Raw genomic sequence first — 68,026 nt, forward strand, 5'->3', positions numbered from 1 at the left:
CTTCGAAACACTAGTGGTTATTATAGCTGCAACAAATAGAAGACAAGATCTGGATCATGCTCTTATAAGGTGCAAGGATTTACAATCTGGTCATCACTCATACTTTTATAATTCTCTAAACATGCTATTCAGATAGTTATAAACTGCATGCTGGGTTTCAACTTTTATTTTTCTTTCTTCTAGCCGCTTTGATTCTACCATTATGTTTTCCCTACCGGATTTACAAACTTGTGTCGAGATAGCTGCTCAATATGCAAAGTACCAGTTGAAGACCGAATTACTACTGCTAGCTTCAGCTACAGAAGGGTATTGTAGTATTTTTTTTCCACTTCTATGTGCATTTGGTCATGAAAAGGCAGAGGTACTCTAAGAAAAAACAGGACAAGGAAGCCCATAGGACGACAACCTACCTTTCTCAATCTCTCAACAAGTTAGAAGATTTTTTAAACAAATAAAGCATTCGAGAAAATAGAGATGAACAAAGATCAAATAATAGAGAGGGGCACGACAAGGAGTCTTACAGAGAGGGGTTGGTGGTCGCGCGAGGCGATGAGGGACATGAGATGGAATCTTTGTGGTCGCGCGAGGCGGTTCAGTTCACAACGATCTGGAAGCTTCGTGCTCTAGGTTCGCTTCGGAGGTTTGCCGAGAGAGATCGCCCGTTTCTAAGCCACGAGGAGTTGGACGCTTCGTGGTCGAGGGGAGGCGAGGGGCGCGAGGAGGAAGGAAGCCAACGAAAACACAAGGAGGAAGGTGCGCGGCGAGGACGGTGTGCCCTAGCGTCGTCCCTTTGGCTTGCAGAACTTGTCGCGGCGAGGAACTCGTCAGGGCGACGAGTTCAACTCTGCCCTAGTCTTCGCGGTCGAGGGGAGGCGAGGGGCGCGAGGAGGAAGGAAGCCAACGAAAACACGAGGAGGAAGGTGCGCGGCGAGGACGGTGCTGGGGCGACGAGTTTGCCTTTGCCCTAGTTTCGTTTCGAACTTTTAATTAAAAGTCAAAGAACAGAAAAAAAATAAATTAAGCCACGTCACCAGTGCCAGCACAGGAGTCGTGCACAGGCACGTTTTATAAGTCCGCAGGATATCACGACTATATATATATATATATATATATATATATATATATGAATCTGTATAATTAATTATTGATTGTTTATTTTAAAATAATTTTTAAATTTTATTTGTTTAGAATTTTTAAAATTCTAAAGTCATAAAATTTAATTTGTTTCAAAATTGTAATGTGATAAAATCCAGTTGATAGAGTTAATAGAATTTCTTTCTATCTTAATCTCGGTAATTTTGCAAATTTTATATATATTTATTTTATGACGCTTGTGAGCGTCATTTATTTAGGTTTTAGTATTTAAAATTTAAAATTTAAAATTTAGAAATTTTGTTATGGTATTAATGTTATTTTTTTTTTAAAATTACGCTGATACATACACACAGATAAAAAAAAATCTTGTTATTCCATATCTCTTACGTTGTACCTCTCATATTTAATACTATAATTTAATCTTTAAATGTAATTTAAAGATAAAAGTTTAAATAACTTAACCGCGACTAAAAAAAATTGAGCCAGGCTGCGTTTGTATATATTAAATTTACCTTTATTATTTTAATAGTTCTGATAGCACCACTCTTATTTAAACTTCCACCGAATCAGAAACATACAGGTCAAATCAGGAAGATTCTATATTGGCGGTTACGTGTCGGGTCACGAATGTCATGGCACCCATTTTCTCCCCACTAATCGGATCGGATAATTTTCGGGACCTTTTTATGGCGTTTCCGTGAATAAATCTAAATAATTGGATCAGAGAATTGGCGTGGAGAGATCACCTACCTCTGCTTCGGCAACAACAAAAAAATTCTGGTTGTCCTTTGGTCTGATTCATAGGGGCCACTTAAATCAACCGGTGGCATTAGAGATTGGCCTGATTGGTGATTTGTATGGGACACAATGTATATGTTCGGCTTGAGGTAAACCTACCGTTCGTCGCGTCGATTATAACAGGAGAAGCCGCAGCGAGAAGACAAGCGAAGAGAAGAGACGCGAAAAGCAGGTGGGGGATGATGGATTCTGACTACGGCTTACCCAGAGAACTCTCGGATCTGCAAATGCACCGTGCGCTGTACCAGCCGGAGCTTCCGCCATGCCTTCAGGTCTTGCTTCCGCATTTTAGAACTATGTTTTTTTTTGTCTTTCTTTCGCCGCCATTTTTGCTCACCTAACTTGTTTATCTGCGATCCTTGCTTGTGTTTCTGTTCGACTAGGGATCAGTACGTTTTCTCTTTGTTGTGTGTTGTTATGCGGGGAAGTGCTGGATCTCTGTCGGTGCGGTTTATTCCTAACGGATCTTGTGGGTTTTGGTTCTTTACGAGTTTGATAGTGTTGGATGAAACTTTCCTTTTAGATCTCTCCCTTCTTCGCATGCTTTACGTACCCGATACTGTTTCTTGCTTGAAACGAGTGGACATTAATCCAAGGTTTCACTTGTTTGGGTTGTTGTCGTTGGGCACGGAGCAGTCTTCGTTCGTGTTTTATTTGCCGGTCTTTATTTAGGATTTAGTTTCTTTTGCTGATAGGTTTTTCAGGACTATTAGGGAGATAAAGAAAGTATTCTTAAGAGCGTCGTTGTTCTGCGTGGGAGAAAATGTTTCTGATCTATTTAAATCTATTATGGTTATTCTCTTAGCAGTTATATATGCTAATACTTGTTCAATCACGTGACAAATGTTTGATTTTGAGAATTCATCTGTCAGATTTTAATCAAAATTAGTTGAATGAAATTGTTGGTCGCCTTGGCCTCCATGTTATGGATAGTTTTACGGAATTGAAATGATTATGTTTTTTTCCCTCTTTTGAATTCTTAAATTTTGAACCTATCAACTAGGGAGTTCTCTCATTTGAAACCTTGGATGATATATGTGGAATTGTTAGGCTGCCATTTTGCATGGATGCTTTATTGAAACATTGTAAATATTTGTAGCAAATACTCATAGTTAGTAGTTGTCTATACTACTTTTCTTCAAAATATCGTTACAGATTAAAAAAATATGACAAATGAGTATTTTGCAGATTTTGACATGTAGTGCAATCAACATCCGGTTGTGTCAGTTCATTACAATGGGTTGTCTGATCATATGCAATGAGAATCATACATTTTTTTTATCTCATGCCATCAAATGTTCAGAAATCTCATTACCCACATTGATGTTTTAGATGTAGCCCTTTTAGATTGAGTCCTATATATGCATGTAATTATCCCTATACGATATATGAAGAGAAACTATTATCTTTTAGCCAAACTTAACATAGTCTATTGGATTCAACTCATCCAGCATTCTTTTTTTTATTCAGCTGTCACAAATATAGCTCTTTTGATTGCCTGCAAATTCTGATTGTTACTATTCACATTTCATTGTAGTCTGTGAGATCTCTCTTGCATCCTCTCTGCAGGGCACTACAGTTAGAATTGAGTTTGGAGATACAACAACTGCTGCTAATCCCACTGATGCACATGTCATTAGCCAAGTATTTCCACACACATATGGGCAACCATTGGCACATTTTTTAAGGCCTACTGCCAACGTTCCAGATGCACATATCATAGTGGAGCAACCAAGTATTAGGTGCATTTCTATATATGCTCATCTTTTAAACATTGACATTCACTTAAAAAGTTAAAAGTACATGCAATTATTTTATTTCAGGCATATGGGATTATGAACCTGTCAACTTCACCACATATCCAACTACAAATTATGCACTACATGCAGGAGAATGTATCTTTGTAAAGAATTAGCAACTCAAAGAGGATAGGCCTGTATGTTCTAAAAAAATTATAAAATTTATTCTAGCCTAATCTTTTCTTAGAGGCAAGCTAATGGGGTTCAAAGGATCATGGAGATTGATGTGTGAACTGATGATTCAATCAGTTTAGAATGGTTAGAAGGGCACGACCGGAAGGAATTAGTAGGATGAAGGAAATTGGTAAATTCGGACCCAAGAATACAGAATATAGGTCAAGTAGGGAGATATTCTTACTGGGCAGCAATATATGTGCCTTTTCTGAAGCCTTATGGGCTGTGTGTTTGAACAAGGATTAGTGACTCGGTCTGCCTAACCAGTTGAATCAGTCATTGGGAATCTGTCTGCCAGTTTGTTGAGTCATATGTAGTCTGGATAGGAGAACTTATATCTAAGTATCAGATGTGATAGGGTACTTTTACTATCAACTCTCTGACAGCTTTGTGGTCAATCTGCAATTTATTGGCAAAAATGGAATTGTATGCATGCCAATTTACTGGCAGCTTTGAGGCATAAGTTTGAATTGCTAATAGCCATTTTAAAGTTGATAAATTTATTTAATTAGTTGGTTCTTCTTCATCTCTTGGGATGGACGTATCTTGGCTTTATAACTCCTTTATACAAAGCAATTTTTTGTATTGTCCTTTTCTGTTGATACCTTTGCACACTTTCCAAGTTGTCTTAATTTTTTTTTTAATGTTTCAACCATTTTGCTTTTTTTTTTGTGTGTGTTGTAGGGTTGGTATAGTATTTTGTGGGAGGCAATCCCCTGGAGGTCACAACGTCATTTGGGGTCTTTATAATGCTATCAAAACTCATAACCCTAATAGTTCATTGCTTGGGTTTGTTGGTAAGTTTATCTACTATTTATTGGATTTTCTTAAAACTATAAATTAGCTTTTCTTTAACAATATCAGGCTCAGATTATTATACACCTCAACACTTGTGGTTTAGTAGGATTTGCCGCTTAACTCTACATATAATACTTGTTGGTCAAGTATAAATGATTACTTGTCTGGTATTTTAACTATAAATTTTTTACTTGTTGTAGGGTTGGTATATAGCATTATTTACTTGGTATTTTACTTTTTTTTAATCAATTTAGTACTTATTATCCAATCCTACATGTTTCCTATGCTTTTTTCTTTGGACTTTCTACAAGTACTGCAAAGCCTTCATTTTATAAGTCCTGATCCAATGGTGCATCGCGTTAAATTGTTTATTAATAATAATAATTTAATTTCTTGAATGCTATCATAAAAGCTTGCTGCTACAATATTCTCTCTCCCTTTCCTTTATTATGTTTTCCTCTTCCCTACTTATACATTACACTAAGAAAAAGAATCTTGCCATAGTTGAAGCCTCAAAAGGCACTGTTATCTGTCCATGCAATACACTTGTTTCTGAGGTTATTTTCTGTATCCATGAATGTATTAAGTCCATGCTATTTTATTTCTTTGAAGTTATTCTGTAAATAACCTTATTGAGTATGAATATTTTTTCAGATGTTTGTTGGACCTAACCTACATCTACAAGTGGATGCTTTTCCTCACAGAAATTATTTTTCTCAATTTCTAGTTTGTATGTTTAAATCATATTTGTTTTGCTTTACTAACTTGTGTTTACTAGGTAGCTACTTGGATGATTTAAATGGTTTTATGATTGTCATGAATTGTTTTTGTATCCTGTAACCTTCTTTGATTCTCATTTCCTTGTCTGTTGCAGGAGGTACCGAAGGATTATTTGCAAAGAAAACTTTGGAAATAACTGATGATGCCCTATCAACTTATAAAAATCAAGGTTTTTGAAGGATATCTATGAATTGACAAGTTTTTCATCTCCTGCATTGGCACATCTCCTCTAACTATAATGTTTCCCTGGCTTTAGGTGGCTATGATTTACTTGGCCGGACAAAAGATCAAATAAGATCAACTGAGCAAGTCAATGCTACAATTTTGGCCTGCAAGGAATTGAAGCTAGATGGTCTCATCATTATTGGAGGTGTTGTCTAATTATGCAAAAGTACATATGTTCAGATAACCAGGATCAACTGTTGATTGCCTTCTTTTTGTTATCATTCTCTAGGAGTTACTTCCAACACAGATGCTGCTCAGCTTGCGGAGACATTTGCCGAGTTAAAATGTCCAACAAAGGTTCTGATTTTGGCTTTGTTGACTTGACAAATAACTAATATTTTTTAGTATCTGTTTGGTGATCTAAAGACTTTAACACTTTTGATGAAGATACTACTGTGTATTTGGTGAACCTTTGTGAGGAAAAGTTTGTCGTGTTAGACTACCTATGATTAAAATACATAGAAATTTTGTTGACAGGTGGTTGGGGTTCCTGTAACCTTAAATGGAGATCTAAAGAACCAATTTGTTGAAACAAATGTTGGGTTTGACACAATATGCAAGGTAATTTTTTTTGCGTGTGATTAATTATTATGTAATATTTTGTTATTTATGTTATTAGTTTCACGATACTATGCTCTTTGTAAACTATTCTAAAATGAATTGCAACTGGAACTCACATAGCCTTCTTTTTATTTTTCAAACTATATTCTCCAATTGACATTGAGCTCTCCCTTCACACTTTCCCTTCGTTGTGGTTGATATTGGTCAATGAATTTTTTTAACAAAACTTACTTTCGTCATCCTATTTACAGGTTAACTCACAACTGATTAGCAATGTATGCACAGATGCTCTCTCAGCCGAAAAGGTACTGGCTTGCTTCCTGTTGCTTAAAATTTAAGCTTTGTGATAACTTAGGTTGGTCGTTCTTGATTGTTTTTTAACATAGCACTAAAAAAATGCCAAAAAAAGAATCCAATCTAGTGTTCACTTTAGGTTCTTGATTCTTTTCAATCATAAAAACTGTATACATGCTGTTATACCCTGTTTGTAAACCCATCATTTTGTCATTTCTACTGTGCTATTCCCCTGCGATGTCCATTCCCATAAGGCGATGTGTCACTTAAATTCTGAGGAAAATTGCATTAGTGCATTAGTAACAGTGAAGGAATTAGCTTTCTATCCCTTTGGTTCCATCACTTGTTCGCTCTTATATGAATTCATCTCTTGCAATCTTGCATTCATCACTGCTCTTCCCATCTAATGTACAAATCTGTTTTCTTCAGTAGCCCTCCACAACTGGTGGTTGACACATTTGAGAATTGTTGATCCACTGTATTGATAGTGGTATCGGAACTATGGTTTGCCTAGTCCACTGAATGCTCTGGATGTGAGCCTGGATCATTCATTAATGGGGAGAGCTTCAAAATGAGAGTTGATGCTCCTTCATGCTCCACTGTGTAGGAAATGGCATGTAGAGGTTTGTTGTTGATAAGGAGATGAAACTCTTGCACATGATGAGAAGGAAGACAACAACAACGTTATGGAAAAGCACACTCAATTATAAATGATCAGTCTGTGCTATTGGATGATTGATTCATGATTTTATTAAGCAACTCAATCTCCAACAACAGCAAGACAGGTATGATTCTGGGATCCAAGAACACAAAACGTTTTTGTACCTCTAGGTTAGTGTTGATGATCACAGGCACTTTCAGGAGGCTAATATTTATGAAGGCAAACGTTGGGGTTGTAATTTTGGAGACAGAGGGCATCAGATGAGGGAAAGGTAATGGTGGCCATGTCAAGGAGGTGTTTAATAGACACTTATTGCTATTTCAGTGATTTCCTCAATGATATTGAGGTGGTGGAAGTCAAGTTGGCTGAGATCATGGCTACAGCTGGCAAGGGAGACGAAGTGGATGATCATGCAACAAAGATTGAAGTTGCAGATCTAATCATGGTGAGGAGGAAGGACTTAACCGGTAGGCCAATATCCTGGGTGATACAGAGATCATGACTGAGGATGTTGTGACGAGGAACATTGCTTAACTTCCCTATCAAATCAGCTCCGAGGAGGTCTTGTACATGACTTTCCATGCCATTGTATCTTCCCCTGTTGATGAGTCCTTGATCCCAACTTGCCTGCCTTCAACTTCTTCCTCAAATTCCTCTGCCTTGATTGCTGAAGAGAAGTGTCAAATACCCTCAAATCCTCCTACCATGGTTGTATTGGTAGCAGAATGATATTGGTTATTCTCAAAAAACATGTAACCCACTTTTACCTCAAAAAAAAGCCCCATCTAAGTAGGACCCACAAATTTATTAACAACCTATCTACTCGCAGAGAAGGGATTCTATGAGGAAAAATCTACTTCCTCTCATCTGTCCAGTTGTGTAAAAGCCATTGTGGAAGAGACTTCAAGCTCCTTTGGACCCATACATTTATGTTTGAACTGTGCTAAAGTGGATGGTTTCTGCAGAAAGGGCTTGGAAGAAGCCATCTTTGCACTGGGCAAGGATGAATTAATGGTTTAGGGAGCAGGCTGCAAGGGTAAGGGCGGTGGAGGTCGGATGGGGCGGGGGCAGATGAAAATGATAAATAGGAGGGTACATGGTTCATCCTCTATGTTGCATTGATTTGAATTGACATTAAACTGGTAACATTCCAAGCTAATATCAGTTGCTTAACTGAATTTTATCCCTTGTTCTTTTGAGCATGATTCTTTTCAATTTTTACCCTATTTGAAAGCGTGTTATTACTTGTTTAGCTTTCTTTTGTTTCTTCAACGTATTTAAGACCTGAATTACTTTTCAGTATTATTACTTTATTCGCCTGATGGGCCGCAAGGCTTCCCATGTAGCTTTAGAATGTACTCTCCAGTCACATCCCAATCTGGTCAGTTCTTATGTTTAATGACATTTATCCGTCTTTGTCAATTTTTTTTTCTCACATTTTGATGTGGATTTATTGTTTATTGATTCCAGGTCATCCTAGGGGAGGAGGTCACATCATCTAAATCTACAATTTTTGATATTACAAAACAAATATGTGATTCAGTCCAAGCCAGGGCAGAGAAGGGTAACATGAGGACTATCTCTGGATCTACTGATCTATGTATCCTTTACTGATTTACCAATCACTTCTGATACAGACAAATATCATGGCGTTGTCCTTATTCCGGAGGGGCTTGTGGAGAGTATACCAGAATTATATGCATTGCTTCAGGTAAAATAAACCCACTTTATTATACTTCCATTGCTGATCAGATTGAAGCTCAGAAACTTATTTCTGTTTTATATTATGGTCAAATTGATTAGGAAATTCATGTTCTTCATCGCCGAGGAGTGTCTGTTGATGATATTTCATCTCAACTTTCACCTTGGGCATCTGCTTTATTTGAATTCTTGCCGCCATTCATCAGGAAACAGGTCTTCTCTTGAATTGCTTGTTGTGAACAGGAATATTTTTAGATGTTTATATTTATTCCTACATTATGGTAAACATTTCCTCAAATGTTATTAGTTATTTAACAGCATCTTGCATACTGCAGTTACTTTTGCATCCAGAATCTGATGACTCTGCACAGCTTTCCCAAGTAAACATCTAACATTTTGACAGATTGAAAATATATGAAATGAGTCTTTTTCATCTCTTACACTTAATGCTTTTTCTTTCTAGATTGAGACAGAGAAACTTCTTGCACAGTTAGTTGAGACAGAAATGAACAGACGTTTGGTAAGTTCATCTCAAATTCAAGACATCCAGTTCTTAGAGAATTTTTGGTGGGCTGAGTAACGTTTTTCTTTCTATCAAGTGGTTATATTCCTGTTCTTTATTTTTTATGATGCATCTTTCATCCTCTGTGCAAACAGTTTAACTTTTTATTTATTCATTTGTTTAACAGAAAGAAGGTACCTACAAGGGAAAAAAGTTCAATGCTATCTGCCACTTTTTTGGGTATCAAGCTCGAGGATCCTTACCATCAAAATTTGATTGCGACTATGCCTTTGTAAGTCATACATGTTGCATCTCTGGTATCTTTAAGTTTCTCATCTGAGCTGAGACATCTGTCAAATTAATGCTCTTTTTAGGTTCTTGGCCATGTGTGCTATCACATATTAGCAGCTGGTTTGAATGGGTACATGGCTACCATTACAAATCTTAAAAATCCTGTGAACAAGTGGAAATGTGGTGCTGCTCCAATTACTGTAAGATCTACTACTCAATCAACTTGTTACTGAAACCAAATCCAGAACCAAACATGATCTTTGTCTATTTTCAATATTTCGACTCAAATTGTAGTTTGTACTTTGAAAAACTTTATCTATTTTCAATATTTTGACTGAAATTGTGTTACACTTTAAACAATGTTAGTTTATTCCCCAAAGTTTGTTCTACTATTATGCTTTGTTTATGGGTCTAGCTGATGATATCTGTTAGAAGAAATGCTTTGCTGCCCAAATTGATAATAAAATTTTCAAACATTGGTACACAAATTGACACCTGATTTAAGGGCTGAACTGCAATTGAAGCAAATTCTAAGTGTTAAGTTGAAATTGTCCTTTAAATAATATAGATCAACTCATTGCACGGAGTGCTTTGTTTGTTGCTAGGCAATGATGTCTGTGAAGAAACATTGGTCATGTCATCCCGGAGTCACCTCAATTGGAAAACCTGTCATCCATCCTGCCACAGTTGACTTGAAAGGAAAAGCATACGAGTACGTATATCGAATCTTGCAGATCCTTTATAGGAAATTTCTATTTTATCATTTGCTCAATAGGCATTTCTCTTCTGTTGAATGAAAATGCATCTGGCCGGTGTTAACCAGATATTCCAACAAATCTTCACTTTGTATAAAGCTAAATAATTTGTAGAATCTTCATTTTTAGAAAAATAATACAAAGTCGTTTATTTTGAATATTTGAGTTGAGGATCTCGGTGATAATTTCTTCCTCCATTTGTGAACTATACATTTACATGTTGTCTTCAATCAACCTTACCTGAATTTGTTTTCCAGGTCACTAAGAAACAATTTTTCAACGTTTCTGATGGACGATATTTATAGAAACCCAGGACCTCTCCAATTTGATGGACCTGGTGCCGATGCTAAACCTATCACATTGTGTGTTGAAGATAAAGATTACATGGGCAGGATCAAAAAGTTTCAGAAATACCTTGATGAGGTTATTTTTTTCATGTCATTTAATGAACATATTTTGTTACTTTTGCATTATGGCCATTCTATTTTATCTATCCTTTGCACTGGTATCATGAACTACTTTCCAGTAAATTATTACTGAAACTTTTCTGTTCTATTTCACTGGATTCTACCTGGTTACCTTTCGCTTAGGACTATTCTTCTGTGCAACCCATGATTCTGAGAATCAACTTTAAAATTTCCTGCTTATTTTTTATTCTATTTTTGATCATTTATAGGTAAGAAGCATTGTGAAGCCCGGCTGCTCACAGGAGGTCCTCAAAGCAGCTTTAAGCGCCATGGCTTATGTGACCGAAGCCTTGACTTTAATGTCTTCCTCTCCAAATGTGCAGAAACAACATTCAGAGCTCTTATTTTCACCATGAACTCTTCTCGAGCCTTTTCTCTTTTATCCTCCAATCAATTTTACGAACTGATGATGATATTTTATCGCCTTTGTTTTTTTTGCTTTGCTTTTCCTTTGTTTTGTGTCATCTTACATGAACCCATCTTATGCCGGGATCGCAAATAAGAAACAACCCAATTTCTTTGAATGGTGAAAATGTAGGTTTGTTGAGATACTGAGACAGTGGTAACATAGGAGTTTGGTGATTTTGTTAAAATTCCATAGTTTGATTCATAGCAAAGAATAAAAAGGTTTCTTATTGTAAGCCATATTCTATATTTCTAACGATAGAATTTTTTTTTAATTAAAATTAAAATATTATTAATTTATAGTGCTAATGAAGGAAACAAAGATTCCCGAGACTATGGTGTTGCGTTAGGATATTTAGATTGTTACTCAGTACTCTCGATCTCTAATTATCATGTATTTATAGAAAAATTTCTTTCAAATAGGGAGCGCAATTAATCAAAAGATGTTGAATTTTCAGATTGATCTTCGCGGGTGTTTTTTGATTTATTCGAAAATTTTATTGGGTTGGAAAATATAAGTGAAAGATAATAATAGGAATAATATTATGGAGGGTAGTTAAGTAATTATATATAAGATGAGATATCCTTTAGATAACAAAAATTAAGAAAGTGCTCTAAGTGGCCGGTCAATCTAGTATTTTTAAATCAATTGTTAATTAAAAAAATTATCTATAAATTAATTAAAATTAGAAGTGGATCCTAGATGTGTGAGAAATTGAGATTTTTAATGGATCGAATCCGGATCCGGATCCGGATCCCGATGAAGGATGAACGCGATTGCACTTCGGAGACCGCCATTGTTAAATTGATCCGCATCATGTCGAATCGGGTTCAGGTATCGAACCACATCGGGCGAGTTGATAGTTATAATTCCCTCCCTTCTCGTCCGTCGCTCCCTTCCTTCGCTTCCAAGTTTCCCGAAGCCAATCCAGGCGAGAGTCGTCCTCCTCGCTGCTGGCGCTCCGGCAGATACTAGGTCTCCGACTAAAAAGGCTAGGAATGCTCGGGATTGACAAATCTTGATATTTTTCGGAATCTTGACGACGGCGCCTCCTGTTTGAGGGAAATCCGGCCACGTTCCGGCTCCGAGGTAAGATTCAAGAAACCTCGACTTTTTGTCCTCTCAGTTACGTTTACTCTGGACTCAACTGTAATCCTTCCTTTGCCTCCCTTGTCTTCCTCCGCCCTTCGGAATGAAAGAATCATGGACAAAGATGCGTCAACGATTATTTTTATTTTCTTTTGATGATGATCTAGTGTTCTCAGCTCAGATCCGGATCCGGATTGAACGATTTTTACTGGAAATATATTCCTTTTCGTAATCTCTCGAAGGGGTTAGGGTATTAAGATCTATTGCTTATTGCAACACTCATGAAACAAATTTAATAATCAAAGATCAAAATATAATCCACAATCGTTTGTCCTCTCGATTTTGTTTACTCTGAACTCAACTGTAGTGCACCTTGAAGCTAGTAAATATCAATTGATAGTGGTTGCTAAAATTTGAGATTATACCACTGTAACTAGCACTTTACAGCTAAATATCTTAAACAAAATCTTTATTTATTAAATCTTGATTTAATATGAATTCTTTAGCGCGTATGGTTGAAAAATTTATAGTTACTTGAATTCCTTTGCTGACATGTAACTTGTGTTTCTTTAGCAGTAAGTATTGCTTGACAAGGATTTTAATTCAGTAAATTCCTTTTTGTCTTCAGATTTGCAATAAGGCAACTTTATTGTTTCAAAAGCATGTGTTGTTAGCTTAGTGTTCAATGAATTACGTGACTGTTTTAGCAGACGGGTATCCTGTTGGGGCTACAAGAACTCAAGAAGCTACAATGAACAATAAACCTTTGGTCAGACTAAACTGATTTTCATTATGTTACTTTCTTGAATTACACATATAGGTCTGTGTGATAATCACTGCCGCCCAGTTTGGACATCTTGACAAAGACAACTGAGGGGGCGTTTGGTTTAGAGAAATAGGAGTGGGAAATGAGAATGAGAATCATTGATTGCCATTGTTAATGTTTGGATTATAAGAATAGGAATACAAATAAGGGAATGAATCCTTGAAATTGGATAATAACTTATTTCCATGTACCTCCCCTTCAATGAGCTATTACCCTATTTTCATCAATCAAAATATTCCCTTATTCCAAAAATACCCTTGACCTAAAACTAAAATTTTCTCTCTTAATATCAAATATCAAAATATATTTATTTATTTTTTCTTTCATATCACTTCTCTCTCCTTGTTCTCTGTCATCATATTTTCTTTGTCATCATTTTATCACCTACTTTCTCTCTCCTAAATCTCTCCTATCACACTCTCTTTCATCTTTTTTTCTCATTACACTTTCTCTCTCCTTAATCTCTTCCATCGCACTCTCTTCCTTCTTTTTTTCTCATCATACTTTCTCTCTCCTCAATTTCTCCTATCACACTCTCTTTTCTCTTTTTTTCTCATCACACTTTCGCTCTTATCACATTTTCTCTCTCCTCAATCTCTCTTGTTACACTCCCTCTCTTTTTTCCTCAACACTTTCTCTCTCATCATACTTTATCCCTTATCATACTTTCTCTCTCCTCAATCTCTCCCATCACACTCACTGTTCTCTTTTTTTCTCATCATACTTTCTTTCTCATCATACTTTCTCTCTCACCATACTTTCTCTCTCCTCAATCTCTCTTATCACACTCTCTCTCTCCTCATTTTTTTCTCATTACATTTTCTCTTTCTTGATCCTTTTCCATCATACTTTCTCTCACATTATATTTTCTCTCCCATCTTCTCTCATTATGCTCTCTCCTATCACACTCTCTTTTCTCATTTTCTCTCATTACACTTTCTCTCTCTTCATTCTTTTTCATCATATTTTCTCTCTCATCATACTTTCTCTCTCATCATTCTCTTTCATCATATTTTTCTCTCACATCTAATTTTTTCTCTTATTTTCTTTTAAGGATAAAAAAGGAAATTTTGATTTATTCCGATAGAAAATATGCAACTAACCAAACATTGCTTTTAAGAGTGATATCCATGCTCATACCCATTCGCATTTCACAATACAATGATTCTCATTCCGATTCCTACTCCTAGGAAAGAACCAAACACCCCCTGAGTTTGTTAAGATGATGATGAAGATTTTGTTATGATTTGGAAAGTGAATGTTTTTGATAGATATTAATAGCCCTTCCAAGTGCATCGTTCATCAGATCGTTCTTTTAACCAACCCTAATATTTTATGTTTTGGAATAAGTTTGACTTTTGCTTCTAAGTTGCTGTTAATATGCTCAACATATTAGCACACGAGTTTTGCTGAATACTGGTCATTGATGATATGTTAGTTGAAGATACTTGCTTGTCAGATATATGCTACATAAACACATTAAGTTATGGGTAAGTGATAACAAAGTTTAAGAAATATGAAATGACGAACATCTCAGAAAACTTAAGGCACAAGGCAATGTGCATCTAGTGGTGGAATAAGTAAACAAATTTAAATAAACAAAAGTACTAGTTGACATATTGTATGATTTCAATCTGGGAGTTATGGACTAGATAAATTGGAGAAAGAAGGTTTCAGAGAAGAATTAATAAAAAAAATATTGAATAGATATTAGTCACTTCCTTTTTCAATGAGACTAAATCTGTTATCTCTCACATTTCGATAAGGTAAGCATTGGAGTTTGGACAATAGGTGATCTTATATCGTCTTGTCCATATATCAAGCATTGCCTTTGAATTTAGACAATAGTAGAATATTTTGTTTTATAAAATAACATAAACCAGATTGTGGATCAATGCTTTTCGCGCTCTTGATCTTTCGAAAATGTGACTGCAGCCACTTTCTTATGCACAATTCATACAACCACAATAGCTCAGTCTTCTTGGGTAGCCTCAGTTCATCTTGTGGCTTGCTGCATGTTATGAGGCTCATGCCCATTTGACAACATGATAACAAAATTTCATTCATCAAATGAAGTACAGCCTGCATGGCACACCTAGATCCTTGACTTGGACAAGCCCTTTTTTCCTGATGTATTTATGTGCTTCAGGGCTGGTAAATTATTATTCAATAAAGATGATGATGGAGAGTGGTGAAATTGAGAGTGCAGATGATGAAATGCCTTCACTCGGTCGACGGCAGTATAGACCTGTCGTTTCTCATGAAGGATCTGCTGTCCAGATACAGTCCATGGAGTCGAGATCTCTCCCAGAGATACCTTTGAAGTGAGTTCCTCATTTAGCAATAATTATTCTTTTCGTTAATTCTCTTCCTCATTTTAGAATGGCTGGCTTCACTTTCTACTTTATTGATATTAGTTAAAATGGTAAACTTCAACAAGAAACTTGCATGATTTTGATGAACACAATTTAGTTTAAAGTATTTTTGATGTAATTTCTTTTCACAACATGGTATATGGTACACTATGTTGTATGTCTGTATGGCAGCATCAGGAATTGTGGTTCTATCCATTTCATTGGGATAGTGTTGGTGCATGTTAGCTGTGTGTATTATCCTTCATTTAAACCTGCCAACAACTGTAAGTTAGATCACATTATGATTTCAATTCAGATTCCAAGTCTTAAATAATTAGAGTTCCACAAATGGTTTAAAGTGTGTGCAAATAAGCATACAAGGACAAGATGCGCTGTTATTTGAGGGGTTTGATGCACCTGTAATATAGTTAGCATTGTTTATTTATCATTCCATCCAAGTACCGGATTGACCATACCTTTTTCTGCTAATAGTGGCCAGTATTATGTAGAATATGTGAGCATGTGAAACTGGTATCAGTTTGATATATTGACAATATGTATCAAGTGCCTTTATGCAATGCCACTTTGTATCTGATCAGTATTGAACCTTTCATGGTGTATACACATATCTACTAATATTTATGGCCCAAGGATTATTTCTATAGAGGAATGGTGATTGATGAACTGGGTTGTAGTTCTGCCCTAATATTTCAGCACTTTTGTACTTAGTATCCTCGAAGAACTCTTCTTTTAGGAATATATAGACAAATGAGAGTGAACTTAACCTTTGTGATTTGGATTTTATTTTGCCAACTGCAGTGTATGCTTTTTCACTCTCCACTTAAGCTTCTAACTTGTTGGGTGCAATTGAATTTCAGGTGAGCTTACTCACCTTAACCATTGGTTAAGGTTAACGTGTGATTCTTTTTTTCCTTCTAGGTTAAGAATATTCTTAGCTGAAAATGGCGTCCCTTTGAAATGTCTTGGCTTGAATCATAACTAATGTCTGCAAGCCATATTTATTATTAAATTATGATGTTATCATTAGCTAGGCTTAGGTTGCCATCCATGATCCATCTGAAAGGATATTATTTAATTTCATAACGCTTAAGTCAAGAATTCATTGGGAGTTACTAAATTTTTTTGGTTTGGGTTCAACCATGTATTGTTCTTATGAGTTCCCATTTTACCTGGATCAAAGTGAGATATTTTAGTGTCATTAGGGTAATTCCTTACATGCCCATGATGTTGTTGCGACCTTTTGATTTTTCTCCTTTGAATCACTTCTCCTATATTTGCATGCTGGTTTATTCAGTATAGTGTTTTCAATAAATTTTGGTGCTATTCATAATATCGATTTTCAGAAGCAACTTATCTACAATTATTGTATCTTCAGTTTTCCTGTGTATATGGCAAGCATAAGTTTTCTGTTGATCTTGTGGGGGTTGATTGATGAAAAACATACATTTTATATACATTGTAGGCCAATTAGGACAGCATCACATACAGAGAATGTTCCAAATACATTGGAGGGGCCCTCCCATGGTCCTGATGTGCCTAACAACTTCCCAAGGGAATCAAAGTTGGAACTATTTGGTTTTGATTCTCTTGTTAATATATTGGGACTCAAAAGGTATGTGAGAAAATTGACATTTTTTCCCCATCATTTTTGACACTCAAAAAAGTACCAAATTGGTGTTTTCTGTATATTACAATTGCATGTGTATGTTTGATATGTTGGTTTAACCAGAGTCTAAATTTCAGTTCACTGCTAATATCAAACCTTTTGAACTGATATGTGTTGGTCTGTATGGTATTTTAAAATTGACCAATACACATTTTACACTTTGGATCAGCAATTAAATACCTTGATGTTTATTTTCTTCAATTTTTAATTGATTAAGTCATTACAGTATGACAGGGGAACATGTTCCAACACCCACCAGCCCGAGAGATGGTGATGAAGTATCTGTTGTTCTTGGGAGCCCAAAGGTGCTTCAGCCAGAATTTTGGTTATAGTTGCTCTGCACTTGCTTTCATTTAGCTAGAAAAGTTGTAAGCATAATTTTTAAGTACTGGTAGATTTAGGTATTCAAACATAGTATATCTTGCTCTACATGAAGTAAATCTTAGTATGACAACATGAATTCAACCCTTTCCCATATGGCTTTGAAAGAAAGCAACAGATCTTCTTTCACTTTAACCCCTAAGTATGAAATCAGCCATAGAGAATGTTCTAACATTTCCAGAAATATCGACTATCTATGTCAATCTCATACCATCAAATATTTCTCCATGTGTGAAGAGCAAGGAACTGAGCTGCCAAATATTTGTAGGGTGAAGAGAACACATCTTCTAGAGCTTTCAGGAAGATGGAATTCTAGAACCTCAGTAGAATTATTTGAAGATGAATGTGATTTTTGTTGATGATATATAATGCTTTTAAGCTTGTTTGTAATGCAGAAATTATGACTACATGTTGTATCCTAATGCTTTGATTGGATGTTCGTAATTTTTGATGCAAAGGTTAGCTGCTTTGAATTTATATTAAATGGTGTATCCTAATACTTGGTTGGATATTCGTAAGTTTTGATGCAAATGTTAGCTTCTCCCCCATTTGCTGACATCATATATTTAAGCCTCCTTTGGATGCTTCTTCTTGAATCAGTCTAGTCCCATCTTCTCCATGTCTTCCATTTCCATTGCATTGGTTGCTGATGTGGCTGGAAAGTACTTGGCATCATTACCCTTTCAGATAAGGTGCTTATCCTCAAGCACCAAATTGTTCAAGTTTTTAGGGTTCAGTTTTATACCCAATAACTTTTTTTCAGTGTCATCAAATTGATTTGAAATATAAATAAATCATAGGATAGACTAGGCCTATTCCACTCCACTAGGAGAGGTCAGAGCATTTTTCCCTCTTTTTAAGCTAGATGTAGCTCCTATTTTTAAATCATACTTGTAAGTGGATAGAGGCGACGACTACACATGCAAGATGTAGCATGACTAAATAAAATGGTTATGTGTTTTGTTGGAGGTATTCACAAAAGTCTAGGGTGTAATAATGTGATGATATATGAATGTCACTGTCATAATGTTGACTTGCTCGATTGTTAGTGAAGGGGAGGCGACAATGATGGTGGCAGTAGAAAGGGCAGGGAATGAAATCTCGAGCCGTGCTGCCCGAGACAGACGATTTTTACCGTTTCGACATCGGACTAGCATCGACACAGCACACGCAACAATTTTGCGTGCGTCATCGCGTGCGTCATGCGCACGCAACAGAAGGAAGAAGGAATCAGGATGTAGACTTATCCGAAAGGAAGCATCAGCGAAAGATTAGGGTTTAGGGCAAGGTGAGGTGGTGGCGGCAGGCAAGTGGGAGATATGGATTTGCGATGAGAGAAAGAGTTGAATTTTATTAACTTGTTAAATTATATATAGAATTTCTAATTAATTATTATATAAATTATAATTATATATTTTATAAATTAAAAATTAATTACATAAACTATTAATTAATTAATATAATGATAATATATAATTTTATTATTTTTATTTAAAATATAAAAATAAAGTAAAAAATAATATATAGATTTATATTTTAAAATAATTTTAAAATTAAATTTTAAATTACTTTTATAAATTAAAAATAGATTAAAATTTTATAAAAATGTTTAAAATAATTTTAAAATTTATAAATAATTTTTAAAAAATTAATTGTTAAAAAATTTTAAAATATATAATTATTTCAAATAAATTTGATTTTAGAATGCAATATATATATATATATATATATATATATATATATATATATATATATATAAACTATATATTATTATATACAACCAGATCCAAGTTGGCCACATTTAGCCCCTCCATTGTTCACACCGTCCAATGTATTCACATCTATGTGGGGGAATGTTGACGGCAATGTGCAGTGCCATGCATAAGTTGTCTTTTGTCCTGTATTAAACCTTTAGCTTGCCTTGAAGTTTTTTTGTTACACATGTAACACATCAGTTGGAAGGGGAGCCTCGGCGCAACGGTAAAGTTGTTGCCATGTGACCAAAAGGTCACGGGTTTGAATCCTGGAAACAGCCTTTTGCAAAAAGCAGGGTAAGGCTGCGTACAATAGATCCTTCCCTGGGACCCCGTATGAAGGGAGCTTCGTGCACCGGGCTGTCCTTTTTATGTAACACATCAGTTGGAATAGAACGGTGTTTGCAAGTTGTCTCTTGAGAGAAATTTCTTTTGAAGTTTTTCTTTCATGCTTTTTTCCTCTTTAATTTTTCAAGCTTTCAAACACCTTTTTATCTTTATCATGACACCGATATCACCTGTAAGCCTTTTGCTTTGTTATTTTGGTCGTAGTACCTCATTATTCTGTTTTCCCTACTAATAATTCTACTATTCTAGTGAAGACGATCCATTTGGTAGTTTAGTGATATCCTGTTGATTACTTTATAGGTGCAGTGCCTTGCTAAAAACAAAAGTAATATATTATAGTAGTCTGAGAAATCTGTGCACCTAACTGTTTTCTGTTTCTTCATTGTGGTCTCTTTGTCTATATCTTGTCATTTCAAATCAGGCGATTGTTAGCTATAGATGATTATAACTATATTGCTCTTTAAAATATTGGTGGTTCTTAATTTTTCTTTTTGTAGGTTGTTGGCCCTAAGTCAGGGACTTTGATGGGTGTTTTTGTTCCTTGCTTGCAGAATATATTGGGAATCATATACTATATCCGTTTTTCCTGGTAAAGTTTATCATAAATTGTATCATACTATCTTTTCAATGAGAAAATTTACTGGATAAATAATCAATATTGTAACACAATAGCTACATTACTTGCATCTAACTAGCGAATCCAAGAATCACAAGAATTAAATACAGCTGATTCAGTGACTGACCAAAAATTATTAGCAGATGATCAATCTTAACATATTTTTAAGAATAGATTAGACTTGCCTATTCATAGAATGTGGATGATTATCTTCATCAGTGCTCCCATTGCAAAAATAAGCTCTGATTTTCAAGGGACATGAGGCAAACAATTGATAGCTAACTTTTATATTAGGATATTGGTATATAAAAAGCACTAAGTGGCGTTCAACATCTATTTCTCCAGTTTGAAGTCAAACATGCACATGAGCCCTGTTTAGAATAGTCAACAAGTACTATTTTGATCCAAATCCCAACACCTACATCCACATTTCATTCACATGTTATTTAAGCTGTATGTGAACATACACAATCATAGTTTTAGTGTGTTCTGTGCCATAATCTCTGTTGCCCTTCTTTTTCTCCCTGTTTCCTTCTTCCTCATCCCAAATCATCATTTCTCTGTCCCATCACTCTCCCTCTTCCTGATCTGCCTGCACAGACCTTGGTCTGCGGTGGATGCCTAAACCTCATCTTTTATACGGATATAAGTATCTGTACTGGGATTCTGAGTTCGCACAGCACATGATCTATCACGTTTTGTCCGGTATTGACCTTCTCATTTTGATAATGTAAGGTGGAGTTCATTGCTACTGTTTCATTGGTAATACTCTCAGACCTAGCACTTGTTAAATGCATATTTAATGCATCACTTGGATTTTTTTTCCAAAGATGCGGAAATCAGCATAATCAAAACAACAACATTAGTCAGTCGAACAGATGAGTGTCTTTTAATAGATATATATTTGATGTTGAGCTTGGTGAACAACTTAATGAAATTTCTATGCTCTTGATACATCAATCGATTTGAAAATATCATGTTCACACAAGTGGTGGTAGTATATTACTTGCTCTGATGTCGTTTTACTATTGTTTAATTATTCCTGCTCAAATATGACCGAAATTTCCCACATTGTTTAATGGCTATTTTTTGGGTTTTTAGTCTTCATACATTTGTTCTCAGTTTCATTTAAACTTATTGAGATGACAATCTTTGGTTTATAGGATTGTGGGAATGGCTGGCATTGGTGAGGGTCTTTTATTGGTTGCGTTTTGTGGATGTTGCACTTTCTTAACATCAATATCACTGAGTGCAATTGCGACAAATGGGGCAATGAAAGTAAGCATTTCTTTTCTTATTTCATGGGTTTCGTTGGTTGACAAACTTACATTTGCAGGACAGTAAGCATTTTTGGGACATTGACCAATAAGCTTTTTTTTTTTAAAAAGGATTGACATTCTTCAATATGCATGAAATTACTAAGTGGAAAAGGACTAAAGCTTTAAAACCAAGTCAAATGAGTCTTAGTAGTTGATCTTGGTTGAGGAAAACTGATTTTTTTTATTGAGCCTTAGTTATTATGAAGTGTGAAACTCAATCTAAACATGACTCATGACTGAATATGCTATATCGTGTCTTAGATGTTCTGTTGGTTCATTTTGGGTTCCTTTCTTTGATTTATAACTATGATAATTTTTGTTTTTATGCTCAAGTTTTGATACATGCATGCTGTCTATTCAGTATATGATTATTGGTTGAATAATCCTCAAAACCACATTTGACTTTGAACACTCAGGGTGGAGGACCATATTATCTCATTGGTAGGGCATTGGGACCAGAAGTTGGAGTTAGCATTGGATTATGCTTCTTTCTTGGCACTGCAGTTGCTGGTGCTATGTAAGTCTATTCTGATTTCTGTATTTGTCTGGGCACTTCTCTAATCCTAAGATTCAATTATGTAAGGTAATCACAAAATATGCAGTAAATTTGAATACTCATGCAGATCAATTTCTTATTTCCCAATAATAGTTTATAATTGTTTGTTGTAAAAACATATTCACTTCTTAAAAAAATTACAACTTTAACAATAAAAACCTCTCCGACTTCAAATCTGAAATTTCTTCAATTCACTGAATTTACAGTTTATAGAGGACTAGAGAAGCTCTCATTTTTTCATTGCTCATTCTAGCGTTCTACTTGCAAAAAAGTATAAATTACAAGTGTAAGGCATTATAAAACAAAATAAATATGCAGGTTACAAATGATTGAAGCTAAAATTAAATAGAAGAATAAGCATGTAGTAGTAATTTAATTAATTATTAAGTAAACAATTAATTACAATAAAAGGTTGATTGTTATTATTAATAAGTCAACATAAGCATCGAAAGGTACCAAAGCCATATCATTTTGATAAGAGACCAAAACTTTGGCACGACTTAAAATTTTAAACCTTGGGCAGTGTTTATATCCATCAAACTTATCCTAGGGGGTTGATGTCCTAGATTATTCTACTATAATTTAAGCTTAAGTACATTAGGCTATAGTTATTCAATTCTATCAACTTAATGGGGGTATTGTGATTTTCCTGATTGATTCAATGATGTTATTTCCTAAATGAGTCTATCACTGCTGACTTGTCTCATGAAGTTTTGGTTTAGTTCTTCAGATCTATCAAGTTAATGGATTAACTATTTGCTTTTTTAGGATCATGGAATATGTTGCACGTTCATTAAAAATATAAATCAACTTGGAGGTTCCATGGTAGGAGTTAAGCCAAAGATAATTTGATACTATTCCTTTTGGTCAATAAGCCAAGTGTTCTTTTTAACTCTTGCGTGCATTCTGTAATTCTTCACTTTTAATACGGTTTTAGGTATGTCTTGGGAGCTGTGGAAACCTTTTTGGATGCTGTGCCTGGTGCTGGATTCTTTAGAGGTAAATTTAGGTTGTTTCACTGTCAAATTTTTTACTGGCTGAGGGAAAAAGGCTTGAAAAGAAAACCCTTTGTTAGATACACAAGCTGAGGTTTAGGGAACTACTTAAACATATTATAACACAGCCACCAGATTGATCATTATGTGACTGATTAGGTGCTAGTCTTTCAAAAATTAAAAACATTTTTGACTGATTAGTTTTCAAGAAGATAATTGCAACTTAACTTTCATTTAGTTGGATCGGCAACTCTAAAAGACTAAATATATAAAGCTAAATTTATAACCATTGTGTAATTTTATTTTTTGCAAACTTGTTTTATGTATAACAGGGACCAGTACTTTTGTAATATTAAAAATTCTGATTCCTTGTGTTTCACTCAAGAATTCAAGTTCATCTTCAGTAAATTGTAATGTTAGAAAATAGTTAGTTTGGAGATTATGTTAAGATGCACTTGTAGATTTTCCAAATTAGGGTTGGCCAACTGGAAATAAGTTTGTGTTGAGAAGTAAAGCTCTGGTCAACCTGACACTTGTGTTTACACAGGAAGGTTTTTCATTGTGTCATTCTGTATATTCTCTGTTAGCCATGTGATGAATGACATGCCAATTGCTCTTTTTTTTCTTAAATTAAAAAAAAAAAACCTCAGCTCTGTTTATTTTTAAGATTTTCTGTTACCCTTCAGTATGTTATTTTATCTTGAATAATATTGTTATCTAATGTTGCAAGCAACACATCTTTTCTGGATTAATTTTCCTTCCTTTGCTGTTATAAAATTTAGGAAGCAGCCAGTTGAACTTAATCACTAGGTCACCTCCATGATTTCATGTATATGCTAATACTAGCTTCAGCAACATATTTAGTGCATTGATTCTACTGTGTAAACTTCTAGTCTACCTATTTATTGCACTAAATTTGTATATTCATTTTTTTTCTAGTTCTATGATCAGTAATACATATGGAATAATTCATTATGGAACCTTCACACCTATTCATTTTACCTGATTTATCCAATTTTTATTTTTATTTTCTGAACTCTTCCCTCTTGCAGTCCTCGGTAAATGTTTTTACTCCCAATCTTATGTTTTCAATTCGTCCTTTTGCACTCTGCTGTGATAATATTTGTCCTCGTTTCCCCTATTCTATCATTTTTGTTATGGGAAAAGAGGAGATTGTATTGCCTTCATTAATGATACCTATTATATGAGAGTATATAAGATTCATGATAACTCTAAACCTGAAAGTACCAATGTGAGATTAGACCCATTACACCAAATTTAACCTGATGAGCAAAACTGAGGGCGATTAGCTTGTTTGCTCTAACAACAATCATGTGGCCCTAGTGCCTGAATTGTTAGTAATATACCATTTAGCCTATTGATCATCATGGCAACTTTCCATGTTAGTTCCACTAAGGTTTGATGTTAAAGCCAAACCTTAATACACAGTCCAAAGACATTGACGGTAGTTAGTAGCTACCATGTGAGGACTTGCTCTATTAGGGGATTCTGCAGTAGGATGTGCCTGTAACATTTGTTCTTGCTTGAGTTTCTGCCATTCATATCTATAATGGTTAAATGGAAGAACTGATATTAGCTTTTGAGAGTTGTGTGGATAAATGTCAAGGGAGATCAATTTAGAGACAATAAAGTAGGAACATGCTCAATTTCCAAAGTACCATTTTTGCACTAGTACAAAGCATGTCCAAGGTCTCAGTTTGATATGGTTGATACTTGATACAATTTTAGCAACAATTATGGATTATCTGCAGGAACAATTGGTACACCATAATCTGATTACTGATGCTAGCTTATATGTATAATAGCATGGAATGCATGTGAAACTAAATTCAATGCATAGATAAGCATGTAGATTTTTGCACATGTCAGAGGAATTATGGTTGATTTTTTGCACATGTCAGAGGAATTAATGCATAGATAAGCCTGATTCTTGCACGTGCTAGCTTATATGTACTAGCATTGAAACACATCCTTGATCAGTATAAATTCTAGTTGCTTGATATCATTTGTGCCTTGAATCTGTGAAAGTTCATGCCATTTGCTTTCATAAAGTCTTTTTTTTTTCTTTGGGCATGTTGACCCTTGTTTCTTTTCTGTTCAAAATTTGCAGAAATATGTTTGACTTTCCTAGTTTCATATAATAGCATCTAATATTAATGATTCACAATCCTTGCCATCAACGTCTTTAGAAATTGTTATGAACTTTGCTATCCATGACAATCTATCCCATTCCCCACTTACGTTTCAAACTGTTTTTATGTCAACATTTAATGCGGCAACCCTTACCATAGTCCTAAGATTTCCTAAATATTAGTATATTTTTCCTCTCAAGTATCTTCTCTATCCATGATCTTGTAATTAAATGGAAGTCCTAATCAATTGGTACAAATTCAGAAACATTTATTGATTTGCTTTGGTACCCATTGAGAAGAAAAAGAAAGGACAAATGGTGAAGTGTAGTGAAGAAAGCGTGTGATCACGTTTGGGTTAGAAAGCCACAGTAAAATGCATTTCCCATGCATGGAAAGCAAAATGGAAGAGGAAATAAGAAGTGAAGCAACCAATATGTAGAAACATGGAAAATTAAAGGAACCATAATAATTTAATAGCACAATCAGTATGTAAAATTGTCAATCCTCAGTCATGGCTTTCTCAATTATCCTCCTGAGATATTCTGACTAGTTTCTTGTGGAGTTTTTTAGAGTAGAGGTTGAATAAGAATGAGAATATGCATGAATCTGTCACATCAGTGTTGAAAATAATGTATAAGATGATGCTTTCTGTAGAAAGCTTAACATAGCTGTATGACCACTGGGGTTATATGGGCGTACAATACATCTGTGATTGCGTGAAGAAATGAGACAATGGTATGGTATGCATAGTCAAAAACCAATGTCTTAATTTCTTCATGTGGAGGAAGAATAAAAAAGCATGTATAACCATGAAATACACAAATTGGCATTAGACTATGATGATACCTGATTAAATACAATAAATGTGAAGTTCTAAAATGCAACAGATGTGAAGTCCTCATATGCTAGTATTCAAGTTTACAAGAATAATTTGAAAGGAAACAATAGTGGAATTCAGCAAAAGAGATGAAGATATTTGTTCAGTTATACAGTTGAATAAATATAATGTGTGAAGTTGCTAAAGTGTCTCATTGAATAATGGTAATTTTCACATGAAGCATTACCCATGTTCTTTAGAAAATATTTTGGTTGCTTTCATATCTGCAATATAGGACAGCGTCTAAAGTTTCTCTTTGAATAATGGTAACTTTCCCATAAAACAAGAACCCATGATCTATAGAAAATACTTTGGTGGCTTTCATATCTGCAATATAGAAAACATTGCTTGGATATTTTCCTTTTAATGCTATTCAGGATAAGTTCCAGTTATCTGTTTTCTTACTTATTTGCACATCCATATAAATTATATTCCTTCCTTTCAGAAACTGTTACACTCGTCGGCAACAGCACTGCTGCTAATGGCACAACAACAGAAGTAATAACAATGGTATCGACTCCTAGCTTGCATGACCTGCAAGTCTATGGAGTTATTGTGACTATCCTTCTGTGCTTTATTGTATTTGGCGGAGTAAAGATGATAAACAGGGTAGCTCCGGCTTTCTTAATTCCTGTCCTTTTTTCACTTTTCTGCATATACATTGGAATTTTTTCAGCTTCAAGGAGCAATGATTCAAGTAAGCTACCTGTGTTATTTTCTTCTTTTATGTGTTTGATCTTTCTCTCTACTCCAAAAGTTTTTTTTTTCCAGTCTTTCACTTTGCATGTCACATGTTGCAGATTTTCATTTAGTTGACGCCTCATGAATATGTTGCTCTCTTTTTGGAGCCTGGTGCAGGTGGCATAACGGGATTGAGATCACAAACATTCAAAGACAATTGGAGTTCTGATTATCAGTTTACTACAAATGCTGGAATTCCTGATCCAGAAGGACCTATATACTGGAATTTTAAGTAAGCCCTACTCATATTTATGTTTTAAATTTCACATAAAAATAGTGGGGCTTGTTCATCCTGGTATAATAATTTAATCTTGTAAAGAACCCTATTTGCTGCTTGAGTTGAAAATTTAGTTAGAGTCCCATCATAAGTTCTGGTAATTTCAAATAACCTTCACAGTTAGAAGATAATAGGACAGACTATTGAGCATACTCGACAAATCCCTGATAATGAACCAAATTTGATGAATATAAAGTTAAATTTAGTATTGAGTGATCCTTGTTTTCTGAGATACAAGTAAATATCGTGATTAAGTCATAGAATTTTAATGAAGACTATGAGACTCATATAGTCAACCGAAATATGCTTCGTGAGACTAACATGTGATCGTTCATTTGGCGATATCAAAGCTGCAAAATCAAGTACACCAGATAATTGGACATTTTCTTAGTAGAATAGTATGTTAATACGTGAAAAGATTGAAAGAACTTGTGGGTTCGGTATTCAAATTTTAATTACTTGTGCGTGAGAGATAAAATATCATTATGCCAGATGGCTATATTTTCTTGGGCAAAAATCAAAAGGGCATCCCATTTTTTCTGAATTATCAAAGGGTGCCCCTTTCTATTTTTAATCAAAAGGGCGCCTCACCCCGCCCTATTAGTAACCCATGTACAATTACCCAACTACCCTCAATTGTACTTTTCGGTATAAAATTTTCCTACCACACACGTTAAATCTTGAACCAGTCTATCAATTGTGTGATCAGGACAAGTCCTTATTGTAGTACTTAACATCTTCAAAAATATTCACGTTGTAGCTACGAAACCGTAGCTACTACAACTCAGACTTGTTCATCTAACATTCACGTTGTACCAGTTATAAAACCGGAGTTGCTACAACTCAAACTTGTTATGTTCAACAACATTCACATTGTAACAGCTACACTCGAACTTGTCCTGTTCAACAATATTCACGTTGTAGTAGTGCTATAATGTTGTAGCAATTATGGTTTCATAGCTGCTACAACCATGGTTTAAAATTTCGACCCGTGCCGAGGTTTCGGTCTCAGGCCGGAACGATACGGTTTCGGTATCGTATCGTGCCGTGCCGATATAGTTTCGGTATTTTTTATTTATCTATAATAATGATAAGATAAATATGTTTATTGTGTATATAAAAATAAGTTGTATATTGATTTATTATAAGTTCTCAATTATTGAATAATTTAATATTGTTAGAAAAAATAATTAAAAATAATTTTATTTAAATAGAATTGATATATCAATAATTCAAATTAAAATGGAAGTATCTATAATAATAATAATAATAATAATAATAATAATACAAGATATTATTTTATATTAATAATAATTATATAAATTAACTATTTATTTATTTAATTAATTATTAATTAAATAATATATATTTTAAATAGTAAAAAATATCAAGTAAAAAATTAAAAAAATCAGAATATAAATATAATTTATTATAATTTTTTAATTTTTTTAAGAATTTTTTTACATTTTTAAAAAAATTTAAATGAAATTTAAAATAATAAAAATATATTAGAATATAAATAAGAATTATTATATATTTTTAAAATTTTTAAATGAAATTTAAAATATTATCAGTATATTAATTAATAAAATTTATTTAATTTATTTTAATTTTAAATATATTTTTTTATATATTTTATTAGGTTAATTTAACTAGGTTTATAAAAGCCTCTTTGAAATATCACACATCCTCTACCCATCCTCCTTAGGAATTGTTTAAATTAATATAATAAAATAATAATTATTAAAAACAGAAAAAAAAAAAAAACGCGTACCCGAGATCGCGCCCGCCCGCGAACGATCATCGCGATCTCGCGGGGGGCGTCCGGCGACGCTTCCAGCGTCGCCGGACGCCTCCGGCGACCCTGCCGGACGATTTCGGCGCTGCAGAAGGCGTCGCGCGCGACGCCGCCGGAGGCGTCCCGCGTCTCCTCCGGCGCCGACGAAGGCGTGACGCGTCTCCTCCGGCGCCGCCGAGACTGGGACGCCTCCCGTGCCGGTTTCGGCAGCCCGGCGGAACGGTAAAAACCGTCCGTGCCGGGCGGCACGGAACGACACTTCAAACCTTGGCTACAACACGGACTTGTCCTGCTCACTAATTGTTTCTCTTACAGTACTATCCTTCTATTGTACGACCTCTGGGTAATAACACCTCTTCTCTTCCCTCGTCAGATGTCAGTTTTTCATCCTACATTAGCAACCAAGAATCCTGCCACTGTTCAGTACACAGTCCTGTGCCCTAGTTTTCAAAGAATATCAGGAAAACTAGACCTACTGGCTGTTTAAGCCCTTTTTCAGAACCTCTTTATCCAACCTAGAATACACCCCTTGACCTTCTCTTTCCATCACAGTTATTTAGTTAATAAACACATACCAGCCCGATTTAGACTCTTTAATCTTTAGGCTAGAAAAATTTGAAATCATCGGTAAAAATCCTACAAAATATTGGGACAGAGATGTAAAATATATTGTCAATTAGCCATAATAAACCTTGATCTTATCATAAAAGCACATGACTTACGCTATACAAACTGAGAAACCAAAGAATGTGTTATGCATATCAAACAATTATTATCCCTTGGAGCAATTCAACTATCTACTTCTTGGCATAGGAGCCTAGCCTTCATAGTTAATAAAAGAGCCGAACAAAAATGTGGTTAATCAAGAATAATTTTTAACTATAAAAGATTAAATGACAATTGCCAAGAAGATGAGCATAAAATACCTGATAAGAACCAATTACTAAATAAAATACAAAACTCTAAATGGTACTCTAAGTTCGATATGAAATCTAGTTTTTGACAAGTCAAAATGCATCCTGATTCAATCGAATGGACTGCCTTTTCCTGTCTTGAAGGACATTTTGGATGACTAGTAATGTCCTTTGACTTTAAAGTAGCTCCCCAAATCTTTCAACAGAAGATGGATGATATCTTTCGAAACGTTTCTATGTTCACCTGCGTTTATATTGATATGTATTAGTCTTCTCCAAAACAAAGGAAGAACATTTTACTCACCTCCATATTATGTTTGATCTCTTCAAAAAAACATGGCTTAATAATATCACGAAAGAAAATGCAACTAGTTACCAAACACATCGACTTTTTGGGAAAAATTGCCCTTCAACCTCATATTGCTGCCAAGATTCTCACTTTTCCAGATAAAATGGAAGACACCAAAACCCTACATGCCTTTTTGGGTTTCCTCAATTATGCTCACCATTACCTTAAAGATATTGGCAAAATTAGTGGTCCATTATACAATAAAACATCTCTCACTGGGCAAAAATATTTTAATCAACAAGATATGGAATTAGTTAAACAAATCAAAGACTTAGTGAAAACTATTCCCATGTTAACATTGCCACTAGATTTTGACTACTTAGTCATAGAAACTGATGACTATGAAACAAGTTGGGGTGGTATACTATTTCAAAAAACTTCCAAATATGACCCTAAAGACTCTGAAGTTTTATGCTGCTGTGCCTCCGACAAATATAAAGAAAAAGGTCATTTATCCTCACTAGATTACGAAATACTAGCAGTCATCTATTGTTTAGACACATTTCAATTGTTTACTGCAATAAAAAAGAAATTACCATCTGGACAAATTGTGAAGCCATAGTCAAATATAGCCAACAAACCAAAGGTTTAAGAAAAGGGTTAGGTACCAAAAGGTGGCTTAAATTTAGAAATACAATTATTAATAAAGGATTATGAATTCAATGGGAACATATCAAAGAAGTTAATAATTCCTTAACTGATACATTATCGAAACTTTTACACTAACGTCTTTGTTATTTTAGGCTAACATCTTTGTTATTTAGGCAAATGGATAGACAAAAGAAAGTACGTAATTTTGCCACAAAAACCATTAGGTTTGGCAATTAGGACTTACAACAGTTTACACAATATGAAGACTAGTTTCACGTCCCATCCCATGAAAAACTTGACTACATCTAAAACTGCCTCCTGGATAACATACGGAATATCCCTACAATACCGGAAGCTCAAGCTACAAAATTGCTGTGATCAATGCCCTATCCAATTATTTTCTCACAACTATACAAAAGCCTGTGGGCAAGAAGTTCTCTTGCTATGTCCATTTTTTCGGAACACAAGCAGGAGTCTACTCTACTTAGGAAGAAGCCAACTTAGCCGTACAAGGCTGTGAACATCCTTATTTCAAGCCTTTTATTCCATTGACGAAGCTTTCACTGCTGCTAGGACTAATCTTCATCCTAATTTCTTCACTACTACATTGCTCAAAACATGTCAAACTACCACAGACAAGACGTATGCTCAAACACTCATTGATGAAACACCAATCCCAACTACAGATACGCATCTATCCTCTTCAGGAGGTCAAATACACAAGCCTAATTATTTAACTTTGACTAAACTTAAAGAAAGAGCTGAAAGACCTACCTTTACAGCCGAACAAAGAGCTTCCAAAGTTCAATTATTGGGCCTTCCAAATTCCATTCCAGAAGACATCTCCTCTTATGTTCGAAGCTTGGCTGAAAAATCTACATTCCAGACTTTCACAAAAACCCTCCCCAAGGGATGACTATTACTTATGAAGTAGAAATTAAAATGTCAAAAACTCAAAGCCTGCTCTGATTCAGCGAAATATGGTTGTTCTTGCCAGTTACTCTACTCCGTTTGCAAAATAAATATCGACTTTGAAGCATACACTGTTCCAGACTTATTGCACCATTTACTTTAATGGACTATGACCTCCTCTATAAACTCGGTACATGATCCAAACTCAGTCAACACTTCCCAAAGAAATTGGGCACAATAATCTCTCTTGCTCTTGAAGAAGAGGAAACTTTTGTTGTTTGCACTTTTGATAGTTTTCCTCTGGAATGGGTCGAGCTTAAAATCAAACCAGTTAGACACCTCATCAAAATAAACATTAATGAAGTTGGAGGTTATCAAGTAGAACTTGAAGACTATTCCTCTGATTCAGACATTGATTGGGAAGCGCTTCCAACACCCGAAGATCAGCTTAATCATTGGAGAGCTTCTATCCAGGGAACTAATTGGGCTTGAGACAAAATCGAAGACCCTGACACTTACTTGCTGGCGAATCTTATACTGAAAAAATATATTGGCTGAAAGAGATGGGAACACAATTTTTTTCTGATCACTTTTACCACTCAGATACCTTGTTCCAACATTACCAACGCAAGACTAAAAGAGTAAGCAACAAATGGCTAGCCAGCTCCAACTCGAACTTACCAAGCAACCCTATACCGCACTCGTACTGCTACCCAGGCTAGTAGTCCCCAAGCTCCATCCTTAGACTCGGTTGGTGAATACAACCTTGAAAATATGATGGAACCTTAATCTGACATCGCAATGACGTGTTCTAGTACAGTAATTCCACTTACTAAAAAATATCAGCCATGGCGATTTCCGAACTCTATTCGAAAAGCATCTCCACCATTGAAAAACATGGCTTGATTGTTTCCGGAAAGAAAATGAAATTAGGCACATTGAATTCTTAGGCAGCATAATTGGACAAGAAAAAATAACACTCCAAACTCACATAACTAGTAAACTTTTGACTTTTCCTAATAAGATGGAAGGCATAAAAATACTTAGATCTTTTTTAGGATTACTTAATTATGCCAGACTATATTTAAAGGATATTGATAAAATCAGTGGCCCTTTATATAATAAAATCTCTCAAACTGGGCAAAGATATTTTAACTAACAAGATATAAATCTTGTCAGACAAATCAAAAACATAGTCCAACACTTACCAATGTTGAACACTTCCTTTAGGCTCAGATTATTTAGTCATAGAAACTGATGGCTGTGTAAACGGATGGGGTGGAGCATTATTTAGCAAACCTTCTAAGTACGATCCAAAAACTTTGGAATCTCTTTGCCGATATGCTTCAGGTAAATATAAGGAAAAGGGTCATCTTACTTCTTTGGATTGAACTTTTAGCATTAATTTACTGTCTAGAAGCTTTTATGCTCTTTATCTGTAGTGAACTTGAGATTACTCTTAGAACCGATTGCGAAATTATAGTAAAATATAGCCCGCAAACTAAAGACACTCGAAAAGTACTTGGATCCAAACGATGGATAAAATTAACAGATGCTATTCTTTATAAAGAATTAAGAATTAAATGGGAATATATCAAAGGAACTAATAATTTCTTAGTTGATACTTTATCTCGTTTACTAACTTAATTTTCTTCTTTCAGGATGGATAAACAAAAGAATGTCTATACTTATGGTTTTAAAACTATGAAATGTAGTATACATGAACTTCCTCAATACTCTAGGAAAGAAGATACTTTTTAGTTCTCTATCAGATCACAACTTAATCCAGTACGATGTCTGATTGACAATGTCTGGAATATCCTAGCTTCATCAAGAATAGCTAATCAGAAAATAGCTATTATTAATGTCCTTTCCAATTATTTCTTGACAATCTTACAAAAACCCTTGGGCAAAATAATTTCTTGGTATGCTATTTTGTCAGGTCCTTCTGCTGGACTATATGCTAATTGAGACGAAGTCAAAGTACTTTTACCAGAAGACAATAAGCCTTCCTATGAAGGCTTTTACTCAGTAGATGAAACTTATGACTTACTGAGAACTATTTTGGTCCCAGACTTTATCATTAGCCAATTCCTACAAACCAATGGAAAGATACAAGAAGATAAGTCTTATTTAACGGCAGCAACACTTCCTACTCTTGCCAGACTTGATATTGATTTATTATCCGTTCCACAAAAATCAATAACTTATCAATCACTTGAAATATTGCAAGCCAATAAAGGAAAAAAAGACACTTTATTTGTGGTCAATACTTTGTCAGAAGATATACATACTTACATCTAAAGTTTGGGTAAATATTTTCTACTTATAAAAGTAACATACTAATTGTATTATATATTTATATTTATTAAATACCTGATCAAACACTCCAATTACGCTCACAGCCGGAAGCACTACAAGAGGCTAAGCACTTTAATAGCAAACTTTTGCAATTTTGGAGTATTTGCTCTGTAGCATTCCCACCATTCAATTGGAGATAATGCTCTTCTGTGTCTAATTGCCACATTCCTCCCAAATAGCCCTTTTGCCTTTTGATATATAGAGAGTTGGGTAGTGATTTTATCTTGCTCAGCAGCGCTTGAAATCAATCTCTCCATAGTTTCAAACAAACCATTCACCACTTCTCCACAGATATCTGAATCTGTGTATGAATAAAAATATTCTGAATTCAAATAATGTCCTGCAGCATGCAAAGACCGATGAAGTTGGCATTCCTATCTCGTATCAATGATCTCAAACACTTCTTTGTATTTCTCTTCTTTCTCCTTAAAGACCATAATTATTTCTTTTGCCCTATCCATAGCCTCATAAGTATAGCCCATTGCAGGTTTCCTTTCCCCATCAACCAGTCTCAGAACACGGACTAAAGGGCCATATATCTTTAAAATATGCACAACATTGTCCGAAATCTAAGTGTCATGGTGATTTTAGCGACCTTTTTTCCCTGTGCTTCTTTTGCCCATTTACTCTCCATTGAATCCTTTGAAATGAACATTTTTCTTAAATTTTACTTCTATAGGTGCATCCTTTCAAGAGTGAGAAAAGCAGTAGCAAATCTTATGACACCCGTCCGACAAAGCTCTTTTTGTCTTGTGAATTGCCTCAACATATTTACCATGCCTCGACGAATATAAATGTAAGCATTCACACTCATTGCCTTCTTTAATGTTGCTTTAAAATCAAGCAATTTCCCAATATCTTCTAAGATCAAGTCGACGCAGTGAGCAACACAAGGAGTCCAATACAAGTGTTGCCTTTTTGCTTCTAATAATTTTCCTACAAAAGAAGTTAGAAAACTAGATAAGTTTAACATATATAAGAAAAAGCATATTGATAAGAAATAATTAAATAGATTCTTACCAGCAAGCACATTGTTACTTGCATTATCCGTAACAACTTGAACAACATTTGCTTCTCCTATATGCTCTACAAATCGATCAAGCAACCTCCAGTCTTTGCATAATCAGAAGCATTAACTGATTCGATGAAAACTTAACGTTTAGGAGAATTTACTAAAAAATTGATCAATGTCCTATGCCTTTTGTCTGCCCACCCATCTGCCATCAAATTACAACCATACTTGGTCCATTCTGTTTCACACGACTTAATGTAATCATTTGTCACACTATCAACAACTTTTTTTTAGAAAAGGAACCCGCACCTCATGATAACTAAGTCTTTTTAGACCTATACCATATTGGTCAACCAAGTCCAACATCTTTTTGAGGCTTGAATAGTTAACGACATTAAAAGGAATCGCCGCATCATACATCCACTTAGTTATGGCCATACAAGCTTTTTCCCTCAATTCTTTCTTGTATGCCTCATTTATAGTTTTTGCACATTAGGAGCAAAATACGTATCCATTGGAACTATTTGTCTTGGCTTTTTTTGCATATTCACTGATCTAGAACTTGTACTTGTACTTATAGGCGACATAACTTTAGCTCCAATATCATCCTTATCAATATCATCACCAAGAGGACCTATATCCTCAAAGTCCAATGTCGCAAGTTTAGAAAGATTACTTTTCTCAGTCTTTTTCTCCATGAAATTTTTAATTTCTTCACGTACATGAGGCGGACATCTTTTGCAAGTCGTAGTATTTCGAAACCCTCCAACAAGATGTTTTGCACGATAGATACCCTCTTTGGTAACTTTTTGACAAAAGTTACAAATCAAATCATTTTTGTTATTCGGATTAACTTTTTAAAAATAATTCTATCCAGGATCTTTTGATATATATGTTGGAGTATCACTACTACCTTCTATGATAATTGAACAAGAAAATAACCTGAAAAATCAAAAATAAAATAAAATCAACGCTGTATTAGGAATAGAAAAGCACTGTACCAGTAAAAAGAGAACAAAAAGACAAATGAAAAATAGGACAGCAACCCGAATAGGACCAAAAATATAGCAAAAACGGACAACACAACAAGAACACTGTACCCGTAATAGAAAAATTGGAAAAAAAAAAACAGACAGGATAAAAAAATGAAAAAATAGGGAAAAAAACAAATTAATAATCGGACAGCAGCTGCAGTACGGATGAACATGATCAAAAATACAGCAAACCGGACAGCACAACAAGAACAATGTACCAGTATAGAAAAATGAAAAAAAACAAAAAGAAAAATAGGATAAAAATGGAAAAATAGGGAAAAAAACAAATGAAAAACTGGACAGCAGCACGAATCAGCAAAAATGGTAAAACAGGATAAAAAATACAGCAAAAATAGACAACAAGCAAGATTACAACCTGCAAAAATAGCAAAAACGGGAAGAAGAAAACAAAATCAGACAGCAGCAAGAACACGAAAGCAAACGAGAAGAAAAAACAGAAAAAGCAGAAGAAAAGAAGATACAGAACACAGAAAAGAAAAGAAGAAGAAGAAACAAAGAAAAAGTGAAAACGAAAAAGAGAAAAAAGAGAAGAAAAGAAATAATAGAAGAAGAAGAAGATAAAAGAAGAAAAACGAAGAAGAGAGGAAGAAGTGAAGAACAGAAAAACAAAAAAAGAAGGAAAAAACACATACCTGGGCGACAGCGCGACTCAGCAACGACGGTTCAGGTTTCTTCTTCTTAGTTCTTGTGATCTTTTCTTCTTCCCTTTTATCCTTTTCTTCTTCTTCTTGCGTTCTCTTCTTCCCTTCTTGCGTTCTTTTCTTCTCCTCGTGCCCTAATTCATGTTTTTTTTGGTTAAGAATCTAGATATTGTTCACGATCGCGCCCGTGATCGCGCCTTCGTTGAGGTGCGAAGGTGCCCTACGCCTGACGAACAACGCCCGCCTCGCGTGGGAAAAGATATTTTTCCCGGCGCCTTGTGCGCCTGACGCCTCGGGCGTGCCTCGGGCGCGCCTTTAACAACACAGACTAAACCATTCTAGAGGTTGTCTATTAGGTGAGGCTCACTGGTGAGATTTAAAGAGAAGAAACAAAAATCCTAAGGTTTAGAGCAATTACCCACTCATATCCATTTAAACAAACAGCAAACTCCTTAAACCAAACTTAAATTCAAATTCAAACTTAAACTAAAACTAAACTAAAACTTGATATCAGAGCCACCCTTGGACTTTAGGGTATTAAACTCTTGTATGAATATAACTTCAAGGAGTTAGATTATTTAGGTCTTGCTTTACAACCGATAACTATAATAACTTTAGATAATAACAAACACACACGTGTTACATTAGAAGTAAAATACTGGTGCATACTTTACATTCTGATCAGGTTCACTTAAATTCTTTAATTGATTTACTTCTCAGTCTAGGACTGTAGGTAGAAACTCATTGTCAACTTCTAAAACAAAAAGTAGAAAACTTGGTTTTATACCACCTGCAACAACAAAAATTGGTCTTAGAAGTCTTACGCAATCTTGATTACTTAAAAGCATCCTAAACTTTGGTAACGCAAACCGTACAAACTAAACTATCCCCTTTACATAAGGAAACCTAAAATTTAGACACAGACTCTAAACAACTATTACTTCAATCAAAAGATTTAATCGTAATCAACAAAACTCAACTTTATGCGAAACTTGAGACTTTACATCAGTTATGAGAAGAAATCAAATATGAATGAACAAATTGAAATATGAAAATTCACATTATGATGAAGTTGTAGACTACACAACAATTTTCCACTACCAAAGAAGACAGTTATTGTCAAATAGAACTTACTGGGAAAGGAGATCAAATACAAATACAACAAAATAATACTATCATAGTCCTTCTCACTTCACTTCACTTCACTTGTAAAACTAATAAAACTTTTCCTTTTAACTTAGCTCTAGTTAGGCCTCGTAATCCGAACACAATAAGTCCTAAGTGAATATAATTGTGTTTTCTCAGATATAAAGTTTTAGCGGCTTCTTCTGTCATTAAGCCAAGTTTAACTTTTCCTCCATCAGGAAGATGAAGAGCTTCTTGTCTGTGTTGTCGATACACAGATGTAAAAAAGTTTGAAATCCCTTGACTATAAAGTTTCTTAGGATTTAAGGTATTTAATTGTTCATTAGAAAAGATTGTTAAATCTTTATCAATATCAATGATCTCTTCTAATGGATTAAGACCTATAGTGGAAGTACTGTTTCTTTTGGTTAAAGAATCGATCCAAGAGGTTGTGTTGGCCTCAGTGGATCTCATAGAGTGATGACCAATAAAATGTTCAGTTCTTGTAAGACTCATTGGGTTGTTTATAGGTTAAAAATTTTGAAGTCACTAGTGGAGTCTTAGGAAGTGTTTTTTCTAATGATAACTGACTTAAGTCTTTATTAATTTTTGCAAGTGCTTCTTTGAAATCATTGGAGTGTAAACCTCCCAAAGTAAAGTTTTCTAATTGAAGGACTTTTATTTCTATTAGCGTTAATTTGTAATGAAGTGAAGTGAGTAGGGTTATGATAGTATTATTTTGTTGTATTTGTATTTGATCTCCTTTCCCAGTAAGTTGTATTGGACAATAACCGTCTTCTTTGGTAGTGGAAAATTGTTATGTAACCTACAACTTCATCATAATGTGAATTTTCATATTTCAATTTGTTTATTCATATTTGATTTCTTCTCATAACTGATGTAAAGTCTCAAGCTTCGCATAAAGTTGAGTTTTGTTGCTTACGATTAAATCTTTTGATTGAAGTAATAGTTGTTTAGAGTCTGTGTCTAAATTTTAGGTTTCCTTATGTAAAGGGGATAGTTTAGTTTGTACGGTTTGCGTTACCAAAGTTTGGGATGCTTTTAAGTAATCAAGATTGCGTAAGACTTCTGATACCAATTTTTGTTGTTGCAGGTGGTATAAAACCAAGTTTTCTACTTTTTGTTTTAGAAGTTGACAATGAGTTTCTACATGCAATCCTAGACTGAGAAGTAAATCAGTTAAAGAATTTAAGTGAACCTGATGAGAATGTAAAGTGTGCACCATTATTTTACTTCTAATGTAACACGTGTGTTTGTTATTATCTAAAATTATTATAGTTCTTGGTTGTAAAGCAAGATCTAAATAATCTAACTTCCTTGAAGGTATATTCATACAAGAGTTTAATACCCTAAAGTCCAGGGGTGGCTCTGATATCAAGTTTAAGTTTGAATTTGAATTTAAGTTTGGTTTAAGGTGTTTGCTGTTGTTTGCTGTTTGTTTAAATGGGTATGAGTGGGTAATTGCTCTAAACCTTAGGATTTTTGTTTCTTCTCTTTAAATCTCACCAGTGAGCCTCACCTAGTAGACAACCTCTAGAATGTTTTAGTAGTCATTTGGTTTCTAACCCCGGCTATCTTCAGGTCTTACGGTAGCCTTCTTGTGGTTACCTGATTTAGCCAGCATAGGTTTTATAGAACTAAAGGTCTACGATTCTGTCTTCTCCCTTAGCTAGTTACATTTCTACAAAGGTATACTTCGATAAGGACTTTTGATTTAGAGATGAAGAAAGCAAAGCCCTAAGGCTTAGAGACAATATATTTACTCAGCCATGAACATACAGTACACAATCATATAATTTACAAACTGTTGAAAGAAAATTACACTACTATTTACAGGTTTAGTAGGGCATTACAAGATGAGAGACAGTAGTGAGTAGAAAGAGGAGAGGAGAGCTTCTTAGGAGGTGTGTCTGCTTCTCTTGTGTTTCGTTGCCTTCTTTGGAAGAGAGGAGAAAGGGGCTTTTATAGAGCTGAGGAGAGGGTTCCGAAGGATGACTCATACTGGCTGGAAGTGCTTCTGACCGTCATTGCTTACGTTGTAGTTGAGGTAGTGCTGCTTGTGCTTATGTTTTTGCGTTGAATGTCATCACTGCTTTCGTCATAGTTCCATCATATTTATGAGATTGGCTTCTTCAACAGAGCCCATAGAGGATGGTAATGCATATGTAGAAGGCGCTGGTAGTGTTTTTGATTTCTGCTTACAAACCATGCTATAGTTTTTTCTGATAAAATTGGCAAAGGGTTGCATGTTGAGTAGTATAGGCAAACGGAAAGAATACCGTGCCGAAGTTTTTTGGCCCATAAATTTTTTTAGTGAAGGTTTCACGCGCCAAAGTATTTTCTAATGGATCTTGATAAGGATCCTAAAGCCAAGAACTTCCTTTTATAAAAGCTTGCCAATGCTTAAGTTGTTCTTCAAGTGGTTTTGAAGAGGTCCATTCTCTGTCTGAATGAGAAGGGTATTCCTCGAATGGAAGTAATTGAATTTTAAGTCCTTGTACATCAAGTTTTGATTATGTCTGGCTGGCTTAGTTTATAAGTTTCTCCATTCAGGAGCAGAACTATTAAAACTACATAAAACTAAAGCTTCTTTTTCTTCAAGTATATGTTGAACAATTCTCCCAACTAGTTGAGGAAAAGTTTCTAGGGAATCCAATTCTTGTACCCAAAGTTATTATAAAAGTCCATAGTTCATTAAAGTAAAGGGAGTAATAAGTCTTCTTTGATATTGCTTTTGTTTAAATTGTTCATAATGGATATTAGCTTTTCCAAAAGAGTAAATTAACTGGCATATACAAGCATAAGTCGGTCATGTCTGGTTTAGAACATTGAGAGAAAGTCTTGGTACAAGTAATTTTGTAAGTATATTCTTTCCCGTAAGTAATAGTGATTCCTGGCGTAGGATTTTGATGGAACCAGTTTAATGCTTCTTCAAGTTCTAGATAGTGTTTGAAAGTAGAAGTATTACCTAAACTTTGGATGTAAGTACGTATATCTTTTGACAAAGTATTGACAACAAATAAAGTGTCTTTTTTTTTCCTTTATTGGCTTGTAGTATTTTAAGTGATTGATAAGTTATTGGTTTTTGTGGAACAGATAATAAATCAGTATCAAGTCTGTCAAGAGTAGGAAGTGTTGCTGCCATTAAGTGAGACTTATCTTCTTGTATCTTTCCATCGATTTGTAGTAATGGGCTAATGATAAAGTTTGGGCCCAAAGTCTCAGTAAGTCATAAGCTTCATCTACTGAGTAAAAACCTTTATAGGAAGGCTTATTGTCTTCTGGTAAAAGTACTTTGACTTTGTCCTAGTTAGCATATAGTCCAGCAAAAGGACATGACAAAATAGCATACCAGGAAAACGTTTTGCCCAAGGGTTTTTGTAAGATTGTCAAGAAATAATTGGAAAGGACATTAATAATAGCTATTTTCTAATTGGCTATTCCTGGTGAAGTTGGGATTTCCGGACATTGTTGTACTGGATCAAGTTGTGATATGATAGAGAACTGGAAAGTATCTTCTTTACTGGAGTATTGAAGAAGTTCATGTATACCAAATTTCACGGTTTTAAAATCATAAGTACGAACTTTCTTTTGTTTATCTATCCTGAAAGAAGCAAATAATTTAATAAACGAGATAAAGTATCAGCTAAGGAATTATTAGATTCTTTGATATGCTCCCATTTAATTCTTATTCCTTTGGATCCAAGTCCTTTTTGAGTGTCTTTAGTTTGCTGGCTATATTTTGTTATAGTTTCACAATCGATTCTAAGAGTAATCTCAGGTTTACTATAGATAAAGAGCATAAAAGCTTCAGGATAGTAAATTATTGCTAAAAGTTCATAGTCCAAAGAATAAGATGACCCTTTTCCTTATATTTACCTGAAGCATATCGGCAAAGAGATTCCAAAGTTTTTGGGTCATACTTAGAAGGTTTGCTAAATAATGCTCCACCCCATCCATTTTTACAGCCATCAGTTTCTATAACTAAATAGTCTGAGTCTAAAGGAAGTGTTAACATTGGTTTTGATTTGTCTGGCAAGATCTTGTTGGTTAAAATATCTTTGCCTAGTTTGAGAGATTTTATTATATAAAGGGCCATTGATTTTACTAATATCCTTTAAATATGGTCTAACATAATTAAATAATCCTAAAAAGATCTAAGTGTTTTAATGTCTTCCATTTTATCAAGAAAAGTTAAAAGTTTACTAGTTTCGTGAGCTTGAGTGTTATTTATCCTTGTACAATTATGCTGCCTAAGAATTTAATGTGTGTGATTGCTTATTTTATTTTCTTTCTGGAAACAATCAAGACATATTTTTCAAATAAGTTAAAGATTATGTGTACATGAGCATAATTGTCCCCTTTAGTTTTAGAAAAAATCAGAATGTCATCAATATACACACAAGTGAAAGTTATTACTTCTTGAAAAATATCATCCATTTTTCTTTAAAACTCTTGATGAACTATTTTTAGGCCAAATGACAAATTTCATGTGAAATTTCGAATGTCATTTTGATTTTTGAATTGTATTAAGTAGTTGTTCCTTATCAGGAAGGGGAGCCTTGTCGTAACGGTAAAGTTGTTGCTTTGTGACCAAAAAGTCATGAGTTCAAATCTTGGAAATAGTCTCTTGCAAAAAAGTAGGATAAGGCTGCGTACAATGGATCTTTCCTCGGGACCCCGCATAACGGGAGATTCTTGCACCGGGCTGCCCTTTAGTTGTTCCTTATTAGGAATTTTGTATCCATCTTCATGACAATTATCATTGAGGCATTTATAGTTAAACACCATTCGAGTTTGTTCTCATTTTTGTTATGCTCCTTTATTTACAATAAAAGCATGACTTTTATGTATAGAATATGATCTTTGGATGACTTGTAATGTCAAGAGTTGAGTAATATGCATTTTACATTCTTCAGCTTCTGAATTGGTGTATTTTAAGTCCTATGCCTTAATATTTAAGTCGGGATTGATAATATAGCAGTCTCCAGCAAGCAAGTTCTGTGTGCAAGTACCTTTCTCAGTTTGTAAGCTCCTTTACATTCCACATGTAATTTCTGTCGGTCTAAATTCCCCTATGTAATTTCCTATTGCTGTTGCTGTCTTATTTCCTTTCGTAGTCAGGTTTGTCATGCTTGTAAACTTTTATGTTTAATAAAAACCCTCTATTATGAAGCTCTAAACTCTTTCTAGGTCAGAGAAGGCTCTGCCTTATCTAAACTAGCTTGTAATCTCATTGACTTCCTCAGTCTTTTTCTAAGTATCCTAACAGTGAAAGTACGTACTTTTGCCCAAAATTACGAGGTTTGACAACCAGGACTTACAACGGTTTACACAATATGAAGACCAGTTCCACTTCCCATCCTGTGAAAAACTTGACCACATTCAAAACTGCCTCCTGGATAACATATGGAATATCCCTACAATATCCAAAAGCTCCTGCTATAAAATTGCTGTGATTAATGCCCTATTCAATTATTTTCTCATAACTATACAAAAGCCCGTGAGCAAGAAGTTCTCTTGCTATGTTGTTTTTTCCAGAACACAAGCAGGAGTCTACTCTACTTGGGAAGAAGCCAATTGGCTGATGGGACCGGGTGGCAGTGTATTGGAGGACAGCTATGTCATTTCAATAAGATTGGTGGAGTGGGGCGTTCCCTTTTGATAAAAATAAAAAAGAGACACCCCTTTGATGATTCCAAAAAAATGGGCGCCCCTTTGATTTTTTTTTTCTTCAGCATTTTTTTTTCTTCATTATTTTATTTTTACTGAACAACTTAAATAAGTTTCAGTATTACCCAAATCATGTACTCAACTTTCATAATACTCAAATCACGCACTATATGTTTGAAATTCCAACCAGTTTCGTCCTCCTTGGACAAAACTAGTTGATGGACCTAGAGAACTTTGAATCACTTCAAATCAAAACTAATGTATTCCTAGAAACCTCTTTAATGTATTTATGCCTTTTGATCTAAATTTGATAGCATAAATTCAGAGCAGTTAATTTTTGAACTTGCAAAGGCTTGATAAAATTTATCACAAGCTCATTATAAGATCTAGGACAATGAGACTTAGTGACAACACCATCAATGAGTTTCTATAACTCCCCTGATTCACAAAATATCAAACATTTGAATTTTCAAATGGCGTAGGTCCATCAAACAATATTGTTTGAAATTGGCTAATAAGCTTAGAGAACTCTGAATCACTTCAAACAAAAATTAATGTACTTTTGAAAGCCTTCTTAATGTATCCATGCCCTTACATAAATTGAGAACAGTGAACTTTTAAACTTGTAAGGCTAGGTAAAATTTGTCACAAGCTCATTATAAGGCTTAGGACAATGATACTCGTTGTCCAACACCACTAATGGGTTCTTAGGACTTCCCATGTTCGAAAAATATCAAATTTTTTAATTTTCAAATGGTGTAGGTAATTTGGAGATGTGCTCTCAATTTAATTCATTGCTTAATTTGCACTATCAAATTTAGATTTGAGGACATAAATACATTGAAGTTTCTAGAAGTATATTTGTTTTGATTTGAAGTGATTCAAAGTTTTTTTGATTCATCAACTAGTTTTAGATGAAACTAACTGCTGGACCTATAGAGAAAGTGGAGGGGTATTTTGGGACTATGGTACGTGATTTGGATATTATGAAAGTTGGGTATGTGGTTTGGCTAATACTGAAACTTGCTTATGCGATTCAGTAAAAATGCCATTTTTTTCTTTGTCAATAAGCTTGCCATTTAACTTAGAAACCTACCATTGTTTTTTTGCATGTTTATAAAATCTAATATATATAACTATAAGGTTTTATAGACTTAACTAAGTATTTAGATCCATATTGTTCTTGTTTTGCTTTGCAGTGCGTTGGTGGGTCTATTCTTTCCAGCTGTAACAGGAATTATGGCTGGTTCAAACCGATCTGCATCTTTGAAGGATACACAGCGCTCCATACCAGTTGGAACACTTGCTGCAACACTTGTTACCTCCTTCTTGTATTTGATATCTGTTATATTATTTGGATCCTTGGCCACCAGAGAAGAGTTGCTGACAAACCGGTACTAGCATTTTCTCTATAGCACAATATAGTTGTGTCTTGAATTATTTGTCTTACTCTGGCAAAACACCATTTCAAACTGCTGTTTCTACACGAGCACAAAAAAATTGTGTTCCTGCAAGATGGCATGATTAGGTAGATGACTGAAATAAATCAGCATCAAGTATCTTACTTTATATGGATATATTCTGTCCAGGAATGGCAAGTATAGTTTTTGCCATTATGAGCTTAAAAAGAGTTATATTGTTACACTGAGGATCAATCAATGAAGGAAAGAAACACAAAGGAAGAGCATGAAGAAAAAAAATTTGGCCCATACAAAGATTGTTACACTTAATTTATACATATCTCTTTAAGATTTACTCATCCTAAAACTTTATTAATATGATTACTACCTTCCACTCTTAATCAAGCCAGGATAACAGGATGTTAAAGCATCAGTAAATTAAAACTTGTGTTTATGACAATTAAACCAATTACATCCCTATGTAGAATAAGTAGAAACGGTAGAGGGCAAGCCAGAGACAAATAGAAACAAAAAGGGCTACTTTATCCTTCAAAAATTACAGTTGTTATTTACTTGATTAACGTAATGGCATCATTCTAAAGATTTTTTTTGTCTTCCTCCTGTTGGCCTAGTTAAGTGATGTCAAAACAGACAAGACTTAGTGTGTTAATTCATCTCTTTGAAGGGAAAACACATCTAGAATTGCAGAAACGTGTATGTTTGGATGAAATTATTAACCTATAGTTGCATCACTTTCTGAAATGGATTCTTCATCTTGATTCCACTGAATCCATGTGTTGTATAAAACCAAGGACTGCACACTTGTATTACAATACCAAGTTGTAGCAAATAGTATTTTACATTTTCTTCACTGAAAAAGGATTTTATGAATGACTTGATGGTGCTTGACTTAAACATGAACGTGTTGGTTAGGACTTGTATGAAAAGGCAATATGCTCTCTTTTTATCCACTGGCTTATTTTAAAGTCTCCTCTATCTTGAAATTACCAACCTCATTCTTCTCAGTAGCTTCATGGTTCTCCAATGGATTCTCTTAATACCAATCATTTAGAGGTGTTCTGTATGGTAAATTGATGATCTTTTGATTGGGTCAGTTTTTAAAGTGGATTAGCAAAGATTTGTACGTAAAAATATTCTTTGCTCTATTTACTGGGTCTGACCTGAAAATATCTCTCTTTTACATTCATGCTGGTTGTATTTCCTGTCTCATCTTAAAACTTGTGCAGGCTTCTTACTGCTGAAGTTGCTTGGCCTTCTCCATCAATTATATATGTTGGGATTGTGCTCTCCACTTTAGGTGCTGCACTTCAGAGTTTGACAGGTGCACCACGCTTGCTTGCAGCAATAGCGAATGATGACATCCTCCCTGTTCTTAAATATTTCAAGGTCACAGAAGGAGGAGAACCTCATTTGGCAACTCTCTTTACTGCCTTCATTTGTATCAGCTGTGTCTTAATTGGAAACCTAGATCTGATCACACCTACTATAACTATGTTCTTCCTTCTGTGTTATGCTGGAGTCAACTTATCCTGCTTCCTTCTTGACCTACTCGATGCTCCTAGCTGGCGACCTAGATGGAGGTTTCACCACTGGAGCCTCTCACTTGTTGGAGCATTGCTCTGCATTGGTATGTTCCTTTTTGCAGATAAGGTGTTGATTGTTGAGGCATCTAGTTATATAAGATATACCATCTAAATGAAAGTAACAATTCTAGACCAACTTACAGTGGACATGAATCCTTTTTTGACCACTAAAATGCTTTATTTCTAAGATTAATTTTGATCTATCCAGTGATCATGTTGCTCATCTCCTGGTCATTCACTGTGGTATCTTTGGCCCTTGCTAGTCTCATATATTATTATGTAAGCATACAAGGGAAGGCTGGTGACTGGGGAGATGGGTTCAAGAGTGCCTATTTTCAACTGGCCTTGCGAAGCCTTCGATCACTGGGAGGTACGTGTACATGAAATTTTGGTTTTGTTATGATTTTGAAGGAAAATGTGTCATCGCTCAGTTTATTGCACAATTGTATAATGATAACTAATTGTCTTACAGTATTTACTAAACACTAGTGCTGCCTTTCTAGTGAAACACTACCATTATTGGTTTCTTATGCCTGTTGGTTATTGCAGCAAACCAGGTACATCCAAAGAACTGGTACCCTATCCCCCTCATCTTCTGTCGCCCATGGGGAAAGCTACCAGAAAATGTCCCTTGTCACCCAAAGCTAGCAGATTTTGCTAACTGCATGAAGAAAAAAGGTCGTGGTATGTCAATTTTTGTCTCAATTCTTGATGGCGACTATCATGAATTGGCCGAGGATGCTAAGACAGCCTGCCACCAGCTGAGCACCTACATAGACTACAAACGTTGTGAAGCAGTGGCTGAGATTATCGTTGCACCTTCAATGGCCGATGGCTTCCGTGGAATTGTCCAGATAATGGGTCTAGGCAACCTTAAGCCCAATATTGTAGTTATGCGATATCCTGAGATTTGGCGTCGGGAGAACCTCACTGAGATTCCATCTACTTTTGTCAGCATTATTAATGATTGCATTATCGCCAACAAGGCAGTCGTGATAGTCAAAGGCCTTGATGAGTGGCCTGGTGAGTATCAAAAACAATTTGGCACAATTGACCTTTATTGGATCGTGAGAGATGGTGGACTCATGCTTCTTCTATCCCAGCTCCTACTAACAAAAGAGAGTTTCGAAGGCTGCAAGATCCAGGTCTTCTGCATTGCTGAAGAGGACACAGATGCTGAAGTCCTCAAGACTGATGTTAAGAAGTTCCTTTACGATCTCCGTATGCAAGCTGAGGTAATTGTCATAACAATGAAGTCATGGGAATCAAATGTCGACAATGTGGGCCAACAAGATGAATCCACAGAGGCATTTGCTGGTGCACAACATCGAATTGCTGAGTATCTTGCTGAGATGAAGGAGACTGCCAAAAGAGAAGGGAAATCCTTGATGGCGGATGGGAAGCCAGTAGTTGTAAATGAGCAACAAGTTGACAAGTTCCTTTACACAACCCTAAAGCTAAATTCAACCATCCTCAGATACTCGCGGATGGCTGCCGTTGTGCTGGTTAGCCTTCCTCCACCTCCCTCGAACCATCCTGCATACTTTTACATGGAGTATATGGATATTCTAGTGGAGAATGTTCCAAGGCTGTTGATAGTTAGGGGATATAGGAGAGATGTGGTTACCTTGTTCACGTAATTGTACTCATCATTTGTTGCTGATAGGATCTTACAGTAATCAATCCTTTTTGCCCCATTCTTAGTTGCTTTTCAGAATTCCATAGTAATTCAATTACTTTTTCAACAATTTGGATGTTGGAATTACAATATTCATTATTTTCACTGCTTGGTACACAATCTCATAGGAAGTTTAATTTTCCATCCGAATTCTCCCTTGAATGTATTGTGAAACACGCTTGTTCATACTTATATTGCTAGGTTTATTCCATCATATCGTGCTAACTTCCAGTTAGTATGGTGATCCAATTAAAGACCAAAGGAATTGTTAGCTAAAGCAACATCTGATGCTGTTTCTATTGAGACTGACTGCGCTATGTGCAATTATTTCAAAATGAGAAAATGATCAGGAAATGTGGCACAGGTAAGAGTGCAAATGTATCTGAAAAGACCTCTGAACACTGACTGGAGCTGATCTTAACGCCTTCAAGGACCAGTTATTTATTTTCATGACACACTGTTTAATAGTATCTGATCTATCTAATAATAGACTCCACAGGGAGCTGACACGATGAAGCTTCAAGCTCCACAGGAATTAGCTTCGATCTTTCTATCGAGGGAGAAGTGGAGAGAGTTGTCAGACTCCAATTCTGACTCCCCAATTCACGTGTGCATATATGCTGCATATAGGATGAGGGTGGGTATCCACCTGCCCTTGCAGGCAGAGCGATCTGTGCTCGTGCTTTTGGCTCCCTCCGTCGGAGCAACTCGATGACTTCTGTAACTGACAATGACAAGGACAACCTGCAAAAGAGGATTCATCCGTCTGTTATTCTTAACAAGTAAAGCAAAAGTGTTTTCTTTTAGCAATGAGCATTGTGTTTCTGATCAGTAGTACACAAGAAACAAGCCAAGAAAAAACTATCATAGAGCATAACATGAATCAGCTTGATGTGTGATGCATACATCCTGGTCTGATTTGACTATTTATGGTGCTACTGAATATAAACCAAAATTGACATTATAGACGTGCAGCATCTATCTGGTATTTTCTTGGTAGCCAGGTGTCTAGAATACATAATGGAGACACATGAATCATCGAGTGCCATGGTATAAAGCTTAGGCCAGACAGGGATTAGGAACTAGGATATTCCTTTGTGCAAGTGAACAAGAACTTGAAAAAAAAGATCCGAACTCAAAAGAATCAGCAAGTACTTGTCCTGTTTTTGATAGAGTTACATATTGCACAAATACGTTGATCCCAAAAGTCAAGATTAACTCATTTCTTTCAGATCTGAAGAGAAAACCAGGATGCATCCTTCTGAATGCATCTATAAACTTGAGGACAAAAATTAACGAATCACAATTAGCTGGGTCTTAAATACATGTGGTATGAAAAATCAACTAATAACTTACAGCGTTGAAAGACAGTAAGAGAAATGTGAGTTCATTAAGAGTTTCAGAACTGAAAGTCACTTCAGTTCATGACGGGATGCTAAGCTCTCAAAGAACTCTTATAAATTTAGCACGCTGGCAAATGTAACAGTAATTTTTTTTATAAATGTTATTACTATTATCGGTCACGGGGTGTGTCCCCGCTGCCGCAACCTGCGGAGGTCTCCTCCATGGTGCCGGTGCTAGATGGAATGATAAATTTTGTCTATTTTGTCCGGCACATAATGAAATTTTAAACCATGAGTAAAAGGCTGAAGGTTCTAGTATATGCTGCTGCTACTAGAAATTATCAGACAATCTAGCATAACTAAGGACAAACATATATAATTTTTGTGCCAATACAACTTCAAATACTAAAAAGAAATCAATCAAATTACCCACAAATGTTAGTACAAATTAGAACTAACCTCTAGAATGCAAAGATGATAGCTTGCAAGGCAAGAATGCATGCCACTAATGTGAAGTACTGCTCTTCTTAGTCCTGCTGCAATCTAAGGATACCTGTTACAGGAAGCAAATAGCTGTTACGATCGGTTGGAGAATACTAGAAAGAACCACAGAAGGATCCGTGATGTACCTCAAGATGATATCACGATGCAAATTTCAAACAGTTGTTTGATCTGAACCATTACCCTGCACAAAATGTGGTGAGTGGGCAGGAACTATGAAGTGTGGCTGGGCTGGAACATTGGACGGTATTCCTAAAAAGATAAAACATAATGTTAAACTATATTAGCTAATGTGCCCATGACATAGAAAGTTCCCAGGAGATGCATATATACGAGCAAGGAAGTGAGGAGCAAGAATGTCAGATGTTTTTTTGGACCTTCTTTTAGCTTGAAATCTATTCATTAAGATCAAATGACAATTTAACGTAGAAGGAAAATGATTTGCAGTCCAATTCTCAAGTTAAAATTGAACACATAAAATGCTACACAAATCTCAAGTATCTGGAAATGGCAAGCTTTTCTTGAACAACAAGGGCACTCCATTTCAGCCAGTCAACTGAAATAATACTGGTAAATAATGGACATCAAAGAATTAAAGATGCAGTAATTTCAGAAGTGTACCAGCTGGATAGGGTGCTTGGATCACCGACCGAGGTGCACCAGGCATTCCATTGACATTTGATCCACTTAATTGCACAATCTGGTGAGCTGGTGTTGAGTAACCCTGAATTGCCATATAACCAGGCCCAGCTGAGATAGGCTGGCCAAGTTGATCATGTGGATAAATGGCTGTGTTTACGGCTCCAGGCATACCATAAACTTGAAAATAATGATGTCCCGTGTATGGGCTATATACAGTCTGGACAAACAAGAAAAAGAGGTAATAATAGGAGATGCAGCTATTTTAACTTTTCAAAAGAAGCCCTAGCTTAAAAATATGATATCATTATTTATGTCCCAAACCTGTGGATAGAAGAACTCAGGTCCATATGGATTGTAACTGCAAGGAAACCATCAAATCTCTTAAATGATTGACCTAAGGAGAGTGGCGGAATATCAACGAGGTACATTCACAATAAAAACTTTATCTCCAGTAGATGATAAAATGAGGTGGAAAAGCTAAAATGGTACACAAACATATTCAAAGATGACAACAAAAAATCACTAGTTAGAGAAATTGAATTTAAGGAGTGAGAGATAAAGCAAACAAAAGAAAGCTTTGGTTAACACAATAAAAGTTATTTAAAAGATATGATGGATATTACTAGAGATATAACCGTGTATTGAGTGTCAATGAATTGATAAGATAATTGACCCAAAATAGTTAAGGTTTTTGCTTCTTGGACTGTTGGACATCAAGTTCCCTTCACATTCACGTCATAAACTGACACAGAATTTTTTAAAAATAGAAGTTTATGAACACTTATATCCACACTTGTGAAGAAGTGTGAAGAAGAGGGTGAAAAGGATCTAAATCCGAGACTAATGAAAACACATGATATCACTCATCATTGAAGTGGAGTTAATGATGTTGGCGTTGGGTTTGTTTGTGGAATTTCATTTCCTTATTATGATGATAGCTGTACTATCCACAAAGGAGATGATACACAAAGAGACAGATGAATCACAATCGTGCACAAGTTGAGGAATAAAACAAAATAGAGATGACCCTTTATATGACATGGGTAGTAATGATCATGGGCAACCACCTCCTCAATATTATGAAGTTCCAACACATGATATATCTCACCATACGTATGGATCTAATGACGGCGTTGCATTTGTATGTGGTGGAATTTCTTCTCTTTATTATGATAATATTTGTATTATCCACAAAGGTGATGATACACAGAGACAAAGATGAATCACATTAACAAAACATAATAGCAATGTCCTTTATATGACATGAGTAGTAATGGTCATGGACCGCAACCTCCATAATGTTATGGAGTTCCAACTTCAGAATGTGGTTTTACTACTTATTGTGATCATAATCAATAAAAGTCTAGCAATACAAGTAATGTGCAACAGAAGTACTATGCAAGATCAACTACCACCATTTGATTCCATTGTCCTCTTTTAAATCTAATAAATTGCACTATTCTAGCTTCATCATTTTCCTCGCCATGATAATGACAACCATTAACGTGCAGAAGATCCACCACAACATAACCTACAGTAGTCATGACCAGGTGCTTTTGATATTATCATTTATTTATTCAATCTACCTTTACAATAAGGTTATTTTGTTAAAATGTTCAAAATAAAAATGAAACAAAAAAACAAGATAGATTAGATTCACTTAATACTTCACAAGAAATTATTACTTCCTGATAAGACAACATCCAGAGTTTATTTATCTTCCTAAAATTTGTTATAGCCAGACGACAAGAGTATTTGATTCTTGCTTACATCTCAACTCATTATGGAAATTATTGACATGTACAAAACAGCTTTTCCTCTTCCCTAACGAGGCCAAGATATTACAAAAGATAGAAGCAGAGAAAGACATATCCCTTCTAAAACTACATTCCAAGTTAAAAATCTGAACACAGAGAATACCACCAGTATTTTTTTTTTCTAATCCACAACTTAGTCTAAGTGCTTCTAGCACTCATTCATCTTACTAATTTACTCTTTACAACTATCCCATAAGGTAACCAAGCTCTGTAGATTTAAAGGAAAAATCCTTTACAAAAACCAATTATGATTTTGGAAGATTTAGGTAATCAACTAACCTATATTGCGGATATGAAAACCCTTGTTGATAGTTGAATAATTGCTGTGGGGGGCTTCCAACAAATGGTCCTCGGTGAGCTGGCATGCCTCCAATGTAGGGGGCTACTGTCCTTGGGCGAACTAAAACAAAAACGGAAGAAAACGACCAATGATCTTGTTATAAAATAGTTAATACCATGTCTCATGAGTCTATTGGGGAAATGAGAGAACATAAATAATCATGCATTCCATCATACTTCACATTCTTAAATTTCACTCATAATCTCCTTTTGATTTTTTTTTTTTTAATTTTTTGATGGAAGAGGATTTATAGAAACCAGAAGACAATATGAAAGAAACTTGGAAAATTAATCAAGGGTTTGGTAAAATAAGCACAGGTAGCTACTAGCCTACATGATTATGAAGAAATAAAGTCAGTCCTTAGACAATGGATTAATCATCATGGAAAATGAAATGTTACTAGACCAAAAGAAGGAGGACCAGATCAAAAGACAATGCATGTGGACTAGACAATGACTGTTCCTCCTATACACCCTCTTCCATTTCCTCTTAATTTCCTGTTATTTTCATCTTATGGTCTTTCTCATTCATACATTCCGCTCATATTTTATGGTTTTCCACCTAAAATAATACATCGTTGAGCATTACCTGAAATACGTATTCACAATAAATTTCCAGATGATAAAAAAATGAGGTTAAGACTAGAGACCACCATGATGGTGTACATCCTTCAATGACAAAAATAACACAAAGTAACAAAACTAAATTCTTTTAAGAAGAACATTCTATAAGGAAAAAATTGATCATTTTTCTACCTACAGCCTATAAATAGTGTGCTGGGGAGAATTTTATAATGATTATTTCTTCAAAATGAATGCATTGTGAAATTCATAATTATCTCTACATCTCCATTCCTCTGTGTTGGTGAGTTTAGTTTATATACTGAACTATCAATATTATGCTGATTGCACTGACAAAATCCAATCTAATGCATAATTCTCAAGGGCAGATGATGAGATTCTATGATATGGTTTTGGAGGCTATGAGGAGGGAAAATGGTAAGACTCAGTTGAAACTTGAAATACATTTTTTCTGTGAAAATTCAAATAAATGTCATCATGCTGCAAGTAAAAGATGTCCAACAATTTCATTTACATTAATAGATCAGTGCAACTAAGCCATCAATCAACTTCTGATAAGTCAATACACCAAGATACAACTGAATAAAATGATAGCCGGGTGCAAGAAGCTCCCACCAAAGTGGGGTCTTAGAGAAAGGTCGGACCACATTGGGTCTATTATATGCAACCCATGACCACAAGGTCACATGGCAGCAACTTTATGCTCCCCTTCAAAATGCAGCTGAATAAAAGAAAAACAATGTGCATGATCTCACATGAATGAGATTAAAAATGTAAATAGCTTTTGTTTGCCTCAAATGGCACACGATGTGCTAGTAAATTAAAAAATAACTGTCACATAGACAACCTTATTGCAATAGAAACAAAAGACACTGTCAGTAGCAAAGCAACATCATGACTGTATTTCAGGGAGATGACTACAAGGGAAAAACAATGAATTGGCTGGTAATCAAAAGAGCATTGGCATATTAGATAGGCAGATTCTTTATATTATTTCTCTTCTCATTAAGAAAAATATTTGACATGCGAGAATGATCCAATAAAAACCAAGGCGTAGTTGGTATACCGCCAAATGGAAGAACAGATTGTGACCGTCCAAGGGATGCCAAATTACAATTTGCCCGCCGGCCATCGATAACCGGGGTTGGATCTGCGCACGCCCTCTTTGCAGATTCAGGATCTCGGAAAGTGACCTAATCCCAACACAGCAAACAAACACAAAAGAACGACTAGAGCAATCTCGCTTCTGCACACTGCAAGAGCCCCATAAGGACGCAAACCCAAGGAATACTCACGAAGCCATAGCCCTTGGACCGGCCGGTGTTCTTGTCCGTGATCACGACGGCCTCGAGCATGTCCCCGAATTGCTCGAAATGGCGGCGCAGCGTCTCGCTCTTGGTCTCCCAAGCGAGGCCCCCGACGAAGACCTTCGTGTACGTCGTGTCCCCAAAGGGCGATTTCAGGAAGTGGAACCCGGAGCTGGAGCTCGACGCCGTTCCGGAGGCCGACCCCGGCCCCGGATGGTGGAGAGCCATCGAGCGACTCGAATTTGACTTTAAAGCAAGACAGGGAAGGGATCAAGCGCCGAAACACCAGCAGCTAGGGCTTCCAAATTTTTTTTTAAAAAAAATGCCAACTTTACAATGCCCGGAACAAATCTCGCACATATAACGAACGAACAGCGAGGAGAAACGGGATCAAGCACGGAACTTAAAGGAATTGAACTCTTTCGAGGAAGAACACATATATTATCGAAAATTAATATAATTTACACAAAATAGAAAAGCAAAAGGGTGGGGCAGGTCAGTGGAAATTATGGAGAGAGGTGGGCACTGTGCGAAATGAATCCTTAAGAACCCTAATTGGAGAACACTTAATTGTGATTACGCCTTTGAGCTTGCAATTTCTGGGGCTCCATAGTTAAACTGGCCTTCTTTTCGGTTTTAGAGACCAAACTGTATGTGAAAGACTGAAACCCTATTCAGCTTTCTTGACGTCGAAGCATCCACTAACATTTTCATCAATTGCTTCAGGCATAGCCCATCTTTTTATTATTGTATATATGGAAAAAAAAAAGAAAGAAAATGACTCGCTCCTCCCTACAAAAGAAGAGATAAATCAGTTAGATAAATTTCTAAAGGATTACAACTAGTTTATTATTCCCCAAAGTACACTAAATTATAATTTTACCCCTCACATGTATGGAATATTTTTTATATATATTTTTCAACTTCTCTTTCCTCTTTTCTCTTTCTTCCAAAATTAAATTAAATTAATTAAACATCATTTAAACTTTAACAAATAATTCTTTAGATTTATTATATTTTTAAATTTAATTTTAATTTAAAACTTTAATAAAAAATTTTAAAATATAATAAAAGTTTAAAATGTTTTTTTCTATTTTTTAATATCTTCAATTTTTTAATATATAATTATAAAAGAGTATAAAATAAAAATAAAAATAATAACAAGAGTTGATTATATTAATAAAAATAAAATATAAAATCACTTTAGTACTAGTTTGACCAGCACCATTGTGGTGTTGATTAGTGAAGTCCAACACTATAGTATTCTAAAAGTTTCAAATCATTTTGAGTACGGAGGACTTTAAAACAATAAAAGAGAGCTTGTTTGGACTTATATTCACTTAATAAATCCATCGAATTGGAAAGAGTTTAATTGGAGCTCTCTAGATCTATCAACGGGAATCTATTGATGGACCAAGATGACTTGCATTTTGAAAATTTATTAATGAGAAATCTTGATCCTGAGTCTCCTACACGAAATTATAGATCCGTGTCAATTTGAATAAAGTTTGAAATTTTCTAAACCTTTTAAGCAATGTTGGAAATCCTTTACGATGATAACGAGGGGCACGGTTGGCTCACAAGCACTGTAGAAACCTACATGAGCTGGAATAAGTATGATCAGAGTTCTCTAAGTCTATCAATGAATTTTGATCGAAACCTATTGATAGACCTAAATGACTTGGATTTCTAAATTTTTATAATGAGATGAAAGTATAGTGTGTAGAAGGGAGATATGATGAGAAATCTTGGTCCTTAGTCTCCTACACGAAATCATAGACCTGTGTCAATTGGCATAAGTGTGAAATTTTATTAACCTTTTGAGTAATGCTGAGAATCTTTTATGATGATAACAGAGGTAACCCTTAGACTCTAGGGCACTATAGAAACTTATAAGAGTTAGAATGAGTTCGATAAGAGCTCTCTAGGTTTATTAATGAGTTTTGACCAAAATCCATTGACAAACCTAGTTGACTTTAATTTTTTAATTTTTATAATGAGAAGGAAGTGTGGAGTGTGTAGAAGGTAGATATGATGAGAAATTTTAGTTCTTAGTCTCCTACATGAAGTTATAGACCCGTGTCAATTGACACAAAATCTGAAACTTCCTAAACCTTTTGAACAATGCTGAGAATCTTTAACGATGATAATGGAGAGCACCCTTGGACTCTAGGGAACTGTAGAAACCTACCAGAGTTGGAATGAGTATGATCATACCTCTCTAAGTCTATCAATGGATTTTGATCGAAACCCATTGATGAACCTAGATTACTTGGTTTTCTAAAATTTTACAATGAGATGAAAGTGTGGAGTATATAGAAGATATATATGGTATTCAATCTTGGTTCTAATACACGTAAACGAAGTTATAATCACGTGCCAACTAGCCTAGAGTGTGGTGTTGGTTTCCGAAGACCAACACTATAGTGGTTCTAATATTTGAAAACTAATACCATAGTGTGTGATCAGAACCAACACTGTGGTGTTGGTCTTCAAAAACTAGCACCACAGTTTGTACTAGTTGGCATGTAACCATAACTTCACTTACGTATATTAGGATTAGAATTAGACACCATATATAACTTTTATACACTAACCTCTTTCATCCCATGATAAATTGTTAAAAATTCAAATACCCTAGATCCATCAATGGATTTTAGTCAAAACTCATTGATAGATTTAGAGAGCTTTGATCGGGCTCATTTCAACTTATGTAGATTTTTACAGGTCCAAGAGTTCAAATGTGTCTCTACTAACATCATAAAGGATTTCTAATATTGTTCAAAAGGTTTAGAGTTTTAGACTTTGTGCAAATTGACACGGACTTATAACTTTGTGTAAGAGACTCAGGATCAAGATTTCTCACCATATATACTTTCTACACACTCCACACTTTTATCTCATTATAAAATTCTAGAAATCCAAGCAGTCTAGGTCGATTAATAGGTTTTGATCAAAACATATTGATGGACTTAGAGAGCTCTAATTGGGCTCATTCCAACTCATGTAGGTTTCTGTAGTGCCTAGGAGTCCAAATGTGCACTTCGTTATCATCGTAAAGGATTTCCAACATTGCTCAAAATGTTTAGAAAGTTTCAAACATTATGCAAATTGGCACAAGCCTATAACCTCTTGTAGGAGACTCAGGATCAAGATTTCTCACCATATCTACCTTCTACATATTCCATACTTCTATTTCATTATAAAATTTCATAAATCTTTATAATGGATCTAGAAAGTTTCGATCGAGCTCATTTCATAACTTCAATAGATTTATTAGGTGAACATGAGTCCAAATAAATTCTCTTTTACTGTTTTAAAAGCTCTAATAGTGCTCAAAATGGTTTAAAACTTTTAACATACTGTGATATTAGATTTTTTTTTACTCTTTTATAATTATATATTAAAAAAAATTGAAGATGTTAAAAAAATAAGAAAATATTTCGAATGTTTTATTAACCTTTTCTTGATATTTTTTATTTTTAATTAAAGTTTTAAAATTAAAATTAAATAAATATAGAGTATTATTTATTAAAGTTTAAATATTTTTGAATTAAATTAATTTAAGTTAGGAGTTAAAGAAAAAAAAAGAGCAGTTACATGCGTATAAAAGAGAGGGAAAAAACAATTCCATGTATATAAAGGAGTAAAATTATAATTAATTTGATGTGCCTTTTGAAAATAATGAAATATTGGTAGGCCTTTTGAGAATTTGTTGGGAGTGATTTTATTCTCCAAATAACTATTTTCTCAAAAATTCAAGCCCTACTTTTATATAATAATTTATCATCCTAATACCAACTCGACTTTTATTTATTTATTTACTAATACAAATAAGTGGGTCAGTGATCAATTTTTTGGACCAATTGCATAAAAAGATTAATATTCCTTTTAAAAATAATATGTCAAATATTTGTTATTATAATTTATACTTAAATCTAATCACGTTTATATAATTCTTATCTGCATTTTAAATGTTTGGAATTATTATCATCATAATATATTATATTATTTGAAGAGGTTGTTGTTGATTAACTTGGATTATTTCTAAATAATGACTTGTGTCAATATGGTAAGAAATAAGTCGTATAAAATGACCAAATATATATATATATAAGTTATTAAAAAAATTATCGTATATTTTATTAAAAAAGAGAGTATAATTTAAAGTAATAAGAATAAATCTTAATTTGCTCAAAAGAGTTATGCATAGAATAATTGACCACTATGAGAAAAAAAAATCATTGTATAATCAAGGTTCTGGTGATTTATATTTTTTTTACACACTAAAAATAATATAGAATAATTTTTTTTTTATTTTTTTTAAGTAGCCACTGCGTATCTCGCTTATGCCCATTAATTTTAAGATGATGATCTAGTCTTATGATTTTTTTTTTTTTATCATCAAAGTAAATCAAGAAGTATTTACTATGAACGGTCTATCAATTTAATAATTTTAGATTAATTGTCTATTAAAAAAATTATATGTTACTTTATTAAAACTGGGATTTAATTGTCATTAAATATTTGAGAAATTAAAAAGGCGTCTGTACTATTGCCCCAGGGCTAACATAATTTTTTTAATTTTTAAATTGGTATTAAATATCTAATCTTTGTTGCTTAATTCTTTATGATCGGCCCAACCCTAAGTAATTCCGTTATCAAATCATAGTTTAGTATCATAAAAATATTCCATATCTTCCCTCTTTTTAATCCATTATTTAACCTGTCATATTTATCAACTTTAAAAATAATATGATAAAATTTCAACATAATTATTAAAAAAAATGAAAATTATATTTTACTTATTTGATTTCATTTGAAGTAAAGGTGATATTGCTCATCTTACCCCAATAAAATATAGATAAGTAAATTATAAAATTATATTGGATATTTTATCCTAATACGTGGTCATTTACATGAGAAGATCAAGTATTCAATGAGACATTTTACACTTGATCCGATAATGATATGGGATCCCATTAAAGGTGAGTCAAAGTAGGGAAGACTTGTTAACGTGGAAGATAAAGTTAAGTAGGGTATCTAAGTCTACCAAGCAGACTGCCTACCGTCGAGCAGACTGAGTACTATTGAGCGGACTAGGTACTATCGAGCGGATGATACCAGCTTGAGAGACAAGTAAGCCGAGCCTATCACGGTCGGGTAAATTACCTTCCAACCATAAAGAAAGATAAGTAGTCATTAGTCTCTTGGACCGGGCTCCATGCCCGGTCAGACAAAGATAATTGAGGATAGTTGGGAAGCTCTGAAAGGGGTGATCAAGCAGGCCTAATGACACTATCGGGTGGGAGAAGCTAGGCCGAGCAAACTCCAGTCGGCTGAGCATGGTCCCGCCCAATATCTTACCATATCATTTTGGGAGTTTGTGCCGCTGACAGCAAGACATGTCTAGCAGGTAAATAGTACTTTAGAAGCTTCAAGGCTGTCATGTCAGAGAATTGCATAGCTGCTTAAGGAATGATGTTAGGGATACAGGGAAAGGTATGCCTATGCCTTGAGATGTGCGCACAGGCACCATGTTGACACTATGAAAGAGGGTTCTTAGCTACAGGGAAAGGTATGCGCAACTTCGTCTTCTAGATTTATTTGCTACAGTTCCCATTTCTTGAGATTCTTGGACACTGACTTGATCGTCAGAGGGCCAATTTCGAGAACCCCTTCCCAACCCAGTACTGACGTTTGTTGTCTTGCAGAGCTACGTGGAGTCTTCGTCGCATCAACCGTACAACTACATCTCCAGCTTGCCATCTTAGCTAGTTTTGGACAGGATCATATTTTGCATCGTCTATGAGAAGCTTACCTGAATCCGAAGCACTGAGATGGAGGATGCTGGACAACTCGCCACGGTGACATTGACGCAAGAGGAGCTCAACATGCTGGTGCAAGCGCGAGAGGAAAAAATGTTGGAGTAACAGCAGGCATTAGCCGGTCGCCAAGTAAATGAACCCACGACATCGGCAATATGCCAACAGGTCAATTATAGAGACCAAGCGGGAAACACCGTCGCTCGTCGGTCGAACAACAAGCCAATCGACATATTCGGAGTGCACCCAATGCGCCAATCCCCTATCATTGGGCATTGTTTCGCACCCTTTCATAGGAACAAGGCCGAGTGGATAGAGCCCAAGGATCATCATCAGAGGAAGCACCCGCTCAGGATGGATATAAGGGTAAAGCCTTAAAGCTCGATGACTCCCTTGAACGGATAAACAAACAATTCTCTCAAGAGATCTTGGATGATCAACTTTCACGACACTATGCGTCGCTAACCATCAAAGAATACACAAGGGAAACCGACCCAGAGGATCACCTCATCAAATTTGACAATATGGTTACGCTCCATTAATACTCTGATGGGGTCAAATGCTGAGTGTTTCTCACTACACTCTCTAGATCAGCTCAGAGGTGGTTCAGGCGACTGCCGATCAGCTCTATATGTAACTTTAAAAACTTCTGAGCAACGTTCCTACAGCACTTCGCGAGCAACCGCTGCTATCAAAAGACGAACGTTAATTTGTTCATGGTTAAACAGGGGCCCAAGGAGGCACTGTGGGCCTACATCACTAGATTTAACTAGGTAGCCATGGAAGTTTCTTCAGCCACGCCGGAGATCCTTATGAGTGCTTTTTCACAAGGGTTGTTGGAGGGAGAGTTCTGTTGGTGTAGGAAGCACCAGATGATCAAACATGTGTTTTGATAATGGCAAAGGATTCAAAAGTTAAGATGTCTTGTTGTCTAATAAGGTTGATTGAGCTTGCAGGAAAGTTTTAAGTTGTCTTAGGCAAAAGTCCTAGTGGATTTTAGGTAGGTGGAAAACCCTAGGGGGAGGTAATCCTAGGTCCTAGGGGGTGGTAACCCTAGGTGATGAAAAGTCCTAGCTGCGGTTAGGTAGGTGGAAAATCCTATGGGGCGGTTACCCTAGGTCGGGGGGGGGGGGTAACCCTAGGCGAAAAGTCTTGATGGGTCGAGCACTTCAGGCAAAATCCGAGAGTCGGGGACTCTAGGTTAAAATCTTGGTGGTCGCGGATTAGGTGAAAGTTTGGACGGGTCATGGAGTGGATGTCCAACATGAAGACCGGAAGCCTCGGGGGGTTGAGCAAAAGTCCAGTCGGTCTGGAGGATCAGTATGAAAATAGGTAACTTCTCCTGAGAGAAGTAGGTGAGGACGCGTTCACCGAAGAGGGAACAGTAGGCGTCAGTTCGACCTAGAGTTTCGACGAAACTCAAAGTCAGAACCGGACAGTCAGATGCTGTCAAATATCATATTATATATATTGTTTTATACCTGGACTAACTTTATTTTATAGAAAATAAGGGGCTGGAAAAAGCTGGTCTAGGCGCCCGGAACAACCTATAAAAGTAGGCTTCAACCAGGAGCTTCACAACAAGATCACGAACAACTTTCACTTCTTCGAGCTCCTCAGAAAACGCTTCTACGATGCCCGAAAGCTCCGACGATTATTCTATTGAAGATTTCCTTATACCGGAACAACCTATAAAATTAGGCTTCAACCAGGAGCTTCACAACAAGATCACGAACAACTTTCACTTATTCAAGCTGCTCAGAAAACGCTTCTACGATGCCCGAAAGCTCCGACGACGATTCTATTGAAGATTTCCTTATACAAAGTTGTCGGTATTCTTTAATTTTCAAATTACTTATAAAACTGTATTTGTACTTTTTCTGATTGATTAGTGATTGCCCATCGAAAACACTCTCACGTGCGGGCCTTAAAGTAGGAGTCATCACAAGCTTTGAACCAAGTAAATTCTTGGTGTTTGTGTTGTTTATCTTTATTTTTCGCTGCATATTTACTTAAAACGAATGAATTAGCCATGAGCTCTATTCAACCCCTCCAGCGCTTTACGATCCTGCAATTAGTATCAGAGCAAGACCGCTCTGACTGCAAGGCATGTCCAATAGGTAAATAGTACTTTAGAAGCTTCAAGGTTGTCACGTTAGAGAATAGCATAGTTGTTTAAGGAATGATGTCAGAGATACTTTTTGACTTGTCTCTTCCTAGGACACCTAGGAAGATGTGCCTATGCCTTGAGATGTGTGCAAGGGCACCATGTTGACACTATAAAAGGGGGTTCTTAGCTACAGGGAAAGGTATGTACAACTTCGTCTTTGTCGGAGGACTAATTCCAAGAACCCCTTCCCAGTCCGACACTGACATTTGTTGTCTTGCATAGCTACGTGGAGTCTTCACCGTGTCAATCATATAGCTACATCTCCAACTTGCCATCTTAGCTGGTTTTGAGCAGGATCATATTTGGCATCGTCTGTGGGAAGCTAACCTGAATCCGAAGAGCTGAGATGGAGGATGCTGGACAACTCACCACGGTGACATTGACGCAAGAGGAGCTCGACATGCTGGTGCAAGTGCGAGAGGAAAAATGTTGGAGTAGTAGCAGACATTGGCAGGTCACCAAGTAAATGAACCCGCGATATAGGGAATTTGCCAACAGGTTGATTATAGACACCGAGCGGGAAACATCGCCGCTCGTCGGTTGGACAACAAGCCAATCGACACATTCAGAGATGCACCCAATGCACCAATCCCTTATTATCGGGCATTGTTCCACACCCTTTCATAGGAACAAGGCCAAGTGGATAGAGCCCAAGGATCATCATCAGAGGAAGTACCCGCTCGGGATGAGTACAAGGGCAAAGCCCCAAGGCTCGATGACTCCCTCGAACGGATAAACAAATAATTCTCTTAAGAGATCTTGGATGATTAGCTTTCATGACAATACGCGTCGCTAACCATCAAAGAATACACGAGGGAAACCGACCCCGAGGATCACCTTATCAAATTTGACAATATGGTTACGCTCCATCAATACTCTGATGGGGTAAAATGCTGAGTGTTTCTCACTACACTCTCTAGATCAGCTCAGAGGTGGTTCAGGCGACTACCGATCGACTCCATATGTAGCTTTAAAAACTTCTGGACAGCGTTCCTATAGCACTTTGCAAGCAACCACTATCATCAGAAGACAAACGTTAATCTGTTCATGGTCAAGCAGGGACCCAAGGAGGCACTGTGAACCTACATTACTAGATTTAACCAGGTAGCCATGGAAGTCCCTTTGGCCACGTCGGAGATCCTTATTAGTGCTTTCTCACAAGCTCTGTTGGAGGGAGAGTTCTGTTGGTGCAGGAAGCACTAGACGATCAAACCTGTATTTTGATAATGACAAAGGATTCAAAAGTTAAGATGTCTTATTGTCTAATAAGGTTGATTGAGCTTGTAGGAAAGTCCTAAGTTGTCTTAGACAAAAGTCCTAGTAGATTCTAGGCAGGTAAAATATCCTAGGGGGAGGTAACCTAAGGTTCTATGGGGTGGTAACCGTAGGTGATTGATAACCATGATTTTGGCTATATTATCTTGATTCATAATGCACATTTTTAATGGTCTTTTTATAGCTTAATCTCACATTTACATCATATTTCATAATTGCATTTGAATTTGAACTTAATTGCAAATTAACTTATAATTATGGTATTTGATGCTAATATTTATTTATTATTTTGTAGGCATCAAAAGGGTCACCAACCCGATCAGATCAGACCGCACTTGGGCTCAAATCTAGAGTTAAACGAGGCAACCAAGCCTGGAAGTGATTTGGACCGTCCATTGAAGATTAATAAGATCTGAGCCATCCGTCAAACATTTGGTCCATCCAACCTAATGAGGAGCAGATCTGAACCATTGATGAAGATCCAGAGGTTTTTAGTCCGATCTGAAGATGTCTCCACCGTTGATCGAGATCAGAGCATTCTTGGCCATCGGATCAAATTTGAGAAGATTTAAAAGGCAGTGAGGAACTACAGTGTTCCTTGGCTCGGCGATCTCGTGATTTTGCTACTGTGCATCCTTCTTCTTCTCCGCGACGCCGAAGTCCCGTTCCTTAATTCCAGATCCGATGAGCAAGCTTCTCCGCCGACGGCGATCCTGAGCTGCCAGCGTCCATCTTCCGATGGTCAGAGAGTGTTAGAGGGAGGTTTCTCAGCGCGCCGTGGTTCTGTTCATCACTGCGATCCTGAGCAAGGGAGGTTTCTTGTCCAGCGATTTTCACAGTCACCAGAGCTTGAGGGGAGGTTTCCGATAGTCTCTGATCATCTTTTCGATCGTCATTACATAACAAAGCTAGTTCGATCTGATCAATCGGATTGGTTTGCGAATTCACAGATCCATGCTCTGTTTTCTCAGCTGATGGGATTACCAGGTAGATGTGAGCTTAAGGGGAGGTTTCCATGAGCCATGAGCGTCTTCTGTTAATAGTTGGAAGCTTGGTGATTGTTATTGGGTGCTCGAGGGGAGGTTTCCGATAGCACATTTGTTTTTCAGCAGATTGGAGAGAATTGGTTTCGGTTTTGGGATGTGGAATGATTAGGGTTTAGGTTTCTTTGTTTTTATCTTTGAATTATCTTGAATCTATTCAGATCTTCAGATATTTACATTGTGATTTAGTTTTTGTTTGAATCTTATATTTCCGATTTCAATTTCATGCTTTGAAACCCCGACCTTACTAATCCATTAGAATTGATTTAGATTTGATACTTTTGCTGTTTGTTTGTAGGTTAGGTTATTTAGTTTGACAATTTCTTGTTCAATACAATTAATCTCGTGATGGTTAACTTGCTTGTATGTTGGATATTAAACTTGAGCTCTTGAGTATTGTCTTTGTTAAACATCACTGTGGTTGAACTCTTGAGGTTAATTGCTGCTGTGATTTAGTTTACTAGTTGAGAGCTTAACCTGAGGATTTGATTGTTTATCTTAGAGCAATGTATTGTGAATGAGCAATTGAGTTTAATTGTTTACTTTGATTACGAGTGTGAATGAAATGTAAATTTGACTTCTATAAGTTTGATTGGTGATTGTATATGCTGTGATTGAATTATGAATGGGAAGATATTGGATCATGTTAAGAAAAGAATCATCCTTCTCTGGTTCTGAACTTGATTTTATTAGATAAATTCAATTTATGATGTGAATCAAATGGAATTGCTATACGAATCTTGTTGATGTAATAATTTGAGTTGAATCAATTCTAGAGTACTCACACGATTTATTAGTTAGCCTTGGAAAAAAATACGACTTGGGACTCCTTACTACACGTATTGTCTTTATTTTAGTTGAGTTCCTAATCTTAATTAATTTGATGTGCTCTACGGTTAGGTAGGTGAAAAATCCTAGGGGGTGGTAACCTTATGTCATGGGGGGTGATAATCCTAGGTGGAAAGTCTTGGCGGATCAAGCGCTTCGGGCAAAATCCTAGAGTTGGGGGCTCTAGCTTAAAATCCTAGTGGTCGCGGACCGGGTGGAAGTCTGAATGGATCGTGGAGTGGACGCCCAGCATGAAAATCGGAAGCCTCGAGGGCTGAACAAAAATTCAGTCGGTCTGGAGAACCGTTCTGGCAACAGGTAACTTCTCCTGAGAGGAGTAGGCGAGGGCACATTTCCTGAAGAGGGAACAGTAGGCGTCGATTCGACTTAGAGTTTCGACGAAACTAAAAGTCAGAATCGGACAGTCAGAGGCTGTCAAATATCATATTATATGTATTATTTTATGCCTGGAGTAACTTTATTTTACAAAAAATAAGGGGCTGGAAAAAGTTGGTCTGGGCATCCGGAGTTGATCCAGGCACCTTGAACTCAAAAGTTATTTGCAAACTGATGTGGCGTGCGTCGATTGGCCAAACCACATGTTACAGGCACCTGGAGGGGTTATAGGTGCCCGAAATAGCTTCTAAAAGCAGGCTTCGACCAGGAGCTTCACACCAAGATCACAAACAACTTTCACTTCTTCGAGCTGCTCAAAAAACACTTCTACGACTCTTGAAAACTTCGATGACGATTCTATTGAAGATTTCCTTATACAAAGTTGTCAGTATTCTTTAATTTTCAAATTACTTGTAAAACTGTATTTGTACTCTTTCTGATTGATTAGTGATTGTCTATCGAAAGTACTCTCATGTATGAGCCTTGGAGTAAGAGTCGCCACAAACTTTAAACCAAGTAAATTCTTGGTGTTTGTGTTGTTTATCTTTATTTTCCGCTGCATATTTACTTAAAACGAATGAATTATCCATGAGCTCTATTCAACCCCTCTAGCGCTTTACGATCCTGCAATTAGTATCATAGCAAGACCGCTCTGACTGCAAGGCATGTCCAACAGGTAAATAGTACTTTAGCAGCTTCAAGGCTGTCACGTTAGAGAATTGCATAGCTGTTTAAGGAATAATGTCAGAGATACTTTTTGACCTGTCTCTTCCTAGGACACCTAGGAAGATGTGCCTATGCCTTGAGATGTGTGCAAGGGCACCATGTTGACACTATAAAAGGGGGTTCTTAGCTACAGGGAAAGGTATGCGCAACTTCGTCTTCTATATTTATTTGCTACAGTTCCCATTTCTTGAGATCCCTGGACACTAACTTGATCGTCGGAGGGCCAATTTCGAGAACCCCTTCCCAATCTAGTACTGACATTTGTTATCTTGCAGAGCTACGTGGAGTCTTCGTTGCGTCAACCGTACAACTCATCTCTAGCTTGCCATCTTAGCTAGTTTTGGACAGGATCATATTTGGCGCCGTCTGTGAGAAGCTTGCCTGAACCCGAAGAGCTGAGATGGAGGATGCTGGACAACTCACCACGGTGACATTAACGCAAGAGGAGCTCAACATGCTAGTGCAAGGGAGAGCGTAAAAAATGTTGGAGTAGCAGCAGACATTAGCCGGTCGCCAAGTAAATGAACCTGTGACATCGGAAATATGTCAACAGGTCGATTATAGAGACCGAGCGGGAAACACCGCCACTCATCGGTCAAACAACAAGCCAATCGACACATTCAGAGACGCACCCAATGCGCTAATCCCCTATCATCGGGCATTGTTCCACACCCTTTCATAGGAACAAGGCCGAGTGGATAGAGCCCAAGGATCATCATCAGAGGAAGCACCCACTCGAGATGAGCACAAGGGCAAAGCCCCAAGGCTCGATGACTCCCTCAAATGGATAAACAAACAATTCTCTCAAGAGATCTTGG

The 68,026-nt window shown here is 35.8% G+C and overlaps 3 protein-coding genes across 4 annotated transcripts; 2 read left to right on the plus strand and 1 right to left on the minus strand.

The window, feature by feature from the left end:
• The first annotated feature begins 1,843 nt into the window (after positions 1–1,843).
• LOC121996238 (pyrophosphate--fructose 6-phosphate 1-phosphotransferase subunit alpha-like) lies at positions 1,844–11,494 on the plus strand. The gene is made up of 19 exons (XM_042550132.1): positions 1,844–2,165; positions 3,463–3,635; positions 4,551–4,663; positions 5,539–5,613; positions 5,701–5,814; positions 5,899–5,966; positions 6,147–6,230; positions 6,482–6,535; positions 8,486–8,566; positions 8,656–8,749; positions 8,823–8,896; positions 8,989–9,099; positions 9,222–9,266; positions 9,350–9,406; positions 9,576–9,680; positions 9,763–9,879; positions 10,285–10,391; positions 10,692–10,857; positions 11,111–11,494. Exons 1-19 carry the CDS (start codon positions 1,953–1,955, stop codon positions 11,255–11,257), a joined length of 1,998 nt encoding a protein of 665 aa, XP_042406066.1. The 5' UTR covers positions 1,844–1,952; the 3' UTR covers positions 11,258–11,494.
• Positions 11,495–12,166: 672 nt separating this feature from the next.
• On the plus strand, positions 12,167–48,519 carry LOC121996239 (cation-chloride cotransporter 1-like). 2 transcript variants are annotated; one of them, XM_042550133.1, is made up of 14 exons: positions 12,167–12,396; positions 15,372–15,546; positions 17,060–17,209; positions 17,490–17,568; positions 20,244–20,335; positions 21,526–21,640; positions 22,098–22,198; positions 23,175–23,236; positions 26,708–26,959; positions 27,121–27,235; positions 44,932–45,126; positions 46,380–46,780; positions 46,945–47,106; positions 47,286–48,519. In XM_042550133.1, exons 2-14 carry the CDS (start codon positions 15,398–15,400, stop codon positions 48,374–48,376), a joined length of 2,964 nt encoding a protein of 987 aa, XP_042406067.1. In that variant the 5' UTR covers positions 12,167–12,396; positions 15,372–15,397; the 3' UTR covers positions 48,377–48,519. The 2 variants fall into 2 exon arrangements, with proteins under 2 accessions (XP_042406067.1, XP_042406068.1); XM_042550134.1 differs by lacking the exons at positions 12,167–12,396; positions 15,372–15,546 and having other exon boundaries at positions 17,081–17,209; positions 17,498–17,568.
• Positions 48,520–48,707: 188 nt separating this feature from the next.
• Positions 48,708–55,669, minus strand: LOC121996241 (RNA-binding protein 24-like). The gene is made up of 8 exons (XM_042550135.1): positions 54,934–55,669; positions 54,705–54,831; positions 52,997–53,117; positions 51,222–51,258; positions 50,880–51,117; positions 50,387–50,510; positions 50,217–50,310; positions 48,708–49,158 (listed from the first exon to the last, which is right to left on the minus strand). The coding sequence occupies exons 1-6, from the start codon at positions 55,171–55,173 to the stop codon at positions 50,413–50,415; spliced, it is 861 nt and encodes a 286-aa protein (XP_042406069.1). The 5' UTR covers positions 55,174–55,669; the 3' UTR covers positions 48,708–49,158; positions 50,217–50,310; positions 50,387–50,412.
• Positions 55,670–68,026: the final 12,357 nt, after the last annotated feature.

Source organism: Zingiber officinale, chromosome 6A, assembly GCF_018446385.1.
Source record: "Zingiber officinale cultivar Zhangliang chromosome 6A, Zo_v1.1, whole genome shotgun sequence".
Lineage (NCBI taxonomy): Eukaryota > Viridiplantae > Streptophyta > Magnoliopsida > Zingiberales > Zingiberaceae > Zingiber > Zingiber officinale.

Excerpts from the sequence above, each read along its gene's own strand:
- LOC121996241 (XM_042550135.1), bottom strand. The coding sequence starts at position 55,173 with ATGGCTCTCCACCATCCGGGGCCGGGGTCGGCCTCCGGAACGGCGTCG. Across the intron at positions 53,118-54,704 it reads ATCTGTTCTTCCATTTGGCG|TTCGCCCAAGGACAGTAGCC; the intron begins GTATACCAACTA and ends TTTTTGTTTTAG. Across the intron at positions 51,118-51,221 it reads CTGAGTTCTTCTATCCACAG|ACTGTATATAGCCCATACAC; the intron begins GTTTGGGACATA and ends TTGTTTGTCCAG.
- LOC121996238 (XM_042550132.1), top strand. The coding sequence starts at position 1,953 with ATGGGACACAATGTATATGTTCGGCTTGAGGTAAACCTACCGTTCGTC. Across the intron at positions 5,815-5,898 it reads TGGTCTCATCATTATTGGAG|GAGTTACTTCCAACACAGAT; the intron begins GTGTTGTCTAAT and ends ATCATTCTCTAG. Across the intron at positions 9,681-9,762 it reads TTGATTGCGACTATGCCTTT|GTTCTTGGCCATGTGTGCTA; the intron begins GTAAGTCATACA and ends TGCTCTTTTTAG.
- LOC121996239 (XM_042550133.1), top strand. The coding sequence starts at position 15,398 with ATGATGATGGAGAGTGGTGAAATTGAGAGTGCAGATGATGAAATGCCT. Across the intron at positions 21,641-22,097 it reads CGACAAATGGGGCAATGAAA|GGTGGAGGACCATATTATCT; the intron begins GTAAGCATTTCT and ends TTGAACACTCAG. Across the intron at positions 22,199-23,174 it reads ACTGCAGTTGCTGGTGCTAT|GTATGTCTTGGGAGCTGTGG; the intron begins GTAAGTCTATTC and ends ATACGGTTTTAG.